Genomic DNA, 70,746 nt, shown 5'->3' with positions numbered 1-70,746 from the left:
ATGGTTTGATCATAGTGATATTGCCTGACATCTCTGTGCTTTGACTTCCATGCTGTGTGACCTTAGGCGAGTTTCCTGACGTCTCTGTTCCTCTACCTCTGGGCTGTTTGACCTTAGCCATTTGCCTGAACTCTCTGTGCTTCCACGTTGATTTGTGTGTTCACAGGCAAGTTGCCTGCCCTCTCTATACTTCCACTTGATAGTGTGATATGAAGCAAGTTGCCTGACCTCTCTGTGCTTCCACTTTTGAACTGTGTGATTTTAGGAAAGTTGTGTAACTTTTCTCTCTTTCCATATCTGTGTCATGTGATTTTTACACAGGTTGCTTTATCTCTCAGAGCTTCCGTTTCTGAGCAGTGTGATCCTAGGGACATTGTCTGGCCTCTCCTTCCTTCCACATCTGTGCTGTGTGTTCTTAGGGAAGTTGCCTGACCTCTCTGCTTCCACCTCTGAACTGTTCGATCACAGGCAAACTGCGTGCCTTCTGGAGACTTCCCCTTGTCCTGAGTGAACACAGGCATGTGGCCTGATCTGACTGTGCTTCCACTTAAGCTCTGTGATGTTAGGCAAGTTGACTGACCTCTGTGTACTTCTACTTTTGAATGGTTTGCTCCTAGGTAAATGTTTATATCGTCTCTGTTTCCATATCTGAGTTAGGTGATTTTACACAAGTTTCTTGACCTCTCAGATCTTCAGTTTCTGAGCGCTGTGGTCCTAGGGACATTGTCTGAGCTCTCTTGGCTTCCACGTCTGTGCTGTGTGTACTTACGGAAGTTGCCTGACTTCTCTTCTTCCACGTCTGAATTGTTCGATCACAGGCAAACTGCGTGCCTTCTGTCGACTTCCCCTTGTCCTGAGTGAACATAGGCATGTGCCCTAATCTGACTGTGCTTCTACTTAAGCTCTGTGATATTAGGCAAGTTGCCTGACTTCTCTAGCTACCACTTCTGAGTTCTTTGATCTTAGTCTACTTGACTTTCCTCTCTATGCTTCGACATCTACGCTATATGAATTAGGTAAGTTGATAGACATTTCTTTGCTTCCTCATGAGCTGTGTGACCTTAGGCAAGTTTCTGCACCTCTCTGTGCTTCCATATATGAGCTGTGTGATCTGAGGCAAGGATTCTGACCGATCGGTTCTTCCACTTGAGCTATGCACTCTTAGGCATGTTGCCTATTCTCACGAGGCTTCCACTTTTGAATGGTGTGATCATAGTGATATTGCCTGACATCTCTGTGCTTTGACTTCCATGCTGTGTGATCTTAGGCAAGTTTCCTGACGTCTCTGTTCCTCTGCTTCTGAGCACTTTGATCTTAGCCAAGTTGCCTGAACTCTCTGTGCTTCCACTTTGATTTCTGTGTTCATAGGCAAGTTGCCTGCCCTCTCTATACTTCCACTTGAGCCGTGTGATATGAAGCCAGTTGCCTGACCTCTCTGTGCTTCCACTTTCGAGCTGTGTGATTGTAGGAAAGTTGTGTAACTTTTCTCTTGTTCCATATCCGAGTTATGTGATTTTACACAAGTTGTTTGACCTCTCAGAGCTTCTGTTTCTCAGCTGTGTGATCGTAGGGACATGGTCTGATGTCTCTTTTCTTCCATGTCTGGGCTGTGTGTTCTTAGGGAAGATGCCTGACCTCTCTGTGCTTCAACTTCTGAACTGTGTGATCACTGGCAAACTGCGTGACTTCTGTAGTCTTCCCCTTGACCTGAGTGAACATAGGCATGTGGCCTAATCTGACTGTGCTTCCACGTAAGCTCTGTCATATTAGGCCAGTTGCCTGACCTCTCCAGCTGCCAATTCTGAGTTCCGTGATCTTAGTCAAGTTGACTTTTCTCTCCATGGTTCGACTTCTATGCTCTATATATTTAGGTAAGTTGATAGACCTTTCCGTGCTTCCTCATGTACTGTGTGACCCTAGGCAAGATTCTGAACCTCTCTGTGATTCCATATGTGAGCTGTGTGTACTTGGGCAATAATCCTGACCGATCAATTCTTCCACTTGAGCTGTGCAATCTTAGGTATGTTTCTTATTCTCTCTCGGCTTCCACTTCAGAGCGGTGTGATCATAGTGATGTTGCCGGACATCTCTGGGCTTTGACTTCCATGCTATGTGATCTTAGGCAAGTTCCCTGAATTCTCTGTTCCTCCACTTCTGAGCTGTGTGATCCTCGCCAAGTTGCCGGAACTCTCTGTGCTTCCACTTTGATTTGTGTGTTTATGGGCAAGTTTCCAGCCCTCTCTATACTTCCCCTTGAGCTGTGTGATATTAAGCAAGTTGCTTGACCTCTCTTGTGCCTCTACTTTCGAGCCGTGTGCTTGTATGCATATTGTGTCTCTTTTCCCAGTTTCCATATCTGACTTAGGTGATTCTACACAAGTTGGTGACCTCTCAGAGCTTCCTTTTCTCAGCGGTGTGATCCGAGGGACATTGTCTGACCTACTTGGCTTCCACGTCTGTGCTGTGTGTTCTTAGGGAAGTTGCCTAACTTCTCTGTTCTGCCACTTCTGAACTGTGTTAGCCAAGTTGCCTGAAGTTGCTGTGCTCCCACTTTAATTTGTGTGTTCACAGGCAATTTGCCTGCCATCTCTATATTTCAACTGGAACTGTGTGATCTGTGTTTCCACTTTTGAGCAGTATGCTTTTAGAAAGTTGTGTAACTTTTCTCTTTTTCCATATCTTAGTTAGGTGATTTTTCCGAAGTTTCTTGACCTCTCAGAGCTTCTGATTCTGAGCAGTGTGATACTACGTACATTGTCTGACCTCTCTTGCCTTCCACGTCTGTGTTGTGTGTCCATGGGCAAGATGCCTGTCCTCTGTATACTTCCAGTTTGGCTGTGTGATATTAAGCAAGTTTCCTGACATCTCTGTGCTTCTACTTTTGAGCTGTGTGATTGTAAGCATGTTGTGTAACTTTTCTCTTTTTCCATATATGTGTTATTTGATTTTACACACGTAGCCTGACCTCTCAGAACGTCCGTTTTTGAGTGTGAGATCCTAGGAACACTGTGTGACCTCTCTTTCCTTACACGTCTGTGCCCTGTTTTTAGGGAGGTTGCCCGACCTCTCTGTGCTTCCACTTCTGAACTGTGTGATCAGAGGGAAACTGCGTGCCTTCCGTCGACTTCCCCTTGTTCTGAGGGAACATAGGCATGTGGCCTAATCTGACTGTGCTTCCACTTAAGCTCTGTGACGTCAGGCAAGTTGCCTGACTTCTCTAGCTACCACTTCTGAGTTCTGTGCTCTTAGTCAAGTTGACTTTCCACTCCGTGCTTCCACATCTACGCTATATGAATTAGGTAAGTTGATAGACGTTTCAGTGCTTCCTCATGAGCTGGGTGACCTTAGGCAAGTTTCTGCACCTCTCTGAGCGTTCATATATGAGCTGTGTGATCTGAGGCAAGAATCCTGACCGATCGGTCCTTCCACTCGAGCTATGCAATCTTAGGCATGTTGCCTATTCTCTCGAGGCTTGCACATCTGAATGGTTTGATCTTAGTGATATTGCCTGACATCTCTGTGCTTTGACTTCCATGCTGTGTGACCTTAGGCGAGTTTCCTGACGTCTCTGTTCCTCTACCTCTGGGCTGTTTGACCTTAGCCATTTGCCTGAACTCTCTGTGCTTCCACGTTGATTTGTGTGTTCACAGGCAAGTTGCCTGCCCTCTCTATACTTCCACTTGATAGTGTGATATGAAGCAAGTTGCCTGACCTCTCTGTGCTTCCACTTTTGAACTGTGTGATTTTAGGAAAGTTGTGTAACTTTTCTCTCTTTCCATATCTGTGTTATGTGATTTTACACAGGTTGCTTTATCTCTCAGAGCTTCCGTTTCTGAGCAGTGTGATCCTAGGGACATTGTCTGGCCTCTCCTTCCTTCCACATCTGTGCTGTGTGTTCTTAGGGAAGTTGCCTGACCTCTCTGCTTCCACCTCTGAACTGTTCGATCACAGGCAAACTGCGTGCCTTCTGGAGACTTCCCCTTGTCCTGAGTGAACACAGGCATGTGGCCTGATCTGACTGTGCTTCCACTTAAGCTCTGTGATGTTAGGCAAGTTGACTGACCTCTGTGTACTTCTACTTTTGAATGGTTTGCTCCTAGGTAAATGTTTATATCGTCTCTGTTTCCATATCTGAGTTAGGTGATTTTACACAAGTTTCTTGACCTCTCAGAGCTTCAGTTTCTGAGCGCTGTGGTCCTAGGGACATTGTCTGAGCTCTCTTGGCTTCCACGTCTGTGCTGTGTGTACTTAGGGAAGTTGCCTGACTTCTCTTCTTCCACGTCTGAACTGTTCGATCACAGGCAAACTGCGTGCCTTCTGTCGACTTCCCCTTGTCCTGAGTGAACATAGGCATGTGCCCTAATCTGACTGTGCTTCTACTTAAGCTCTGTGATATTAGGCAAGTTGCCTGACTTCTCTAGCTACCACTTCTGAGTTCTTTGATCTTAGTCTACTTGACTTTCCTCTCTATGCTTCGACATCTACGCTATATGAATTAGGTAAGTTGATAGACATTTCTTTGCTTCCTCATGAGCTGTGTGACCTTAGGCAAGTTTCTGCACCTCTCTATGCTTCCATATATGAGCTGTGTGATCTGAGGCAAGAATCCTGACCGATCGGTTCTTGCACTTGAGCTATGCACTCTTAGGCATGTTGCCTATTCTCACGAGGCTTCCACTTTTGAATGGTGTGATCATAGTGATATTGCCTGACATCTCTGTGCTTTGACTTCCATGCTGTGTGATCTTAGGCAAGTTTCCTGACGTCTCTGTTCCTCTGCTTCTGAGCTGTTTGATCTTAGCCAAGTTGCCTGAACTCTCTGTGCTTCCACTTTGATTTCTGTGTTCATAGGCAAGTTGCCTGCCCTCTCTATACTTCCACTTGAGGCGTGTGATATAAAGCCAGTTGCCTGACTTCTCTGTGCTTCCACTTTCGAGCTGTGTGATTGTAGTAAAGTTGTGTAACTTTTCTACGGTTCCATATCCGAGTTATGTGATTTTACACAAGTTGTTTGACCTCTCAGAGCTTCTGTTTCTCAGCTGTGTGATTGTAGGGACATTGTCTGATCTCTCTTTTCTTCCATGTCTGTGCTGTGTGTTCTTCGGGAAGTTGCCTGACTTCTCTGCTCTGCCACTTCTGCACTGTGTGATCTTAGCCAAGTTGCCTGAAGTTGCTGTGCTCCCACTTTAATTTGTGTGTTCACAGGCAATTTGCCTGCCATCTCTATATTTCAACTGGAACTGTGTGATCTGTGTTTCCACTTTTGAGCAGTATGCTTTTAGAAAGTTGTGTAACTTTTCTCTTTTTCCATATCTTAGTTCGGTGATTTTTCCGAAGTTTCTTGACCTCTCAGAGCTTCTGATTCTGAGCAGTGTGATACTACGTACATTGTCTGACCTCTCTTGCCTTCCACGTCTGTGTTGTGTGTCCATGGGCAAGATGCCTGTCCTCTGTATACTTCCAGTTTGGCTGTGTGATATTAAGCAAGTTTCCTGACGTCTCTGTGCTTCTACTTTTGAGCTGTGTGATTGTAAGCATGTTGTGTAACTTTTCTCTTTTTCCATATATGTGTTATTTGATTTTACACACGTAGCCTGACCTCTCAGAACGTCCGTTTTTGAGTGTGAGATCCTAGGAACACTGTCTGACCTCTCTTTCCTTCCACGTCTGTGCCCTGTTTTTAGGGAGGTTGCCCGACCTCTCTGTGCTTCCACTTCTGAACTGTGTGATCAGAGGGAAACTGCATGCCTTCCGTCGACTTCCCCTTGTTGTGAGGGAACATAGGCATGTGGCCTAATCTGACTGTGCTTCCACTTAAGCTCTGTGATGTCCGGCAAGTTGCCTGACTTCTCTAGCTACCACTTCTGAGTTCTGTGCTCTTAGTCAAGTTGACTTTCCACTCCGTGCTTTCACATCTACGCTATATGAATTAGGTAAGTTGATAGACGTTTCAGTGCTTCCTCATGAGCTGGGTGACCTTAGGCAAGTTTCTGCACCTCTCTGTGCGTTCATATATGAGCTGTGTGATCTGAGGCAAGAATCCTGACCGATCGGTCCTTCCACTCGAGCTATGCAATCTTAGGCATGTTGCCTATTCTCTCGAGGCTTGCACATCTGAATGGTTTGATCTTAGTGATATTGCCTGACATCTCTGTGCTTTGACTTCCATGCTGTGTGACCTTAGGCGAGTTTCCTGACGTCTCTGTTCCTCTACCTCTGGGCTGTTTGACCTTAGCCATTTGCCTGAACTCTCTGTGCTTCCACGTTGATTTGTGTGTTCACAGGCAAGTTGCCTGCCCTCTCTATACTTCCACTTGATAGTGTGATATGAAGCAAGTTGCCTGACCTCTCTGTGCTTCCACTTTTGAACTGTGTGATTTTAGGAAAGTTGTGTAACTTTTCTCTCTTTCCATATCTCTGTTATGTGATTTTTACACAGGTTGCTTTATCTCTCAGAGCTTCCGTTTCTGAGCAGTGTGATCCTAGGGACATTGTCTGGCCTCTCCTTCCTTCCACATCTGTGCTGTGTGTTCTTAGGGAAGTTGCCTGACCTCTCTGCTTCCACCTCTGAACTGTTCGATCACAGGCAAACTGCGTGCCTTCTGGAGACTTCCCCTTGTCCTGAGTGAACACAGGCATGTGGCCTGATCTGACTGTGCTTCCACTTAAGCTCTGTGATGTTAGGCAAGTTGCCTGACCTCTGTGTACTTCTACTTTTGAATGGTTTGCTCCTAGGTAAATGTTTATATCGTCTCTGTTTCCATATCTGAGTTAGGTGATTTTACACAAGTTTCTTGACCTCTCAGAGCTTCAGTTTCTGAGCGCTGTGGTCCTAGGGACATTGTCTGAGCTCTCTTGGCTTCCACGTCTGTGCTGTGTGTACTTAGGGAAGTTGCCTGACTTCTCTTCTTCCACGTCTGAACTGTTCGATCACAGGCAAACTGCGTGCCTTCTGTCGACTTCCCCTTGTCCTGAGTGAACATAGGCATGTGCCCTAATCTGACTGTGCTTCTACTTAAGCTCTGTGATATTAGGCAAGTTGCCTGACTTCTCTAGCTACCACTTCTGAGTTCTGTGATCTTAGTCTACTTGACTTTCCTCTCTATGCTTCGACATCTACGCTATATGAATTAGGTAAGTTGATAGACATTTCTTTGCTTCCTCATGAGCTGTGTGACCTTAGGCAAGTTTCTGCACCTCTCTATGCTTCCATATATGAGCTGTGTGATCTGAGGCAAGAATCCTGACCGATCGGTTCTTGCACTTGAGCTATGCACTCTTAGGCATGTTGCCTATTCTCACGAGGCTTCCACTTTTGAATGGTGTGATCATAGTGATATTGCCTGACATCTCTGTGCTTTGACTTCCATGCTGTGTGATCTTAGGCAAGTTTCCTGACGTCTCTGTTCCTCTGCTTCTGAGCTGTTTGATCTTAGCCAAGTTGCCTGAACTCTCTGTGCTTCCACTTTGATTTCTGTGTTCATAGGCAAGTTGCCTGCCCTCTCTATACTTCCAGTTGAGCCGTGTGATATAAAGCCAGTTGCCTGACTTCTCTGTGCTTCCACTTTCGAGCTGTGTGATTGTAGGAAAGTTGTGTAACTTTTCTATGGTTCCATATCCGAGTTATGTGATTTTACACAAGTTGTTTGACCTCTCAGAGCTTCTGTTTCTCAGCTGTGTGATTGTAGGGACATTGTCTGATCTCTCTTTTCTTCCATGTCTGTGCTGTGTGTTCTTCGGGAAGTTGCCTGACTTCTCTGCTCTGCCACTTCTGCACTGTGTGATCTTAGCCAAGTTGCCTGAAGTTGCTGTGCTCCCACTTTAATTTGTGTGTTCACAGGCAATTTGCCTGCCATCTCTATATTTCAACTGGAACTGTGTGATCTGTGTTTCCACTTTTGAGCAGTATGCTTTTAGAAAGTTGTGTAACTTTTCTCTTTTTCCGTATCTTAGTTCGGTGATTTTTCCGAAGTTTCTTGACCTCTCAGAGCTTCTGATTCTGAGCAGTGTGATACTACGTACATTGTCTGACCTCTCTTGCCTTCCACGTCTGTGTTGTGTGTCCATGGGCAAGATGCCTGTCCTCTGTATACTTCCAGTTTGGCTGTGTGATATTAAGGAAGTTTCCTGACGTCTCTGTGCTTCTACTTTTGAGCTGTGTGATTGTAAGCATGTTGTGTAACTTTTCTCTTTTTCCATATGTGTGTTATTTTATTTCACACACGTAGCTTGACCTCTCAGAACGTCCGTTTTTGAGTGTGAGATCCCAGGAACACTGTCTGACCTCTCTTTCCTTCCACGTCTGTGCCCTGTTTTTAGGGAGGTTGCCCGACCTCTCTGTGCTTCCACTTCTGGAAACTGCGTGCCTTCGGTCGACTTCCCCTTGTTGTGAGGGAACATAGGCATGTGGCCTAATCTGACTGTGCTTCCACTTAAGCTCTGTGATGTCCGGCAAGTTGCCTGACTTCTCTAGCTACCACTTCTGAGTTCTGTGCTCTTAGTCAAGTTGACTTTCCACTCCGTGCTTTCACATCTACGCTATATGAATTAGGTAAGTTGATAGACGTTTCAGTGCTTCCTCATGAGCTGGGTGACCTTAGGCAAGTTTCTGCACCTCTCTGTGCGTTCATATATGAGCTGTGTGATCTGAGGCAAGAATCCTGACCGATCGGTCCTTCCACTCGAGCTATGCAATCTTAGGCATGTTGCCTATTCTCTCGAGGCTTGCACATCTGAATGGTTTGATCTTAGTGATATTGCCTGACATCTCTGTGCTTTGACTTCCATGCTGTGTGACCTTAGGCGAGTTTCCTGACGTCTCTGTTCCTCTACCTCTGGGCTGTTTGACCTTAGCCATTTGCCTGAACTCTCTGTGCTTCCACGTTGATTTGTGTGTTCACAGGCAAGTTGCCTGCCCTCTCTATACTTCCACTTGATAGTGTGATATGAAGCAAGTTGCCTGACCTCTCTGTGCTTCCACTTTTGAACTGTGTGATTTTAGGAAAGTTGTGTAACTTTTCTCTCTTTCCATATCTGTGTTATGTGATTTTTACACAGGTTGCTTTATCTCTCAGAGCTTCCGTTTCTGAGCAGTGTGATCCTAGGGACATTGTCTGGCCTCTCCTTCCTTCCACATCTGTGCTGTGTGTTCTTAGGGAAGTTGCCTGACCTCTCTGCTTCCACCTCTGAACTGTTCGATCACAGGCAAACTGTTTGCCTTCTGGAGACTTCCCCTTGTCCTGAGTGAACACAGGCATGTGGCCTGATCTGACTGTGCTTCCACTTAAGCTCTGTGATGTTAGGCAAGTTGCCTGACCTCTGTGTACTTCTACTTTTGAATGGTTTGCTCCTAGGTAAATGTTTATATCGTCTCTGTTTCCATATCTGAGTTAGGTGATTTTACACAAGTTTCTTGACCTCTCAGAGCTTCAGTTTCTGAGCGCTGTGGTCCTAGGGACATTGTCTGAGCTCTCTTGGCTTCCACGTCTGTGCTGTGTGTACTTAGGGAAGTTGCCTGACTTCTCTTCTTCCACGTCTGAACTGTTCGATCACAGGCAAACTGCGTGCCTTCTGTCGACTTCCCCTTGTCCTGAGTGAACATAGGCATGTGCCCTAATCTGACTGTGCTTCTACTTAAGCTCTGTGATATTAGGCAAGTTGCCTGACTTCTCTAGCTACCACTTCTGAGTTCTGTGATCTTAGTCTACTTGACTTTCCTCTCTATGCTTCGACATCTACGCTATATGAATTAGGTAAGTTGATAGACATTTCTTTGCTTCCTCATGAGCTGTGTGACCTTAGGCAAGTTTCTGCACCTCTCTATGCTTCCATATATGAGCTGTGTGATCTGAGGCAAGAATCCTGACCGATCGGTTCTTGCACTTGAGCTATGCACTCTTAGGCATGTTGCCTATTCTCACGAGGCTTCCACTTTTGAATGGTGTGATCATAGTGATATTGCCTGACATCTCTGTGCTTTGACTTCCATGCTGTGTGATCTTAGGCAAGTTTCCTGACGTCTCTGTTCCTCTGCTTCTGAGCTGTTTGATCTTAGCCAAGTTGCCTGAACTCTCTGTGCTTCCACTTTGATTTCTGTGTTCATAGGCAAGTTGCCTGCCCTCTCTATACTTCCAGTTGAGCCGTGTGATATAAAGCCAGTTGCCTGACTTCTCTGTGCTTCCACTTTCGAGCTGTGTGATTGTAGGAAAGTTGTGTAACTTTTCTATGGTTCCATATCCGAGTTATGTGATTTTACACAAGTTGTTTGACCTCTCAGAGCTTCTGTTTCTCAGCTGTGTGATTGTAGGGACATTGTCTGATCTCTCTTTTCTTCCATGTCTGTGCTGTGTGTTCTTCGGGAAGTTGCCTGACTTCTCTGCTCTGCCACTTCTGCACTGTGTGATCTTAGCCAAGTTGCCTGAAGTTGCTGTGCTCCCACTTTAATTTGTGCGTTCACAGGCAATTTGCCTGCCATCTCTATATTTCAACTGGAACTGTGTGATATGTGTTTCCACTTTTGAGCAGTATGCTTTTAGAAAGTTGTGTAACTTTTCTCTTTTTCCATATCTTAGTTAGGTGATTTTTCCGAAATTTCTTGACCTCTCAGAGCTTCTGATTCGGAGCAGTGTGATACTACGTACATTGTCTGACCTCTCTTGCCTTCCACGTCTGTGTTGTGTGTCCATGGGCAAGATGCCTGTCCTCTGTATACTTCCAGTTTGGCTGTGTGATATTAAGGAAGTTTCCTGACGTCTCTGTGCTTCTACTTTTGAGCTGTGTGATTGTAAGCATGTTGTGTAACTTTTCTCTTTTTCCATATGTGTGTTATTTTATTTCACACACGTAGCTTGACCTCTCAGAACGTCCGTTTTTGAGTGTGAGATCCTAGGAACACTGTCTGACCTCTCTTTCCTTCCACGTCTGTGCCCTGTTTTTAGGGAGGTTGCCCGACCTCTCTGTGCTTCCACTTCTGGAAACTGCGTGCCTTCCGTCGACTTCCCCTTGTTCTGAGGGAACATAGGCATGTGGCCTAATCTGACTGTGCTTCCACTTAAGCTCTGTGACGTCAGGCAAGTTGCCTGACTTCTCTAGTTACCACTTCTGAGTTCTGTGCTCTTAGTCAAGTTGACTTTCCACTCCGTGCTTTCACATCTACGCTATATGAATTAGGTAAGTTGATAGACGTTTCAGTGCTTCCTCATGAGCAGGGTGACCTTAGGCAAGTTTCTGCACCTCTCTGAGCTTTCATATATGAGCTGTGTGATCTGAGGCAAGAATCCTGACCGATCGGTCCTTCCACTCGAGCTATGCAATCTTAGGCATGTTGCCTATTCTCTAGAGGCTTGCACATCTGAATGGTTTGATCATAGTGATATTGCCTGACATCTCTGTGCTTTGACTTCCATGCTGTGTGACCTTAGGCGAGTTTCCTGACGTCTCTGTTCCTCTACCTCTGGGCTGTTTGACCTTAGCCATTTGCCTGAAGTCTCTGTGCTTCCACGTTGATTTGTGTGTTCACAGGCAAGTTGACTGCCCTCTCTATACTTCCACTTGATAGTGTGATATGAAGCAAGTTGCCTGACCTCTCTGTGCTTCCTCTTTTGAACTGTGTGATTTTAGGAAAGTTGTGTAACTTTTCTCTCTTTCCATATCTGTGTTATGTGATTTTACACAGGTTGCTTTATCTCTCAGAGCTTCCGTTTCTGAGCAGTGTGATCCTAGGGACATTGTCTGGCCTCTCCTTCCTTCCACATCTGTGCTGTGTGTTCTTAGGGAAGTTGCCTGACCTCTCTGCTTCCACCTCTGAACTGTTCGATCACAGGCAAACTGCGTGCCTTCTGGAGACTTCCCCTTGTCCTGAGTGAACACAGGCATGTGGCCTGATCTGACTGTGCTTCCACTTAAGCTCTGTGATGTTAGGCAAGTTGCCTGACCTCTGTGTACTTCTACTTTTGAATGGTTTGCTCCTAGGTAAATGTTTATATCGTCTCTATTTCCATATCTGAGTTAGGTGATTTTACACAAGTTTCTTGACCTCTCAGAGCTTCAGTTTCTGAGCGCTGTGGTCCTAGGGACATTGTCTGAGCTCTCTTGGCTTCCACGTCTGTGCTGTGTGTACTTAGGGAAGTTGCCTGACTTCTCTTCTTCCACGTCTGAACTGTTCGATCACAGGCAAACTGCGTGCCTTCTGTCGACTTCCCCTTGTCCTGAGTGAACATAGGCATGTGCCCTAATCTGACTGTGCTTCTACTTAAGCTCTGTGATATTAGGCAAGTTGCCTGACTTCTCTAGCTACCACTTCTGAGTTCTGTGATCTTAGTCTACTTGACTTTCCTCTCTATGCTTCGACATCTACGCTATATGAATTAGGTAAGTTGATAGACATTTCTTTGCTTCCTCATGAGCTGTGTGACCTTAGGCAAGTTTCTGCACCTCTCTATGCTTCCATATATGAGCTGTGTGATCTGAGGCAAGAATCCTGACCGATCGGTTCTTGCACTTGAGCTATGCACTCTTAGGCATGTTGCCTATTCTCACGAGGCTTCCACTTTTGAATGGTGTGATCATAGTGATATTGCCTGACATCTCTGTGCTTTGACTTCCATGCTGTGTGATCTTAGGCAAGTTTCCTGACGTCTCTGTTCCTCTGCTTCTGAGCTGTTTGATCTTAGCCAAGTTGCCTGAACTCTCTGTGCTTCCACTTTGATTTCTGTGTTCATAGGCAAGTTGCCTGCCCTCTCTATACTTCCAGTTGAGCCGTGTGATATAAAGCCAGTTGCCTGACTTCTCTGTGCTTCCACTTTCGAGCTGTGTGATTGTAGGAAAGTTGTGTAACTTTTCTATGGTTCCATATCCGAGTTATGTGATTTTACACAAGTTGTTTGACCTCTCAGAGCTTCTGTTTCTCAGCTGTGTGATTGTAGGGACATTGTCTGATCTCTCTTTTCTTCCATGTCTGTGCTGTGTGTTCTTCGGGAAGTTGCCTGACTTCTCTGCTCTGCCACTTCTGCACTGTGTGATCTTAGCCAAGTTGCCTGAAGTTGCTGTGCTCCCACTTTAATTTGTGTGTTCACAGGCAATTTGCCTGCCATCTCTATATTTCAACTGGAACTGTGTGATCTGTGTTTCCACTTTTGAGCAGTATGCTTTTAGAAAGTTGTGTAACTTTTCTCTTTTTCCGTATCTTAGTTCGGTGATTTTTCCGAAGTTTCTTGACCTCTCAGAGCTTCTGATTCTGAGCAGTGTGATACTACGTACATTGTCTGACCTCTCTTGCCTTCCACGTCTGTGTTGTGTGTCCATGGGCAAGATGCCTGTCCTCTGTATACTTCCAGTTTGGCTGTGTGATATTAAGCAAGTTTCCTGACGTCTCTGTGCTTCTACTTTTGAGCTGTGTGATTGTAAGCATGTTGTGTAACTTTTCTCTTTTTCCATATGTGTGTTATTTTATTTCACACACGTAGCTTGACCTCTCAGAACGTCCGTTTTTGAGTGTGAGATCCCAGGAACACTGTGTGACCTCTCTTTCCTTACACGTCTGTGCCCTGTTTTTAGGGAGGTTGCCCGACCTCTCTGTGCTTCCACTTCTGGAAACTGCGTGCCTTCGGTCGACTTCCCCTTGTTGTGAGGGAACATAGGCATGTGGCCTAATCTGACTGTGCTTCCACTTAAGCTCTGTGATGTCCGGCAAGTTGCCTGACTTCTCTAGCTACCACTTCTGAGTTCTGTGCTCTTAGTCAAGTTGACTTTCCACTCCGTGCTTTCACATCTACGCTATATGAATTAGGTAAGTTGATAGACGTTTCAGTGCTTCCTCATGAGCTGGGTGACCTTAGGCAAGTTTCTGCACCTCTCTGTGCGTTCATATATGAGCTGTGTGATCTGAGGCAAGAATCCTGACCGATCGGTCCTTCCACTCGAGCTATGCAATCTTAGGCATGTTGCCTATTCTCTCGAGGCTTGCACATCTGAATGGTTTGATCTTAGTGATATTGCCTGACATCTCTGTGCTTTGACTTCCATGCTGTGTGACCTTAGGCGAGTTTCCTGACGTCTCTGTTCCTCTACCTCTGGGCTGTTTGACCTTAGCCATTTGCCTGAACTCTCTGTGCTTCCACGTTGATTTGTGTGTTCACAGGCAAGTTGCCTGCCCTCTCTATACTTCCACTTGATAGTGTGATATGAAGCAAGTTGCCTGACCTCTCTGTGCTTCCACTTTTGAACTGTGTGATTTTAGGAAAGTTGTGTAACTTTTCTCTCTTTCCATATCTCTGTTATGTGATTTTTACACAGGTTGCTTTATCTCTCAGAGCTTCCGTTTCTGAGCAGTGTGATCCTAGGGACATTGTCTGGCCTCTCCTTCCTTCCACATCTGTGCTGTGTGTTCTTAGGGAAGTTGCCTGACCTCTCTGCTTCCACCTCTGAACTGTTCGATCACAGGCAAACTGTTTGCCTTCTGGAGACTTCCCCTTGTCCTGAGTGAACACAGGCATGTGGCCTGATCTGACTGTGCTTCCACTTAAGCTCTGTGATGTTAGGCAAGTTGCCTGACCTCTGTGTACTTCTACTTTTGAATGGTTTGCTCCTAGGTAAATGTTTATATCGTCTCTGTTTCCATATCTGAGTTAGGTGATTTTACACAAGTTTCTTGACCTCTCAGAGCTTCAGTTTCTGAGCGCTGTGGTCCTAGGGACATTGTCTGAGCTCTCTTGGCTTCCACGTCTGTGCTGTGTGTACTTAGGGAAGTTGCCTGACTTCTCTTCTTCCACGTCTGAACTGTTCGATCACAGGCAAACTGCGTGCCTTCTGTCGACTTCCCCTTGTCCTGAGTGAACATAGGCATGTGCCCTAATCTGACTGTGCTTCTACTTAAGCTCTGTGATATTAGGCAAGTTGCCTGACTTCTCTAGCTACCACTTCTGAGTTCTGTGATCTTAGTCTACTTGACTTTCCTCTCTATGCTTCGACATCTACGCTATATGAATTAGGTAAGTTGATAGACATTTCTTTGCTTCCTCATGAGCTGTGTGACCTTAGGCAAGTTTCTGCACCTCTCTATGCTTCCATATATGAGCTGTGTGATCTGAGGCAAGAATCCTGACCGATCGGTTCTTGCACTTGAGCTATGCACTCTTAGGCATGTTGCCTATTCTCACGAGGCTTCCACTTTTGAATGGTGTGATCATAGTGATATTGCCTGACATCTCTGTGCTTTGACTTCCATGCTGTGTGATCTTAGGCAAGTTTCCTGACGTCTCTGTTCCTCTGCTTCTGAGCTGTTTGATCTTAGCCAAGTTGCCTGAACTCTCTGTGCTTCCACTTTGATTTCTGTGTTCATAGGCAAGTTGCCTGCCCTCTCTATACTTCCAGTTGAGCCGTGTGATATAAAGCCAGTTGCCTGACTTCTCTGTGCTTCCACTTTCGAGCTGTGTGATTGTAGGAAAGTTGTGTAACTTTTCTATGGTTCCATATCCGAGTTATGTGATTTTACACAAGTTGTTTGACCTCTCAGAGCTTCTGTTTCTCAGCTGTGTGATTGTAGGGACATTGTCTGATCTCTCTTTTCTTCCATGTCTGTGCTGTGTGTTCTTCGGGAAGTTGCCTGACTTCTCTGCTCTGCCACTTCTGCACTGTGTGATCTTAGCCAAGTTGCCTGAAGTTGCTGTGCTCCCACTTTAATTTGTGCGTTCACAGGCAATTTGCCTGCCATCTCTATATTTCAACTGGAACTGTGTGATATGTGTTTCCACTTTTGAGCAGTATGCTTTTAGAAAGTTGTGTAACTTTTCTCTTTTTCCATATCTTAGTTAGGTGATTTTTCCGAAATTTCTTGACCTCTCAGAGCTTCTGATTCGGAGCAGTGTGATACTACGTACATTGTCTGACCTCTCTTGCCTTCCACGTCTGTGTTGTGTGTCCATGGGCAAGATGCCTGTCCTCTGTATACTTCCAGTTTGGCTGTGTGATATTAAGCAAGTTTCCTGACGTCTCTGTGCTTCTACTTTTGAGCTGTGTGATTGTAAGCATGTTGTGTAACTTTTCTCTTTTTCCATATGTGTGTTATTTTATTTCACACACGTAGCTTGACCTCTCAGAACGTCCGTTTTTGAGTGTGAGATCCTAGGAACACTGTCTGACCTCTCTTTCCTTCCACGTCTGTGCCCTGTTTTTAGGGAGGTTGCCCGACCTCTCTGTGCTTCCACTTCTGGAAACTGCGTGCCTTCCGTCGACTTCCCCTTGTTCTGAGGGAACATAGGCATGTGGCCTAATCTGACTGTGCTTCCACTTAAGCTCTGTGACGTCAGGCAAGTTGCCTGACTTCTCTAGCTACCACTTCTGAGTTCTGTGCTCTTAGTCAAGTTGACTTTCCACTCCGTGCTTTCACATCTACGCTATATGAATTAGGTAAGTTGATAGACGTTTCAGTGCTTCCTCATGAGCAGGGTGACCTTAGGCAAGTTTCTGCACCTCTCTGAGCTTTCATATATGAGCTGTGTGATCTGAGGCAAGAATCCTGACCGATCGGTCCTTCCACTCGAGCTATGCAATCTTAGGCATGTTGCCTATTCTCTAGAGGCTTGCACATCTGAATGGTTTGATCATAGTGATATTGCCTGACATCTCTGTGCTTTGACTTCCATGCTGTGTGACCTTAGGCGAGTTTCCTGACGTCTCTGTTCCTCTACCTCTGGGCTGTTTGACCTTAGCCATTTGCCTGAAGTCTCTGTGCTTCCACGTTGATTTGTGTGTTCACAGGCAAGTTGACTGCCCTCTCTATACTTCCACTTGATAGTGTGATATGAAGCAAGTTGCCTGACCTCTCTGTGCTTCCTCTTTTGAACTGTGTGATTTTAGGAAAGTTGTGTAACTTTTCTCTCTTTCCATATCTGTGTTATGTGATTTTACACAGGTTGCTTTATCTCTCAGAGCTTCCGTTTCTGAGCAGTGTGATCCTAGGGACATTGTCTGGCCTCTCCTTCCTTCCACATCTGTGCTGTGTGTTCTTAGGGAAGTTGCCTGACCTCTCTGCTTCCACCTCTGAACTGTTTGATCACAGGCAAACTGCGTGCCTTCTGGAGACTTCCCCTTGTCCTGAGTGAACACAGGCATGTGGCCTGATCTGACTGTGCTTCCACTTAAGCTCTGTGATGTTAGGCAAGTTGCCTGACCTCTGTGTACTTCAACTTTTGAATGGTTTGCTCCTAGGTAAATGTTTATATCGTCTCTGTTTGCATATCTGAGTTAGGTGATTTTACACAAGTTTCTTGACCTCTCAGAGCTTCAGTTTCTGAGCGCTGTGGTCCTAGGAACATTGTCTGAGCTCTCTTGGCTTCCACGTCTGTGCTGTGTGTACTTAGGGAAGTTGCCTGACTTCTCTTCTTCCACGTCTGAACTGTTCGATCACAGGCAAACTGCGTGCCTTCTGTCGACTTCCCCTTGTCCTGAGTGAACATAGGCATGTGCCCTAATCTGACTGTGCTTCTACTTAAGCTCTGTGATATTAGGCAAGTTGCCTGACTTCTCTAGCTTCCACTTCTGAGTTCTGTGATCTTAGTCTACTTGACTTTCCTCCCTATGCTTCGACATCTGTGCTATATGAATTAGGTAAGTTGATAGACATTTCTTTGCTTCCTCATGAGCTGTGTGACCTTAGGCAAGATTCTGAACCTCTCTGTGATTCCATATGTGAGCCGTGTGTACTTGGGCAATAATCCTGACCGATCAATTCTTCCACTTGAGCTGTGCAATCTTAGGTATGTTTCTTATTCTCTCTCGGCTTCCACTTCAGGGCGGTGTGATCATAGTGATGTTGCCGGACATCTCTGGGCCTTGACTTCCATGCTATGTGATCTTAGGCAAGTTCCCTGAATTCTCTGTTCCTCCACTTCTGAACTGTGTGGTCTTAGCCAAGTTGCCGGAACTCTCTGTGCTTCCACTTTGATTTGTGTGTTTATGGGCAAGTTTCCAGCCCTCTCTATACTTCCCCTTGAGCTGTGTGATATTAAGCAAGTTGCTTGACCTCTCTTGTGCCTCTACTTTCGAGCCGTGTGCTTGTATGCATATTTGTCTCTTTTCCCAGTTTCCATATCTGACTTAGGTGATTCTACACAAGTTGCTTGACCTCTCAGAGCTTCCTTTTCTCAGCGGTGTGATCCGAGGGACATTGTCTGACCTACTTGGCTTCCACGTCTGTGCTGTGTGTTCTTAGGGAAGTTGCCTGACTTCTCTGCTCTGCCACTTCTGCACTGTGTGATCTTAGCCAAGTTGCCTGAAGTTGCTGTGCTCCCACTTTAATTTGTGCGTTCACAGGCAATTTGCCTGCCATCTCTATATTTCAACTGGAACTGTGTGATATGTGTTTCCACTTTTGAGCAGTATGCTTTTAGAAAGTTGTGTAACTTTTCTCTTTTTCTATATCTTAGTTAGGTGATTTTTCCGAAGTTTCTTGACCTCTCAGAGCTTCTGATTCTGAGCAGTGTGATACTACGTACATTGTCTGACCTCTCTTGCCTTCCATGTCTGTGTTGTGTGTCCATGGGCAAGATGCCTGTCCTCTGTATACGTCCAGTTTGGCTGTGTGATATTAAGCAAGTTTCCTGACATCTCTGTGCTTCTACTTTTGAGCTGTGTGATTGTAAGCATGTTGTGTAACTTTTCTCTTTTTCCATATATGTGTTATTTGATTTTACACACGTAGCTTGACCTCTCAGAACGTCCGTTTTTGAGTGTGAGATCCTAGGATCACTGTCTGACTTCTCTTTCCTTCCACGTCTGTGCCCTGTTTTTAGGGAGGTTGCCCGACCTCTCTGTGCTTCCACTTCTGAACTGTGTGATCAGAGGGAAACTGCGTGCCTTCCGTCGACTTCCCCTTGTTCTGAGGGAACATAAGCATGTGGCCTAATCTGACTGTGCTTCCACTTAAGCTCTGTGACGTCAGGCAAGTTGCCTGACTTCTCTAGCTACCACTTCTGAGTTCTGTGCTCTTAGTCAAGTTGACTTTCCACTCCGTGCTTCCACATCTACGCTATATGAATTAGGTAAGTTGATAGACGTTTCAGTACTTCCTCATGAGCTGGGTGACCTTAGGCAAGTTTCTGCACCTCTCTGTGCGTTCATATATGAGCTGTGTGATCTGAGGCAAAAATCCTGACCGATCGGTCCTTCCACTCAAGCTATGCAATCTTAAGCATGTTGCCTATTCTCTCGAGGCTTGCACATCTGAATGGTTTGATCATAGTGATATTGCCTGACATCTCTGTGCTTTGACTTCCATGCTGTGTGACCTTAGGCGAGTTTCCTGACGTCTCTGTTCCTCTACCTCTGGGCTGTTTGACCTTAGCCATTTGCCTGAAGTCTCTGTGCTTCCACGTTGATTTGTGTGTTCACAGGCAAGTTGCCTGCCCTCTCTATACTTCCACTTGATAGTGTGATATGAAGCAAGTTGCCTGACCTCTCTGTGCTTCCACTTTTGAACTGTGTGATTTTAGGAAAGTTGTGTAACTTTTCTCTCTTTCCATATCTGTGTTATGTGATTTTACACAGGTTGCTTTATCTCTCAGAGCTTCCGTTTCTGAGCAGTGTGATCCTAGGGACATTGTCTGGCCTCTCCTTCCTTCCACATCTGTGCTGTGTGTTCTTAGGGAAGTTGCCTGACCTCTCTGCTTCCACCTCTGAACTGTTCGATCACAGGCAAACTGCGTGCCTTCTGGAGACTTCCCCTTGTCCTGAGTGAACACAGGCATGTGGCCTGATCTGACTGTGCTTCCACTTAAGCTCTGTGACGTCAGGCAAGTTGCCTGACTTCTCTAGTTACCACTTCTGAGTTCTGTGCTCTTAGTCAAATTGACTTTCCACTCCATGCTTCCACATCTATGCTATATGAATTAGGTAAGTTGATAGACGTTTCAGTGCTTCCTCATGAGCTAGGTGACCTTAGGCAAGTTTCTGCCCCTCTCTGTGCTTTCATATATGAGCTGTGTGTTCTGAGGCAAGAATCCTGACCGATCGGTTCTTCGACTTGAGTGGTACACTCTTAGGCATTTTTCCTATTTTCTGTAGACTTCCACGTCTGAACAGTGTCATCAAAGTGATGTTGCCTGAAATCTCTGTGCTTTGGCTTCCGGGCTGAGTGATCTTAGGCAAGTTTTCTGACCTCTCTGTTCTTCCACTTTTGAGCTGTTGGATCTCAGCCAAGTTGCCTGAAATCTCTTTGCTTCCACTTTGATTTGTGTGTTCATAAGCACGTTGCCTGCCTTGTCTATATTTCCAGTTGAGCTGTGTGAATCTAAGCAACTTTCCTGACATCTCTGTGCTTCTCCTTTTGAGTGGTTTGCTGAAGGAAACTATTTATTTTGTCTCTGTTTCCGTATCTGAGTTATGTGATTTTACACAAGTTTCTTGACCTCTCAGAGCTTCATATTCTGAGTGATGCGGTCCTTGGGACGTTGTCTGAGCTCTCTCGGCTTCCACATCTGTGCTGTGTGTACTTAGGGAAGTTGCCTGACTTCTCTTCTTCCACCTCTGAACTGTTCGATCACAGGCAAACTGCGTGCCTTCTGTCGACTTCCCTTTGACCAGAGCGAACTTAGGCATGTGGCCTAATCTGACTGTGCTCCCACGTGAGCTCTGTGTTATTAGGCAAGTTGCCTGACCTCTCTGTGCTTCTACTTTTCAGCAGTATGCTTTAAGAATGTTGTGTGACTTTTCTCTGTTTCCATATTTGAGTTAGGTGATTTTACACAAGTTGCTTGAGATCTCTGAGCTTCTGTTTCTGAGTGGTGTGATCCTAGGAACACTGTCTGACCTCTCTTTCCTTCCACGTCTGTTCTCTGTTTTTAGGGAATTTGCCCGACCTCTCTGTGCTTCCACTTCTGAACTGTGTGATCAGAGGGAAACTGCGTGCCTTCCGTCGACTTCCCCTTGTTCTGAGGGAACATAGGCATGTGGCCTAATCTGACTGTGCTTCCACTTAAGCTCTGTGACATTAGGCAAGTTGCCTGACTTCTCTAGCTACCACTTCTGAGTTCTGTGCTCTTAGTCAAGTTGACTTTCCACTCCGTGCTTCCACATCTATGCTATATAAATTAGGTAAGTTGATAGACATTTCAGTGCTTCCTCATGAGCTGTGTGACCTTAGGCAAGTTTCTGCACCTCTCTGTGCTTTCATATATGAGCTGTGTGATCTGAGGCAAGAATCCTGACCAATCGGTTCTTCGACTTGACTTGTACACTCTTAGGCATTTTTCCTATTTTTTGTAGACTTCCACGTCTGAACAGTGTGATCAAATTAATGTTGCCTGACTTCTCGGTTCTTTGAGTTTCATGCTGTGTCATCTTAGGCAAGCTTCCTGACCTCTCTGTTTCTCCACTTCTGAGCTGTATGTTTTTAAGCAGGTTGCCTGAATTCTCTATGCTTCCACTTCTGAGCTCTTTGATTCTTGGCCAGTTTTTAGAGTGTTCTGTGTTTCCACTTCTGTGTTTGTGATCTTAGACAAGTTGTCTGATCTTTCTTTGCTTCCACTTGAGGTCTGTGTAGTCTGAGGCAAGTTGACTGACCTCTCTGTGCTTTGGTCTTCCATATCTGAACTATCTGAAATTTGGCCGGTTGCCTGACAATTCTGTGCTTCGACATCTGAACCGTGTGATCTCAGGCAAGTTTCTTGACATCTCTGTTCTTCCATTAATGACCTGTTTGTTTCTGGAAAGTTCCTTGACCACTTTTTGCTTCGTCTTACGAGCTGTGTTATCTTAGCCAAGTTGCCTGCCCTCTCTGTGTTTCCTCTTTTGTAGTGTGTGATTTTAGGTAAGTTGCATAACTTTTCTCTGCTTCCATATCTGAGTTGTGTGCTCTTATACAAGTTACTTGACCTCTCAGTACTTCCACTTCAGAGAGGTGTGATCATAGCGAAATTCCCTGATGTCTCTGTGCTTTGACCTCCAAAGTAAGGCAAGTTGCCTGACCTCTCTGTGCTTCCACTACTGAGCTGTGTGATTTTAGGCAAGTTTCCTGACCTCTCTGTGCTTCCAGTATTGAGCTATGTGTTCTTAGGCAGGTTATATAAGCTCTCTGTGCTCCCACTTCTGTGCTGTGTGATCTTAGGCACATTGCCTAACCTCTCTATTGTTCAGTATCTGACCAATGTGATTTTAGGCAAGTTGCCTGATGTCTCTGTGTTTGCACTTATGAGCTGTGTGATCTTAGGCAAGTTGCCTAACCTCTCTATTGTTCAATATCTGACTAATGTAATCTTAGGCAAGTTGGCTGACCTCTCTGTTCTTCCACCTCTCAACTGTTTGTTTTTAGGCAAGTTGCCTAAACTCTCCGTGATTCCACTATTGAGCTCTGTCACTTATGCAAGTTGCCTGACCTCACTGTGCTTCCACTTGTGAGCTGTGTTATCTTAGGCAAGTTGCCTGATGTGCTTCCACTACTGATCTGTGTGATCTTATGTAAGTTGTCTAACCTTACTATGCTTAAACTTCCGAGCTATGTTATCTTAGGCAAGTTTCCTGACCTCTCTTGTGCTTCCACTTCTGACCTGTGTGATCTTAAACCAGTTGTCTAAACTCTCTGTGCTTCCACTTATGAGCTGTGTCATCCTAGGCAAGTTATCTGATCTCTCTGTGCTTCCACGTGTGAACTGTGTCAACTTAGGCAAGTTGGTTGAACTCTCCACTTTTGAGCTGTGTGAGTTTAAGCAAGTTGTGTTACTTCTCTGTCCTTCCATATTTGAGTAGTGTGATTTTTCCCAAGTTGCCTGACTTCTCAGTGCTTCTGCTTCTGAGCATTTTCGTCACAACGAAGTTGCCTGACAACTCTGTGCTTCAACTTCTGAGCTGTGTGATCCTCAGCAAGTTGCCTGACCCCTCTGTGATTCCACTTCAGAGCTGTGTGATTTTCAGATATTTTTCTGGACCTCTCTGTCCTTCCACTTCTGAACTGTATGATCATAGTCAAGTTGCGTGACCTCTCTGTGCTTCCACTTCTGATCTGTGTAATCTAAGGCAAGTTGCCTAACCTCTCAATGATTCCACTTAAGCTGTGTGGTATTAGGCAAGCTGCCTGAACTCTCTGTGCTTCAACTTTTGAGCTGTGTGATCTTAGGCAAATTCCCTAGCCTCTCTGTGCTTCCACTTCTTAGATGTGTGATCCTAGGCATGTTGCCTTGCCTCTTTTGCTTCCACTCCTGAGCTGTGTGATTTTTGACAACTTGCCTAATCACTCTGTGCTTCATGTTACCAGCTGTGTGATCTTAGGGATGCTATGTAACTCTCTGTCTTTCCACTTCTGAGCTGTCTGTCCTTAGGCAAGTTGCCAAACCTCTCTGTGTTTCCACTTAAGCTCTGTGAGATGAGGCACATACCCTGACCTTTCTGTGCTTCCACGTCTCAGCGGTGTGATCATAGGGAAGTTGCCTGACATCTCTGTGCTTCATCTTCTAAGCTGTGTGATCTTAGGCAAGTGGCCTAACATCTGTGCTTCCACTTAAGCTCTGTGATCTTAGGCAAGTTGCCTGACCTCTCTGTGCTTCCACTTCTGACCTGTGTGATGTTATGCAAGATGCCTGACTGATCTGTACTTCCATTTCAGCTGTGTGAATTAGTCAAGTTTCCTAAGCTCCCTGTGCTTCCGTATATGAGCTGTGTGAACTTAGGCATGTTGCCTAAACATTCTGTGCTTCTACTTCTGAGCTGTGCTTTCTTAGGCAAATTGCTTGACCTCTCTGTGCTCCCACATCTGATCTGTGTGATCTTAGGCAAGTTGCCTAAGCTCTCTAGGCTTCCACTTCTGAATGTGTGATCATAGGGGAGTTGCCTGACATCTCTGTGCTTCGACTTCTGAGCTGTGTCATCTTAGACAAGTTGCCTGACCTATCTGTGCTTCCACTTCAGATCTGTTTGATTCTAGGCCAGTTTTTTCATCATTCTTTGCTTCCACTCCTGTCGTTGTGATCTTAGGCAGGTTTCCTGACCTTTCTGTGCTCCCACTTCTGAGGTGGGTGATTTTAGGCAAGTTTCCTGTATGTCTGTGCTTCCACTTAAGAGCTGTGTGATCTTAGGAAAGTTGTTAAACCTCTCTGTGCTTCTATGTCTGTGCTATGTGATATTAGGCAAGTTGCCTAAACTCTATTCTTCAATATCTGAGCTGTGTGATCTAAGGCAAGCTGCCCTCTCTGTGCTTCCACTTCTGAAATGTTTGACCCTAGGCCAGTTTCATGACTTTTCTGTGCTTCTGCTTCTGAGCTGGGTGATCTTAGGCAAATTGTCTACCTGTGCTTCCACTTCTCAGTATGTGATCTTAGGCAAGTTTTCTGACTTCACTGTGCTCCCACTTCTGAGTTATGTGATATTGGCCAAGTTGCCTAGCTTCTCTATGCTTCTGTATCTGACCCGTGTGATGTTATGCAGGTTGCTCTATTTATTTATTTATTTTTTCTTCTTTTTTTTTTTATTGGAGGCTAATTACAATATTATATCGGTTGGTTTTGCCATACATTGACATGAATCTGCCCCGGGTGTACATGTGTTCCCCATCTTGAATCCCCCTCCCACCTCTCTCCCCATTCCAACCCTCAGGTTCATCCCAGTGCACCAGCCCCGAGCATCCTGTATCATGCGTCGAAGCTGGACTGGTGATTCGTTTCACATATGATAATATACATGTTTCAATGCCATTCTCCCAAATCATCCCACCCTCACCCTCTCCCACAGAGTCCCAAAGACAGTTCTATACACCTGTGCCTCTTTTGCTGTCTCGTATACAGGGTTAAGGTTACCCTCTTTCTAAGTTTCATATATATGCGTTAGTATACTGTATTGGTGTTTTTCTTTCTGGCTTACTTCACTCTGTATAATAGGCTCCAGTTTCATCCACCTCATTAGAACTGATTGAAATGTATTCTTTTCAATGGCTGAGTAATACTCCATTGTGTATACGTACCAAAGCTTTCTTATCCATTCGTCTGCAGATGGACATCTAGGTTGCTTCCATGTCCTGGCTATTATAAACAGTGCTGTGATGAACATTGGAGTACATGTGTCTCTTTCAATTCTGGTTTCCTCGGTGTGTATGCCCAGCAGTGGGATTGCTGGGTCATATGGCAGTTCTATTTCCGGTTTTTTAAGGAATCTCCACACTGTTTTCCATAGTGGCTGTACTAGTTTGCATTCCCACCAACAGTGTCAGAGGTTTCCCTTTTCTCCACACCCTCTCCAGCATTTATTGCATGTAGACTTTTGGATAGCAGCCATTCTGACTGGTGTGAAATGGTATCTCATTGTGGTTTTGATTTGCATTTCTCTGATTATGAGGGGTGTTGAGTATTTTTTCATGTGTTTGTTAGCCATCTGTATGTCTTCTTTGGAGAAATGTCTGTTTAGTTCTTTGGCCCATTTTTTGATTGGGTCGTTTATTTTTCTGGAATTGAGCTACAGGAGCTGCTTGTATATTTTGGAGATTAATTCTTTGTCAGTTGTTTCATTTGCTATTATTCTCTGTGCTCCACATCTGGGCTGTGTGATTCTAGGTAAGTTGCCTGACCTCTTTGTGCTTGCACATATGAGCCGTGTGATCTTAGGCAAGTTGCCAAAACTCTCTATGCTGCCATTTCTGAGTTGTGGCATCTTAGGCAAGTTGCCTGACCTCTCTGTGCTTCCACCCCTGACCTGTGTGATCTTAGGCAAGATGCCTGACCTCTCTGTGCTTCCACCCCTGACCTGTGTGATCTTAGGCAAGATGCCTGACCTCTCTGTGCATCGAATTGAGCTGTTAAACTTATGGAAGTTGCTTAACCTCTCTATTCTTCAATATCTGAGCTGTGTGATCTTTGGCAAGTTGCCTGACCTCTCTGTGCTTCCACTTCTGATCTGTGTGATCTAAGGCAAGCTGCTTGACCTCTCTATGCTTCCACTTGAACTGTTGAACTTAGGTAAGTTGCCTAACCTCTCTGTGCTTCCATATCTGAGCTGTGTGATCTTAGAAATGTTGCCTAACCTCTCTGAGCTTCCATATCTTAGATGTGTGATCTTAGGAAGTTTCCTAACCTCTCTAGGCTTCCACTTCTGAGCTGTGTAATCTCTAGCAAGTGACCTGACCTCTCTGTCCTTCCACTTCTCTACTTCTGAGTTGTGTGATCTTAGACAAGTTGTGAATCCCTGTGCTTCCATTTCTGACCTGTGTGATCTTAGGTAAGTTGCCTAACCTCTCTGTGCTTCCACTTATGAGCTTTGTGATCTTCGGCAAGTTGCGTAACCTCTCTGTACTTCTGCTTCTGACCTGTGTAATCTTAGGCAACTTTCCTGACCTCTCTGTGCTTCCACGTCTGAGCTGTGTGATCACAGGCAAGTTGCCTGACCTCTCTGTGCTTCCACATCTCAGTTGTGTGATCTTAGGCAAGTTGCCTGACCTCTCTGTGCCTCCACTTCTGAGCTATTTGATCTTAGGCAAGTTGCATGACCTCTCTGTGCCTCCACTTCTGAGCTATTTGATCTTAGGCAAGTTGCATGACCTCTCTGTGCTTCCATCCCTGCGTGTGTAAATGGGCTTACAACAGGACCTAGCTTCGAGGGTTCTTATGAGGATTTCAGTGAATTGTGAGTGTTCAGGACAGCACCTGGCACATGGTGCTCGAGCCTTTTAGCCCTGTTTCTCAATCTAGCCCGCTTCCTCTTCCCCTCTCATTTCCTAGTAATTACCCCTGGGTAAGGTGGAAGGTGAATGGCTGCTAAGTCTTAACCTGACACTGTTTCCACAGGTGTAGAAATGAATGTCCCCAGCAGCCTAGGGAAGACTGCCTTTCTTCAAACACTATGCATGCTTGAGTGTGGCCGAAGCCAGAGCAGGGTTCGTGTGCGTGAGTGTTGCTCTGCTTCACAAGGTCCCAGATAACTCACATTTCCTAATGGACATGTACTCATGGCCCTCAGTGCTTGTGTTTGTGCTGTTGTAACCCTTGCCTGGTCTGTACTCATCTCTTCAAAGTGTTAATAAGTTATCCATGTGGCTGATGCTGTCTTTTTTCCTTCTCCATGATGTCGTTTCCACTTGGTGGTTCTGAGGTTTCCTGGATCACGACCTGGGGGTTTCTTTCAGGAAGGGGCAGCACTGGAGGCTCAGTAAGGAGAGACTGTGGCCTATGAGCTAGTTGGAGGGGCAGGAGAAAGCATTCTGCTCTAGTCTGACTTTTCTCCCCAAGCTCCCTCCCAACTGCAGTGGTCTGCTAACTCTTAGGTGAGATGATGGGTAACAGATGGTTAACATTTATAGCCCAACATCCTACAAGGGAGAAGGACAAACAGGAGTGAGCTCTGCCTCACTTGCAACCCCACAGCTAGCCTGTAAGGAAGATCCAGCCGCACTTGATGGTGCCCTGGTAGTCTGTTGTGACGGTGCTGCCCTCTGCTGTCACCTCAGGGTAGAGGAACCATTGAAAACACAGCCGGTTAGTGAGTGAATTCAGAGTTTATTTCTCTGGAAGATTTGGGAGAGCTGGGCAGAAGCAAGACTTTCTATCCACAAGCTGCTGCCCAGGGCCTGTCCTCAGTCCCTCCCTAGCTTCTCATGCTGTTCCAGTGCTACCTAGAGCAGAGACTTGCTTGAGGAAAGGTGTCTGGAAATGTCCCAGGATCAGGGAGCCTCACCCACCTGAGAGTCCTTTCCTCAGAGCTGTGGGAAAGCATTTTCTCCTTTGATTAGGCCCCAGTTTCGGCTGACCAGGGAACCTTTTCCCTTGACCTCAACCATGCTCCGACTCAAGTTCAGTCGCATACGTCTCTTTGTTCCCGGCGCTGGATCAGCTCCTCATTGCTCAGTAGATAGTCATCAATGAATGTGAAGATTTCCTCGGGGGTGACAGGTTCCATGTAGCGTTCCCGGTCAATTCCCTGCTTGTCAATCAACACCATGTTGAAGTAGGAGCGAGTGAGGTGCTGAAATTGCCTAGAGAGATGAGCCCAGGGACGTGTGAGACCTTGTCTGGACATCATCCTGCCAGACTCTAGCCCTCTCTGATCTTTCACAGCTCCACTGATGGACTAATTCTTTCCCCACCTAATCCCTTGGCCCCATCCTCTCCAGTACCTATCTCAAGCCCCTTTATTTTTCTCTGCTCACACCTTAGTTTTGCTGCCCCAACATCTCTAGCTCTGTTAAGCTGTCCCCTTCTCACCCCAGATGGAACAGCTTTGTTACTACCAAGCTGTGCTTACCTCACAGGCCCCCTTATGCAGGGCTATCACATATAGCAATGCGGGCTGCATGTAATAACTCCAGGGAGTACCAGTCACAGGCACTATGCTGTGACCAGCGCTTCCCAGATCTGGACAAGCATAGCCTGCACAACCAAACATGGCAGCCCTGAGGTTGATCAATATCACCTGGTCAACCTTCAGGTTGATCAATATCACCAAGTCTGCAGTCTCCTTCCTCTTGAGTGTTTTCCAGTCTATCCTCTTGTTGCTGTTGTTTAGTCACTAAGTTGTGTCTGACTCTTCTGTGACCCCATGAACTGTAGCCCACCAGGCTCTCCAGGCAAGAATACTGGAGTGGGTTGCCATTCCCTTCTCCAGGGGATCTTCCCAACCCAGGGATTGAATCCACAGTCTCTTGCATCTCCTGCATAGGCAGGTGGATTCTTTACCACTGACTTTGCTACTGAGCCACCAGGGAAGCCCCAGTCTTTACCTGGGAATGAATCTTTCTGTCCCTGAGATTAAGCCCTAGGGGCAGGTATTGTTTATGGAACAGAGGGGAGTGATGGTTTTTTTGGTTCTGAGTATATGTGGAGGGGTTGGGAGGGTGATAACAGATAGATAATGAGAAAAGTCAACTTCTACCACCTGTTCCCTCTGGTCTTCTCCTCCCCAAGGGGCAGATGAGTATGATTCAGATTTCAGTGCCTAATGATGTTTTTTGCTCATTTGCAGACTGAAGGCAAAAGGATACGACCACCAGGTGACAGGATCAAAGGCTTATCTAAGTCATGTTTGAGTCTGTGTCTCAGCCCTGGCTGTGCTTCAGGGTCACCTGAGGTGCCTCATAAAAGCACAGTCCTGAGGTGGTTTGAGGTGGTCATCTGTATTTTCAACAACACCCTGCTATTTTATTTTGATGCCCTGCCACTCTCTGATCTCACCTAATGCATCCAAAGAGTTTAAACACAAGCAATTTCCCAAGAGAATAGTGTTTGCTGATTTTCCCACAACTCTCTTGTGGCCAATGTCCTGCCTAAGGTTTCTACCCACTCCTTTCCTGTTGCCCTCCAGTCTGGACCTGAGTTCCTCAATGATATTGGCTGATAGCTGTTGCTCCCGGATGCGCCCCACTTCCTGAGGTGGCTGCCCCACCAGCTCGATGATGGTCACGTGCCTCAGGTCCAGTCCACAAGTGGATTGCTGGGAGGGGAGAGAAGAAGGTTTTCCTGAATAGGCTGTCAAACCCAAATCTAAGGCTACTTAACTGATTCCTCCTGGGACCACGTCGAGGCAGTGTGGGAAAGGAGGGGCTTCTTCACAAACCATCACACGAGGGGGTCTACCACCTCTTTCCTCTGTCATTCCTGAAATGCTTGCCTCAACGTGCATGTGTGCATGCTAAGTCGATTCAGATTTGTCTGACTCTTTGTCACCCTATGGACCATAACCTGCCAGGCTCCTCTGTCCATTGGATTCTCCAGGCAAGAATACTGGAGTGGGTTGCCATGCCCTGCTCCAGGGGATCTTCCCAACCCAGGGATCGAACCCGTATCTCTTATGTCTCTTGCATTGGCAAGTGGGTTCTTTACCACCAGTGCCTCCTGGGAAGCCCACTTACCCTAACAGTGTTTCCTTTATTCTAATGAAGTGTAGTGATTGGTTATATCATGTGGGATAGAAAAGAAAAATGTAATTGACAAATTGCAGTAACATCATCTCGCCTGGCTTAGTTTTACGTAAATTTTTAAATACATAAGTTATTTTTTTGGTGGGGGGTTACCAATTGTTCATTTACTGATATGTTTTAAATCCTTGTCTTGCTTTTGCTCTAGTGCTGCCTCTTCCTTCAGCCTACACCCCCTGTTCATTTTTTAATTTATTTTAATTGGAGGCTAATTACAATATTGTGGTGGTTTTTGCCATACATTGGCATGGATTAGCCACAGGTACACGTATGTCCCCATATCCTGAACCCTCCTCCCACCTCACTCCCCACCCCATTCCTCTGGGTTGTCCCAGAGCACTGGCTTTGAGTGCCCCACCTCATGCATCAAACTTGCACTGGTCATCTATTTTACATATGGTAATATACACGTTTCAGTGCTATTCTCTCATATCATCCCACCCTCACTTTCTCCCATATCATCTAAAAGTCTCTTCTTTACATCTGTGTCTCTTTTGCTGTCTTGCATATAGGGTCATCATTACCATCTTTCTAAATTCCATATATATGCATTAATATACCGAATTGGTGTTTCTCTTTCTGACTTACTTCACTCTGTATAATAGGCTCCGGTTTCATCCACCTTGTTAGAACTGATTCAAATGCAGTATTTTTATAGCTGAGTAATATTCCATTGTGTATATATATCAAAACTTCCTTATCCATTCATCTGCCAATGGACATCTAGGTTGCTTCCGTGTCTTAGCTATTATAAACAGTGCTGCAATGAACATTGGGGTACACGTGTCTCTTTCAATTCTGGTTTCCTCGGTGTGTATGCCCAGCAGTGGGATTGCTGGGTTGTATGGCAGCTCTATTTCCAGTTTTTTTAAGGAATCTCCACACTGTTCTCCACAGTGGTTGTACTAGTTTGCATTCCCTCCAACAATGTAAGAGGGTTCCGTTTTCTCCACACCCTCTCCAGCATTTATTGTTAGTAGACTTTTTGATGGCAGCCATTCTGACCAGCGTGAGATGGTACCTCATTGTGTTTTTGATTTGCATTTCTCTGATAATGAGTGATGTTGAGCATCTTTTCGTGTTCTTTTTAAAATTGAGATACTAGTTGACATATTAGTTTCAGGTGTACAATATAATGATTTTATATTTGTCTAAATGATCATCACAATAAGTCCAGTTAACATTCATCACCACACAGTCACAACTTTTTTTCTTACAATCAGAACTTTTAAGATCTATTTTCTTAGCAATATTCAAATATATTATATAGCTATAGTCACCATGCTGTACATCACAGCCCCAGGACTTATTTTATAACTGGAAGCTACATAAGTCATTTGTATGTTAGTTGCTTAGTCATGTCCGACTCTTTGTGACCCCATGGACTGTAACCCAATAGGCTCCTCTGTCCATGGGATTTCCCAGGAAAGAATACTGGATTGGGTTGCCATTTCCTTCTCCAGGGGATCTTCTGGACCCAGAGATCAAACTCATGTTTCTTGCATCTCCTGCATTGGCAGGCAGATACTTTACCATTGCGCCACCTGGGAAGCCTGTGTGCCCCTTACCATTAGGCTATACGGCCACAGCCTTCTCTTGGTCTCCAGAATTTCCCCAAAATAGTATCAGTGCTCTTTCTGTGACCCATTCTTGCCTTCCTTGCACTAGGCAGTGCAGGCTGTAACCATACCACGGTTTTTTGTCCTGATTCACCCAGCAGGGATGCCTCTTAGCCAGTTACCTGGGGCAAGGTTGAAAGCAGCAGTGAGCACGGCCTGGTGCTCCACGCTTTGTTGAATCTTTGGGCTACTCCTCTAGACCTGGCCTCAAAGTCACAGTCCTCCCTGGCTGTTTCCTTTTCTTGCTCCTGTTTTCTTTTCAAGCTGAGGTGTTGCTTTTGTCTGCCGTTTTTGGATCCCTGGAGGAACGGGCTCCTTTTTGGTTTAGACCCACGGTCATTATTTTGATATGGCTGCTTTCACCATGGCCTTCTGAATATTGACTTGGCAACTCGTAAGAACTCGACCTTTAGAAATCCCCTAAATAGCTTCTTATTTTACCTGGATATCCAGACCTTTCAGGTTCTCAGAGTCTTGTCAGCGAACTTTGAATTCTCTTCAAGAACCTAGTCTGTTCTTTATTTTTATTATTATATTATTTTTCTCCTTTTCAATTGAGGAGAATGAGGTGGCAGAGGTTGAGATGGTTGGATGGCATCACTGACTTAATGGACATGAGTTTGAGAAAACTCAGGGAGATAGTGGAGGACAGGTATGCCTGGTGTGCTGCAGTCCATGGGGTTGCAAAGAGTTGGACTCAACTTAGCCAATGTAAACAACAAAATCAGTTGATTTACAATATTATATAAATTTCAGGTGTACAACATAGTGATAGAATAATGACAGAACCTAGCCTATTCTTTTTGAAAGTCCCAATAGTTAGGACTACTCTGTCCTTTCTGCTTCTCCTTCCCCAACAGCGACTTTAACTAGATATCTGGTAGAATGCTAAAACTCCTTATTAAATTCCCTCATTTTACTTTGCAATATCATGACACGTTTCCTTCTTGTCTGCTATTAGTAGTGGTTAAGAGCACAGATCCTTGAGTCAGATTTCCTGGGTTTAATCGTGGCTCAGCCATTTATCAGCTAGTGATTTTGAGCAAATCATTAACCTCTCTGTGCCTCAGTTTCTTTACCTGCAAAATGGGGATAGTAATGGTACCTATTTTATAAGCATTGTTGGGAGAATTAAACAAATATGTATAAAGCACATACTTGTACACCTGGTCCTTATACAGCCCTCACTGTCTAAATGTTTGTTAGTGTTATTATTCCTTGAAAACTTAAACATAACTAATTCCCCACATTTACATTTGATCACAGGTCTTACAAGTCTTTCAGGACTGCTTTGCCACACTGCCTTCTCATCCTTCATCAAGCCTCCTGCAACCCACAATGCCAATGACTTCACTGCCTTTTCAGTAAAAACACAGTTGTTTTAAAACTGTGCTAAATTTGTCTACAGTAAAGCTAATCAAATGTTGTCTACAATCTAAGGAAGTAACATTTGTGCTGTAGAAAGAGCAAGTCTTTGAGTGAGACGTAGTAAGAGAGTAACAGAGTGGGGTTGTTGTTGTTTGGTTCTAAGTTGTGTCTGACTCTTTGTGAACCCATGAACTGTAGCCCACCAGGCTCCTCTGCCCATGGGATTCTCCAGGCAGGAATACTGAACTGGGTTGCCATTTCCTCCTCCGGGGATCTTCCCAACCCAGGGATCGAACCCACAGTTCCTGCATTGGCAGTTGGATTCTTTACCACTACGCCACCAGGGAAACCCAGTGGAGTGGGATAAGGGAATGCAAAGGAGCTAAGCCCTGTTAGGGGAGTGGCTCTTACCTGTAGCATAGAGATTTGCATTTTATAATATCGGTTGGAGGGATCAGGGGCTGAGATGATGAGGAGTCGCCGTTTCTCATAGAACTGATCCAGAAGGCCAGCAGCCGAGTTGACATTGACATTAATCTTCATAGCTAGGGCAGAAGCACATGGCCAGTCAGAGTATGGCCTGTCCCTTCATCCCAGAATAGATAACAACATCCTGAGGCTTTCAGGTTAAACTTTTTTGGTTGTTTCTCCCTTTCCTTGGGGGGAAATGCTAAAAGAACACTTGGAGATTTTAAATCCTTTTACTTGGAGGTGGAGTATGCTAGAGGGGAACATTAGCTCTTAAACATCACAGAATCCCCCATTACCACATCAGATGCATTACTTTTGGTCCCTGAGCCATAGACATTGGAAGACCCCTCAAAGAAACCCTGATCATTATGTCCACTCTCCCCATTCCCTAGTTTCACTCACGAGCACAGATGGGTGGTGATCCTGACCACTGACGGCTGGACTGGCAGACCCGGGAGGGGGTCCCTTGGCGCTCATACCCTCCATCACAGTGGTATTCACAGGTGGCACCATAGTTGTCCCCCACCGAGGTACAGGTGAGGTAGCCATGCTGTGGTGGTTTCAGAGTTGGGCAGCGTCTCACTGTCAGGGAGAAGTTCAAGTTAGGGGCTATGGTAACTCTCACAGAGAACAAAAGGCTAAGACGGTGCCCATGCTGAGTTTTCTAGATCAGCAGACCGAGGATAATCAGAATGAATGACTTCTCTGTGTTGCCAATGGCCAGGGCTAGAGGCAAAATTTTTGCTTTCTTATGGAGTTAAATCGGAAATGTAGACAAAAGTGTTCATAAAATGTGGAAGCATGGATAAGTATATATATATATATATATATATAGTCATCAAAAGACTAGCAATCTGTAAAAAAAAATTGCCATTTTTGTTTTCAGACTTTGGGGACACTCTGCATACAGATGACCACCTTATAAATTACTTTTAATATGAAATATCATCAGGTTCCCCTGGTGGCTCAGAAGATAAAGAATCCATCTGCAATGCAGGAGACCCAGGTTCAATTCCTGGGTTGGAAAGTTTCTCTGCAGAAGCAAATGGCAACCTACTTCTTTATTCTTGCCTGGAGAATTCCATGCAGAGGAGCCTGGCGGGCTACAGTCCATGGAGTAGCAAAGAGTTGGACATGACTGAGCAACTAACACTTTAAAATATCCGTCAGTGGGAGGAGAAGTGTTGAGCAAAGTATGATATATTCTTAGAAGTAGATTATTACACTGTGATTAAAAGACTTCTGAAAAAACTTTAAAGAACATGAGAAATTTACTTGTGTTATAATGAAAAGTGAAAAGGGGTGACCTAAGATTGGATATGCAGTGTGATCTCAATTACGTATTTTTTAAGTATGTGTGAATAAAAGACTGGAGGAAAAATACCAAAAGATTAACAACAATTGCCTCTGGGTGACAGAGTAATGGTTCTTTTTCCCCCTTTGTGTATTACTTTATTTCCAATACATTCAACAATGAGCATGAATTAATTTTATGATGAAAACAAAACAAAAAGCAAGAATCAGCAGCCAGTACCACCAATTTCAGCAGAGGAGAAAGACAGAATGAAGCCTGATTGACTTTAATCATTAATGTGAAGGCTAAGCAAAGAAATGGATACAGAGTATCTTGGTGGGTTTCATACAGATTTAGGAGAATGAGAAAGTCTTGTTGGGGAGCAGAGTTTCTGAAACGTGTGTACACATGTATACAGGCTTCCTGAATGACCTATTTCATGAACTTGAGTTCCCCTCTCCCAATCTGCATGAGGTGTCCGTTTCAGGCGTAGTGAGGAGAGGGTTGTGATGGGCATCTAGAGGCTAAGGGAAGAGCAGAAATAATAAGCAATGCAGAAATGGAAAACTTCTTTCTGACCTTGTACTTTTACAATGAACTTGCAGCTGGCCCGGTTGTAGGCTCGGTCATAAGCAGTGTAACGAATCACATGTTCTCCTTCTGGAAAGTGAGAGCCAGGCTCAGGGCCCCGAAGTATCAACCTACATGGGACAGGGTGAGAGAGCCACTGAGGAAAGTGACTCTTCGACCTGGGGTTGGGGGCACATCATCACTGTACCCTCAGTCTGTGTGGTTCAGTGTGGGCTACCTGGGTGTCTGGGAGAAGCTGGTGGGAGGCACAGGCGGCATCTGTGACTCACCTGGTGATGGCACCATCAGCAGAATCTTTCACCAAGGGTGGGTCCCAGGATACTCGAGCAGTCAGTTTCTCCGGCTCTGCCATCTTCTCACGGGAGTGGGGACAACGGATCTTGGGGGGATCTATGTCTGCCAAGGTCAGAAATCAAGTGCTGACTCGTGGGTCCCCTGCTTTGCCTGGAGGGAACCCATGAAACAATACCACACCACTGGGTAGGTAAAAGATGCAGTTCAAGGTGCTCAACGAAACTTGTGAGGCCTGACTCCAAGGGAAGCGATTGCTTTGTTAAGCCTGTGCCCAGAGTGCCACCTTTTGCAGCTAGTGGGAATGCCTTCTGCAGTGGACATAATGCCAGGCTGGTTCTTTGCAGCAGGACAACTGGGAGCGACCAGCATTTACCTACACATACAGGCTCTCCTCCGCTCCATCGCCCATCTTCCATGCAGATTCGGCTGCGGTCACCTTCCAAGTGGTAGCCACTGGAGCAGCTGTAGTCACAGCGAGAGTCAAGAAGCACCCCATTTGTGCACGTGTAGGTGCCACTCGTGATGAATGGCAATGCGTGGCATCTCATCTCTAAGAGAGAATCAGGAGGCAAGCTCAGTGGCTTGTGGGGCTATGTGGAAGTAATGCCTAGGCATCTAGCCCTGGGAAGACCACGTCAGAGACAGCAGAAAATACAGGGAAACCTATGCCCAACTTCTCTGACATTTTTGTGCCCGAATGCCTCTTTTTCCTAATTTCTTTCTTATTTTGATATTATGAAGTACAATAGTACTCTTGGGGGGCGGAGGTGGGGAGATGGTCTCAAAGAAGTTACTCATCCAAGTTCATGGAATTGAGAAACTCACCTCAGTTTGGAGCCCAGCTCCACCACTTAACTAGCTCTGTGACTTGAGCAAGTTATATCATCTCTCCAAGCCTCAGTGTCTCCATCACTAAAACGTGTATACCATGAAGTAGGATTGTTGTGCCAAATATAGAGACAATGCACATAAATCTCTGGGCTTATTTAGGGCCTCAGCAGCTCATAGTTTTCCTCTCTTGTTCCAAAAATGCTAGGTGCCCTTGAACAAATTCAAGTCTCCTTTTTGAATATAATGTTGGTGCTGCCACAAGCATTCCTCAGCTGAGGCTCACTTACATGCCCACTGGTCCTCTGTGCTGGCGAGAGTACAAGTCAGGCCAGTCCCAGCGGGGAGGGGTGGACAGCTTTGGAGGCATTTGCTTAAAGGCGAGTCCATGTGCTTCAGACATTATGTGTGCCAGAAGTGGTGACAGCTCCCATGAATTGACTGTAAGCTCGTGCTTGCCAAAGTCCAGTATGAAATACCCAATACCTGAAGGAAGTAGGCCAGCCATATGTTCCTTTAGGTTGTCTAAGTTCTAACCCTCCTTAACTTCAATTATTGGAGCTTTGAATAAAGATTCTATAAACTATGTTTGTTTTTGCTTCCTGGTCAAACCAGACTTGAAGGTGATTGCCTTTTATGTTTTCCAGCCTCCTTTATATAAAGGCCTAAGCAAAAATGACCTTGAAATCAGGACCAAGAAAAAAGGTCTGTCTTTCTGTTGATTTTATTTTCTTAGTATTATATGACTGTGAAAATGATAGATCCAAGTGTTTGCCCTGTGTCTCTTATGAGGAAGTACAAAGTGAGATTCAGTGTTTAAACAGGCACAGTGGTAAAGAATCTGCCTGGCAATGCAAGAGACTCAAGAGGCATAGGTTTGATCCCTGGGTTGGAAAGATCCCCTGGAGAAGGAAATGGAATCCCACTCCAGTATTCTTGCCTGGGAAATTGCATGGACAGAGGAGCCTGGCGGACTATAATTCATGGGGTCGCAGAGTTGGACACAACTGAGCAACTGAGCATGCATACAACACAGCCTTGTAACTGGTTTCATATTAATTTGTCAATATATTTTAATTTTGTAAGCTCAATTCAAATTCATTTTGGAAATGATGGGGTCTAGTCCTATAACAAATGGCTTATAGTCACCTAGAGGGGTATGGTGGCTTCCTTTTCTCTGGCAACCAAACTTCTCCTCTATTCCACAGCGTCTTCTCCAAACAACCCCATTTCTCTCTGAATGCTCAGCATTCTACATCCCCTGACACTCCATTCACACGCACACATTGGCTAGTCTAGAATCAGCCTGGTCATTAAGGAATTGGCTTTTGAAGTGGCCCCGTACACATGGGTGTTCTACAAACAGCACTCAGCAATGGATGCAGGGACGGGCGAAGCTTAGCTGCCAAAACAGGGCAGGCTATAGGGTTTCAACAAGAGGCAGGGATTTAGGAGCTGAGTTGAACATGATGTGAAATGTATGTATTAGCACCCCCACATTCCAGCCTTAGAGGTTCTTCTTGACTTTCAGAAGAAAATGAAGACTAGCAGATGTCTTTTAGCTTCACTGCCAAGGCCTAAGACCTTAGGCCAAGAAGTACAGTAGTTTACCACAAGTGGAAAAGGGTCTGAGACTGAACATGCTTGAGAATTCCAGAGGAAGGCCTAAGTCCACATCAGACCCCAGGTGTAAGCTTTCCATGCACTCCTGGGCCCTTTGAGACTGACGGCTGGTTGCTACTTGCATGTGTGTGTGCTCAGTTGCTGAGTCATGCCAGATTCTTTGCGACTGCATGGACTGTAGCAGACCAGACTCCTCTATCCATGGGGTTCTCCAGGCAAGAGTACTGTAGTAGGGTGCCATTCCTTCTCCAGGGGTTCTTCCAAACTGAGGGACTGAACCCATGTATCTGGCATTGGCAGGCAGGTTATTTATTACTGAGCCACTGGGGAAGCCTGGTTGCAGCTTAAAATGCCCCTATTGTTTGATCCATAGTCACAGGGAGAGAACATGAGCTAGAATGTTAGGATGGGGAAAGGCCCTGTTGGGATCCTGTGGAAATTTTCAATTTGTACTTAACAGAGGGCACAGTAAAACCTCCAGGCATATACCCTGGATGGCTGGCTGGCGGGCTTCTCTCACATGCAGATGTCAGCCTATACATGCACACCACTTACGCCTGCAGTAGGCAGTTCCAGACCAACGGCGGCTTGGCAGGCATTGCACCGATCTCCGACCAATCAGTCGAAAGCCACGGTCACAGGAAAGCTCACAACGAGTGCCCAGGCTGCTGTGATAATTTCCTCCTCTCGGTGAGTAGCATGTGGCTTCTCCATCCTGGATATTTAATGTATAACACCATCGGGGGACTGTAGCAATAGAAGAAAAGTAAGCTATAAGTACAGTAATCAAGACAGTGTGGTATTGGTGAAAGGACAGACACATATATTGATGGAACAGAACACATTCACATAGAACCCAGAAACACATTCACACAAATATGGCAAAATTATTTTTGACAAAGGTACAAAAACAATTTAATGGAGGAAAAATAGTCTTTTGAACAAATGATGCTGGAGCAACTGAACTTCCATAGGCAAAAGAAAAGAGGAAAAGCAAAGCAAAGAACTTCGACTTAAATGTCTCATGTGAGTGTATGGGTGCTCAATCTCTAAGTCGTGTCTTACTCTGTGTGACCCCATGGACTATAGCCCACCAGGCTCCTCTGTCCATGGGATTTTCCAGGCAAGAATACTGGAGTGGGTTGCCATTTCCTCCTGCAGGGGATCTTCCCAACCCAGGGATTGAACCTGCATCTCCTGTGTCTCCTGCATTGGCAGGCGGGTTCTTTACCACTGAGCCACCTGGGAAGCCTGTATCTCATACCTTAAACCAAAGTTAACTCAAAATGGATTATGAACTTTAATGAAAAAAGTAAAATTATAGAACTTTTAGAAAAAAAAATAGAAAAGTCTTTAGGATTTAGGACTAGGCAAAGGGCAGGTGGCACTACTAGTAAAGAACCCACTTGCAAATTGAAAGGGTTACGTGCAGGAGGGCCAGGGGTCTCCAAACAGAGGAAATAGGCTGCAAGTTTAAAACAAGGTTTCTCTTAAAATTCTGTATTGCCATGATGACACCTGGTTCCACCTGAACTTAACTTTTCTCAAACCTTGAGCTAACCAAAGCATTTTTCTTATGGAGATGTTTTTCTTAGGTTATGTTAATAAAACTATGTATTTGCTTTGGAATTTGCCTTTCTTCAAAATGGTTCCACCGAAGACTAACTTTTTTTCTTTTCTCAAACCTTGGACTGATAATACCTCAACAAACCAGTGTTCATATCAATTCTTTTGTGGCTGGGGGATGATACACCTTGTGCCATCCCATCTCAAAAGTGCATATTGTGGGAGAGGGTCCTGATGAAACTCCCTCAGCCTTGAGGTGTCTCTCTTATCTGATTAATAGGTTTCTAACAGACATAAAACATCTGGCTAAAGACTAGCAAGGGGGCACTCTTTCTGCCCCTTCTGATGTCTATGTCAGAAGCTTTGTCTATCTCTTTTATACTTTAATAAAACTTTGTCACACAAAAGCTCTGAGCAATCAAGCCTCATCACTGGCCCCAGATTGAATTCCTCTTCTCCGGAGGCCAAGAATCCTGGCATTTTTCACAGCTCAGCAACAACCTTTCACAATGCAGGAGACATAAGAGACACGGGTTTGATCACTGGGTCAGGAAGATCCCCTGGAGAAGGGCATAGCAACCCATTCCAATATTCTTGCCTGGAGAATCCCACAGACAGAGGAGCCTGGCGGGCTACAATCCATAGGGCCACAAAGAGTCAGACATTATTGAAGCGACTTAGCATGCACATACAAAGGGGTCTTAGATATGATACCAAAAGCACAATTCATAAAATTAAAAAAAAATCAAGAAATTGAACCTTGTCAAAATTAAAAACTTTGTTCTGTGGGAAGCACTGGTGAGAAATGAAAGACAAACCACAAACTGGGGCTAAAAACTTGCAAACCATACATAAGACAAAGGACTAGTGTCTAGAATATTTAAAGAACTTGGAAAACTCAACAATAAAAATAGCAAACAATCCAGTCAGAGCACGAACAAAAGATATGAAAGGACATGTCACTAAAGAGGATACAGTGATGGCAAATAAGTACATGAAAATATGTTTAGCATCACTAGTCATTAGAGAAATGCAAATGAAGACTACACAAAGATATCATTATATACCCATTAGGATGACTAAACCTAAAAATTTCTGGAAATACTAAGCGTTGATGAAGATGGGGGAAAACTAGAATTTCCATACATTGCTGAGATGAAGCAACTTCAGGAAATTATTTGGTAGTTTCTTAAAAAGATTAAGTATACAGTTGCCAGGTGACTCCACAATCCCACTTTAGTATATACCCAAGTGAAAAAGCAAGAGAGTTCCAGAAAAACATCTATTTCTGCTTTATTGACCATGCAAAAGCCTTTGACTGCGTGGATCACAATAAACTGTGGAAAATTCTTCAAAAGATGGGAATACCAGACCACCTGACCTGCCTCTTGAGAAATCTGTATGCAAGTCAGGAAGCAACAGTTAGAACTGGACATGGAACAATAGACTGGTTCCAAATCAGGAAAGCATTACATCAAGGCTATATATTGTCACCCTGCTTATTTAAGTTACATACAGAGTACATCATGAGAAATTCTGGGCTGAATGAAGCACAAGCTGGAATAAAGATTGTGGGGAGAAATATCAATAACCTCAGATATGCAGATGACACCACCCTCATGGCAGAAAGTGAAGAAGAACTAAAGAGCCTCTTGATAAAAGTGAAAGAGGAGAGTGAAAAAATTGGCTTAAAGCTCGACATTCAGAAAACTAAGATCATAGTATCTGGTCCCATCACCTCATGGCAAATAGATGGGGAAACAGTGGAAACAGTGACAGACTTTATTTTGGGGGGCTCCAAAACCACTGCAGATGGTAACTGTAGCCATGAAATTAAAAGATGCTTACTCCTTGGAAGGAAAGTTATGACCAATCCAGACAGCACATTAAAAAGCAGAGACATTACTTTGTCAACGAAGGTCCATTTAGTCAAGGCTATGGTTTTTCCAGTGGTCATGTATGGATGTGAGAGTTGGACTATAAAGAAAACTGAGTGTCGAAGAAATGATACTTTTGAACTGTGGTGTTGAAGACTCTTGAGAGTCCCTTGGACTGCAAGGAAATCCAACCAGTCCATCCTCAAGGAAATCAGTCCTGAAAATTCATTGGAAGGACTGATGTTGAAGTTGAAACTCCAATATTTTGGCCAGCTGATGTGAAGAACTGACTCATTGGAAAAGACCCTGATGCTGGGAAAGATTGGAGGTGGGAGGAGAAGGGGACGACAGAGGATGAGATGGTTGGATGGCATCACCGACTCAATGGATATGAGTTTGGGTAAACTTCAGGAGTTGGTGATGGACAGGGAGGCCTGGCGTGCTGCACTCCATGGGTCGCAGAGAGTCAGACATGACTGAGTGACTGAACTGACTGAACTGAAAGTGAAATAAAAATCCATGTTCATACAGAATCCTGTACACAAATGTTTAAAATATCTCTATTCATAATTGTCAAATCTTGGAAACAGCTCAAATATCCTTCCAAAGGTGAATGTTTAAACTGGGTGTGGTTTATCCATACATAAGAAGGCAGTGCTGATATATCCAACAAGTTGGACAAATCTCCAGTGCAGTTTGTGAAATGAAAGAAGTCAGAATCAAGAGACTGCACACTATGATTCCATGCATGTGACATTCTGGATAAGGCAGAAATATTGGGAAAGATCAGGGGTTGCCAGAGATCGGGGATAGAGGTGGGGATACCCTCAAGGGGCAGCCCTTGGCAAATTTTTGGTACTGTGGCATTGGTGACCTGACTCTACGCATTTGTCAAAATTCATAGAACTGTATACCAAAAAAGTGAATTTTATAGGATGTACACTTTCAATAATTGTTTAAAAATAACACAAAGATGTAAGCTAGATAGAGGGAGGGACTGCATATCAAAGTAGGCTGTTTAGAAAGGAAAGTCTAATCCTAGTGCAATACTGAGCACAAAAGGTAATAGGGTTATTTGATCATAAAAGCATCATAAAAACGCCTCATTGGCTACACAAATAATGACTCTTCAGTGGGTTCACATTTGAAAGGGGAACATATAAACAAACAGAAGACCACTTGCCCAAGGATGTGTGCATGGGATGACAGAGCTTTCTTAGCCTGGGGCTGGGAAAGCTAAAGCCCCATATGAGCTCATTTGGTCCTGAAATTCTAAGAGACAAAAAAGGGGGGCTTTGGAAAAAGGTCATGAGGAGCCAAAGGAACAAAGAAAATTAGGGCCTCTGTTTGAGGGCAGCTGGAGAATGAAAACAGATGACAGTGAGAAAACTAGCCTTTAGGCCGCAGCAGGCTTGTAGCTTCCAGTGCTATTTTTGAGCCTGTGGCTGTAACACACAGCTGCCATCTGGAGAAACCATCTCCAAATGACAGAAAGTCTCTTAAGCATTACAGTTGCAGGGCTGTTGATTATATGGTCATAGCACACATGATTAAGACTTTACATTCGAGGCTGGGGCCTCAACAATCACTCCTTTTCTATTTCTCACCCATATTCAGTCAAGAAAACTACACATAAAATCGGAATGAGTAGAATAAGCAAGCATAGCAAAGGGAAATATCAACCTCAGGGTGAATGCTGAGACAGTAATAGAGGGTCTAGCTTTTATAACGGAGAAGGCAATGGCAAGCCACTCCAGTACTCTTGCCTAGAAAATCGCATGGATGGAGGAGCCTGGTAGGCTGCAGTCCATGGGGTCGCTACTAGTCGGACACGACTGAGCGACTTCACTTTCACTTTTCACTTTCACACATTGGAGAAGGAAATGGCAACCCTCTCCAGTGTTCTTGCCTGGAGAATCCCAGGGACGGCGGAGCCTGGTCAGCTGCTATCTATGGGGTCGCACAGAGTCAGACACGACTGAAGCGACTTAGCAACAGCAGCAGCAGCTTTTATAAATAAGCTCAGATTTGCTGGCCTGAAGGAACACTGTCCTAAAGAGAACATGTTAGATTTATGGTTTACCAGAGGCAGGGGAAGGTGGGGAAGGGGGTTGTATGAAGGTGGTCAAAAGTACAAACTCTTAGTTATAAGATAAATAAGTACTAGGGGTGTAATGTACAACATGATGACTATAATCAACACTGCTGTGTGTCATATATGAACGCTGTTAAGAGACTAAATCCTAAGACTTTTCATTACAAGGAAAACATTTTTTCCTATTTCTCTAATGATGTATTTATATGAGATGATGGATGCTCACTAAACTTGGGCTGTGTTCCTTAAACTTATAGTGTTGCATGCCAATTATATTTTAATAAGACTGGAAGACAAAAATAAAGAACTATAAAGCATGACAGTTTACCAAAAGAAAAAAATGAGCATGTTGGAACGCTGGAAAGAGTAAATTCACTATCGCAATTTTCATTTTTCCCCAGATTTATTGAGGCATAATTGACACACAAATTGTAAATATTTAAGGTGAACAATGGGCTTCCTAGGTGGCTCAGTGGTGAAGAATCTGCCTGCAAATACAGGAGACTCAGGTTTGATTCCTGGGTCAGGAATATCCCCTGGAGAAGGAAATGGCAACCCACTCCAATATTCTTGCCTGCAGAAACCCATGAACAGAGGGGCCTGGCAGATTACTGTCCGTGGGGTTGCAAAGAGTTGGACACAACTGAGCGTGCGTGCACCAAGGTGAAGAATATGATGTTTTAATATATGTATACATTGTTAAATGATTACTTCAATCAAGTTCATAAACACATCCATCATCTCACATAGTTACCATTTTTTTTGGTAGTGAGAACACTTAGGATGTATTCTGTTAGTAAATTTCAAGTATACTGCTTAGTGAGACTGATAGCACTTATAGAAAAATGTCTTAGAATTAAACACAGGCTTATGAGCAGTTCGGAAGAGAAACGTGATCTCCAAGTGACCTCGAGAACAAGTATTTCAAGGCTAACCTCATTTCCTTTTTGGGTGTGGTCACCAGACTGGTAGAACAGGGGAAATGGTGGGTACATTATGTGGAAGGAAGTGAGGCGTGTGACAATGCCCTTCATGCCATTAATGTGGATGAGATGAACACAGGAGAGGTGACAGTACAGTCATGGAGATTCAAACTGGCTGAACAAATGTACCCAAGGAACGCTGATGGGAAACTGAAACTAAGAATGTGGTAGGAAAAGTGTTAGTCATTATGGAGTAGCTACAGTGTGCTAGGCTGCTGCTGCTGCTGCTAAGTCACTTCAGTCGTGTCCGACTCTGTGTGACCCCATAGACGGCAGCCCACCAGGCTCCCCCTTCCCTGGGATTCTCCAGGCAAGAACACTGGAGTGGGTTGCCATTTCCTTCTCCAATGTGTGAAAGTGGAAAGTGAAAAGTGAAAGTGAAGTCGCTTAGTCGTGTCCGACCCTTAGCGACCCCACGGACTGCAGCCTACCAGGCTCCTCCATCCATGGGATTTTCTAGGCAAGAGTACTGGCACGATGCTTTATAATTTCATTTTCCCATCCACCATCTCACATAGTTCTCCCAACAGCCCTGAAAAGGTGTGTGGGTGTTTATCATTGTTTTACAGATGAGGAAGTAACTTGCCCAAAACCCGAAGAAAGTAAGGGGCAGAGCTGGGATGTGAACCCAAGATTTGTCTGGCTCTAAAACCCATTTTTTTTCTAACCACAGTATCTGTCATTTCAGCATGTGAAGCTGCACTGAAGAGCACTTTTTGAAGTATACATTTACATTTTTGAAAAGGTAATATAACCACGTGGTTCAAAATCCCCAAAGTATAAAACGTTATACAGTTAAATTCTCCCTTCCACCCCTGCTCCCCCACTTATCCCTACTTAGTTCCCCCATCGGGAACCACTGTTAATAGTTTCTTTACACATATAAAGTGAGTCTTATTTTCTCTCCCTCTTTATCACATAGAGTATGTCCACTGTTCCCACCAGTGCTTTTTAAAATAAACTTAATAATGTGTTTCAGAGGTCTTGTCAACAACTGGAGAGCAAGCATGAAAAGTATTTAAATTAAATAATATTTATAAAATACATAGCACAGTGACTGGCATATAATATGTGTCTGTCCAGGGTCAAAATTGCTGGAAGGTAGAAGAGCTGGGATCTGAATTCAGGCCTGTGGCCTCTGCAATTCACTTATCCCTTTCTAGAGATTATAAAGAAAACAGTGTGCTGACAACATGATTGAAAGCACCTTCTTCGTAATTATTGTCAGATAACACAGTCAGTTACCAGCTTGCCCAGTGATGGAGCAATCTGGAAGCAAGTGGTAGCCCAGAGGATTGGGACATACCTCAGAGAAGTGTTTCTGACTCCAAGCTAGGAGTCAGTTTAAGAGAATGAAAGGAAGTTCAAGATTAGTGAAAATGGTACCAAAGTATGTGGGCAGTTTGCTCTAAAATAATGATGTGCTTTTTATTGGTTAACTTTTTTTTTTTTTAAACATCCTTTTAAAAAACAAAACAAAAAACCCACAATGGGCTACATTTCCTATGAAAGAGAATGAGCATGGCTTTGAAGTCAGATATTCTTTCCCTTGAATTCCTGCCCTGCCACTCCTGAGCCCCATGATGCTCTAAACTGAACTTCCCCGAGCTGTTTCCTGATCTGTAAAGTGGGACTAATAAACCAGTTTCATAGGACTGTTTTGAGAGTCAAATGAAGATGCATGTGTAAAACATATCTAGCCCTGGGAACGGGAATGATATTCCCTGTGTCGGTGTCTGGGTTTAAACCACTGGTTCATTCCTTTTCAAGGAACAACACAGGGCTGCTATGTGGAGGTGCCTGCCCCAAGTTACAGAAAGTCTTTTAAGCACCACAGTGGCAGAGCTGTTGATTATGAGATCACAAGACCTTACAAGGAATGCTGGAACTTCAGGTTGTGCCTTCCTGGCAGCCCCTCCCCCCTCAACATAGATAACCTTACCAAATTAGTTTTATGTCCTGAGACTAAGTCCCAAAGATAGCCATGAGACACTTGACCCCCAAGACCAAGGGCCACCATGTGGCTTATATTTTTCTAAATGGCTTTATACACATTTAAAAATAACCAGTGAAGCAGATTAATATTAATCACAGGGCTGCTGGACCCCTTGAAAGTACCTTCTGCATCTGTTGCTTTTTCCTATCTATGTCTCCCATTTACGGTCCACTACAATCTGGCTTTTGCTCCCAGAATTCTTGAGCATCTACTTTTGACATAGCTCTATGGGAGTGTCATACGTGGCACCTTCTGTTAACTAGAGAACTATTTGGTTGAGGGTAATAAAAAGTAAACCAAAGAGGCAGTGTATAACGAATACCAAATGAGTGATCCAGATAATAAAAATTTCTATCAGAAGATGTATATGGTAGGTACTCAATAAATAGTCACTGAATTAATGAGTGAAAGAATGAATAAATGAGGGAAAGCTCAGTGTCGACCAAAACTGTCAGGAAACAGAGTAGAGCTCTATTAATCTGGCTACTCATAGATCTCATATGTGGAGAAGGGATAATGTGTTGTCAGACTATCTAGACTGAGACCAAATTCTATTAGAAATGATCACAGTGGGTCAGTGGGTTTGGGGAAGGGAGAAACATGAGTCAGAGAATCCAATTAGGAGGCAGTTGTCATTATCCATATGTAAGGTAATAAAAGTTTTAATCACTTGGATTAATTGGTGAGAGGTGATGAAGAAAGGGGGGCTATTAAAGGTGATGGGGCTGATAAAGGTCACATTAAGGTATTTTGAAGAGAATGATGGTACCATTATCAAAAGTAGGAAGGCCAGATGTCAAACCTTTTTCAGAGAAGATGTAAGAATTTAGTTTTAGATATCTCCAAATGGAAGTGTCTAGCAGCGATTAGAGGTGTAGTCTGGGAGCTCAGGAGACAGATTATGATCACTTGAAGTTCAGGTCAATGCCTCACTCTCCCTCCTGTCACCATTAGAGAGCCCATCTCCTTTCTTGGCCTCAGCCATGATCATAATAGTGAAATGTCATGGAGTCCAAGGATGGGGGTGGTGTGAGAAGAGATAGATGTGTTCACTGTTGCTGAGAGATGGGAGGCTGAACTCAAAAAGGGGCCATATGATTTGGGCTTTGGGAGAGGATTGTGATCGACCTTTAAGGGCTGCTGTCTCAGCATGGAGAACTGTGGGTGAGAAGGTAAGAGACTGTAGCGAGTTTGGGGGTTGGCAGGTGCTGAGACGGAGAGGCAGTGGGTCTAGACCATTTGGCAGAGTGAGAAGACAGGTAGAAAGAAGGTAGCTAGAAAGGAGCAGAGAGGAACTCCAGCCTCTCATCATTTCTCTATTGAAACTGCTTTCTCAAACGTTACCATTTACCTTCTTCTTGCCAAATCCCCTCAATTGTTTGTAATCCCCTCGATTTATTCCTTTCCAGTATTTGACACAGATTTCATATTCCTTCCCCTCCCTTAAAATTCTCTCCTCCTGTGGCTTTTGCAATATATTAGATGCTACCCCGATCTCCTCCGACATGGATGACCACTAATGATCTCTTTTTCCCTTGTTGGTTCCTCTTCTCCTGCTCACATCTGCAGATCACCTCTAAGGCTCTGGTGTTGGCCCCCTGCTCCCTCAGATAGCTCATCCATCTAAGTTAATGACTCTGACCCATGAAGCTCCGTCTTTCTTCTCCCCACTGCCTATAGGGTACAAAACACTTATCTTTTCTAACCTCGTCTCTCTGAGAGGGGTCTTACAGTTCTCCCAGGTGCCAGACTGGATGCCTTCAGAGAGTCCTCTGTTTCTTAACCTCTTGGCACATCAAATCTGTACTAGGTCTTGTCATCTCTTTCTTGAAAACATCTCTGGGGTTCATCCTTGCTCTTCATCTCTTTTCCACTAGCATCAATCATCTGTAACCAACATCATTGTTACTGATTCCTGGAGAATCTCCCTGACCCAGGCTCTACCCCTCCTGAACTCCTACTTTCTGCCCACAATAATGAGGTTGATATTCTGAAATTACTATTCACCGTGCCACTCCCCTATGCAAAAGCATATGATGACTCCCTATAACTCTTATCACAACAGCCAAACTCTTCAACATGGCTTGCAAAGCACAGAAACTAAGAATCTTAGAAATGGAAAGGATAGTAGAAATCATGTGGTCTAACTTTCCTTCTAAAGCAGGAATCGCTATTCAGCCTCTCTTTAGAAGGGTCTCTAGATCATGGTGGGCTTCCCAGGTGGCTCAGTGGTAAAGAAAATCTTCCTGCCAATGCAGGAGACATGGGTTCAATCCCTGGGTCAGGAAGATCCCCTGGAGAAGGAAATGGCAACACACTTCAGTATTCTTGCCTGGAGAATTATGTGGAAAGAGGAAACTGGAGGGCTACAGTCCATGGGGGTCACAAAAGAGTCTGACATGACTTAGTGACTAAACTACCACCACCTAGATCGTGGAGCCTTTCCTAATTTGGTTTCACTGTTTATGTTCAACTTTACTTCCTACAACTCCCTCCATATCCCATATCCTGCAGTCAGGCTGGATTCTTCCCAGTGCCTTCCTCTTACATGTTTGCTCTTCTCTCTCTACCTGTGGCCATCTGCTTTGCTGAATGCCCTCCTGTCCCTGTTCTACTTCTAAAAATCTACCCATCATTCAAGGCCTAGTCTAAACATCATCTTTCATGATCTCTCCCCTGACTTCTTTTTCTTAACTCCTATTGTGTTTACTGCTAGCACAGAGTTTCATGCTTCCTTGCCCTGCTGCTGCTGCTGCTAAGTCACTTCAGTCATGTCCGACTCTGTGTGATCCCATAGACGGAAGCCCACCAGGCTCCCCTGTCCCTGGGATTCTCCAGGCAAGAACACTGGAGTGGGTTGCCATTTCCTTCTCCAATGTGTGAAAGTAGAAAGTGAAAAGTGAAAGTGAAGTCGCTCAGTCGTGTCCGACCCTTAGCGACCCCACGGACTGCAGCCTACCAGGCTCCTCCATCCATGGGATTTTCTAGGCAAGAGTACTGGAGTGGCTTGCCATTGCCTTCTCCGTCCTTGCCCTACACCTGCTAATTTTATTGCCCCCTCACTCATATCCCCTAGGAGAATGTAAGCTTCTTGAGGGGGACAAAACTTTACCTTTGTAGCACCCAAGGCTTTCCTTACACAGAATTAGGCATACAGTAGGTGCTCAGTCCATACTTAGTGATAGATGGGAAAACTTAATGCTAGAGAGGTTGGATCACACAGCGAGTCAGTAACAAGATTCATGGCTGGAAACCACAGCCCTTGATTCCCTGAACTGCAGCTTTCATACAAATGAGCCAAGCTGGGTGAGGATGCATCAGACAGGGCCTAGGCATTAGGACAGAAAAGGCCTTTCCTAAGCTTGAGAAGCAGTGAGGATTACCTTGGTAGTCTAGGATGGGAGTCTGTGGGACCTCTTCAGCATAGACCTCATTGTAACTTTCATCTGGGTAGTAGCCTGAACCTAGAATGAAGAAAATATCAAGATAACATATTGATCTCTGATGCAAGTCTTTTCCAACCTTTTCCCCTTTCCAGCTTGGTCCCTTTATGAGGACATGGCACTCCATGGGTGGAGAGTGAGGTGGCTATTTAGTGGGAAAAATCCTATGCTGTGAAGCAGCACAACTACTGCGGGCAAACCTTTACACCTCAGGTACATAGAGGTGAGCTCATGATGGCGGAGGGGTGGGCAGCTTACTGGGCTTCCCTGGTGGCTCAAGCAGTAAAGAATCTGCTTGCAGTGCAGAAGACCTGGGTTTGATCCCTGGATTGGGAAGATCCACTGGAGAAGGGCATGGCAACCCACTCCAGTATTCTTGTCTGGAGAATCCGATGGATGGAGGAGCCTGGTAGGCTAGAGTCCAGGGGGTCAGGTAGCTTTTGGTAGCACTGGAAGACTCCATTAAAAAAAAATCAGTTTTGTTTACAGTAGACTGATATCAAGTTTTTGTAAATGTTTTCACTTAGCACTTTAACTATGATTGTACAAGCTGATTTTAAATGTAGTGGTTGTATATTTTGGTTATAAATTGGAAATTTGTAATAAAAATTAAATAATTTGTTCTCTAAAATTAAAAAAAAAATACACAAATAAAAAATCAAACTTCTTTACCATCCACCCATCCTGCCCATTTGGACTAGAAATGACCCATTTCCCTGATGCAAAACAGGAGTCTTGGTGAGACACTGATGACTGAGTTCTGAGGATAGACGGTTGTCCCAGATAGGAAAAAAAAAAAAAGAACCTGGCCCACTAATGATGGGCCTTCTTGCAGTCATCAGAGGGAAACAATTCCTCAAGCTCCCACCAGCCCACAGGGCACCAGCCTTTTGCTATACAGTCCATGGGGTTGCAAAGAATTGGACATGACTGAGCGACTTTCACTTGTTTTTTATGTTTTGATCAACTGTGTATTAAGGATAATTCTATGCAGGAAGCTTTAAAAAAAAACACATAGAGCCATATGGTGATAGGAAATCTCACAATTTCAATTTAAATTGGTTGCCAGGGCTAGGGGTGGTATGCCAGGGCAAAGAGGGGGGGCTCAAGTGGCAAGGGGGTAGGAGTTTCACTGCCTCAGTAGTTTGCCCCGGTTTGCAGAAATATTCAGTCACTCTAATCAGCAGGAGCCTTAGTAGGGAGGTGCTGAACTAGAGAACATTCTGAGTCCACCCCGTCCTGTTAAGTGGTCCAGTCCCTGTGGAGGCCCGTCTGCGGCTGTCTGGGAGACTAAACAGTGTGTTCTACCAGACGGCAGGAAATGGGTCATGCATACGAACTAATTGGAATACAATTTGGTCCTTTCTGGAGGGAAGTTTCCGGAAGCTCTCTTTCCAGCCTCACTGTGTGCCTAAAGCACACACATTAATAGAGCAGCCAGCCATGCTGGAGTCAGAGACAATTCCTCATTTCCAGGAGAGAATGTGCTTCTGGGACAAGGCTGGGTTTTAGTGCTGGAGCCCTTTGGCCTCTGTAAACACTCTGACCACAAGCTCACCCTGTTTCCTCTCTGGGCAAAGACACGGGCCCCCTGCACTGATGGGTGGAGCGGAGGGCAGATGATGAGGCTCCTCCATTCCCCATGGGCCCAGACTGGGGGTGAGGGGTGGGTGTTGGGAAACCAGTCCAACTTGATGAACAAGGGAATGAATCAAATTGAAAGTTTGTCTTATGAAATCATGTACTCATTGGTTTGCCCTCATTCCAGAGGAAAGAGTTCATATTTTCTGCTTCCCTTTATTTTTTTCTGGTTTCCCTTTTCAGTTCTCTCTTGGCTTTCCTTTATTTCTCCTTAGGCCTCCTCTCCCTTGCTCCCTCTTTTCCCATCTGGGTGGTTTCTTTGTGGTGGAGGAAGGTGTGGGGGTGGACAGAATTCTTGTCAGCTGTTTCAGTTTAGTATCAAAGCCTTACAATGGGTATAAACAGGAGGCCAGATGTGTGTGTGTGTGATTTTCTAAAGGATTTGGTCCCCATACTCTTGTTCCAGAGCTTGCTTGTGAACAAATTCTCAGCATGGGAGCAAGCCTCTGTTTACCAAAAGAGCAAACAAGAGTGTCCAAGGCCTGTGGCTGGATAACGACCACCACAATATCAACAATGACTCTTAACATCACTCAGCACCTACTCTAGGTTTAGCCCATTACATATGTCATCTCACTAGATCACCCTGACATCTCAGTGAGGTAGACACCCTTACTGCTTTCAAATACAGATGAGGTAATAGGCTCAGAGGAGTTCAGGGACCAGCTCAAGGTTTCCCAGCTAGTAAGGAGCAGAGTGGGCATTCCAGCCCAGGGTGGTTTGATCCCCTTGATGTCTTCAGATGGTTGTAGGGGAAAGCTCTGGACAACATCCAACAGAAATAAAAATCCAAAATCTTTATTGCAATTCAGCTTTTTTAACTCTGTGTGTGTGGGATCGAAGGCCACCAAACATTTCATATCATTCCAGAATTACAAGGGATGTGGAAAAGCTGAGGTGAAGACTCAGTCAGATAATTACAGTCTTCACCAGGGTACAAAGCTGGCTGGCCCGGTGCCAAGTCTGCTGTGTGACAGGAGTAATTTAGAGCCACCTTACCACTTTAAGCCTTTCCATTTCTCATCTTTGCCTGTCTTTGGATAATTTTTGGAAAATATTAAGATACTGAGATGTGATATATGAAACTAGAGGGCCCCTCTCCCCACCTTGTTCTATTTGTCTGTCCCTCTTCAGCCCTGGTGGGGAGAAGTTTTGGCAGCATTTCCTGGTCCCTTTAGGCTGACTGATGGTTACCGTGTGATCTGTAACATCCATAGAACAGACCCTCTAAATCTCTACACTTTACGAAGGTGTGGTTGGAAATGTAACTGATAGTTGATGACTATTTTAAGATCCACACTAATGCTTGGATTATGATAAGAAATGTTGTCTGACCTCCTGAACTGCACAGATATGCCAATACACGCTTTTAACCCACTGCTGGCTTGATTTGTATTTTTAACCCTTCCTACACCCTGATGAGCATTCCTGGATCCTATTTTTGATTAGCCCAGAATCCGTACATGGCTGCTTTCCTTGTACTACTCCCCTTGGAGGACAAGGTTATAGCCATGAACAAAACAGTCCTGAATGTATAGAGTGGTCACTAAATAGTTACTGAGTGAAGAAATGAACACATGAACAGAGCACACTCAGACAGTTGAGCTAGTGATGTAGGGAAAGATTATTGGGAAATCCCCGAGTATCTCTCATCACATAGCCTTCTAAGAAAAGAACAGGACAGAATGAATGTGTTGGCAGGACTGTCAGAGACTTCACTAGCCAGGGCTCCTGAGAAGGAGTGATGAGCATGGTGACTCTTGTAGGAAGTGGGGAATGGCCACCTTTGCAAATGGCCTTCTGAGATTTCAAATGAATCCAAGTCTTAAAAAACTGCATTGTCCTCAAGAATCCAAAAGCTCAGGCTTCCACTCTGGGGAAGGTAAAGGCCTCGGTGTGCTCTGGGGTTTCTTATAGTGATTCAGAATCAGGCTTCACTCATCTAGCCTACACTCATGGTCTTTGGCTGGATTTGGGTCTCATGTACTTGAACTGAAGCCAGGGAGAGTTTGGGGAGGATAGCTGCACATATAATACTCTGGAGACTTGGGCTCCTTTAACCCCAAACAGTGTGTGCTCTGCCAAGGGCTTGATTTGAGCGTCTTCATCTCAGTGTCAGCCCTTATGCTTCACCCCCTACAAAGCCAAGTTAAGCCAAACAGGGGAAGAAGGTCGCATATTTGTTTGAAAGCTTGATGCAGCTGTTCCAAACAGAGCTTCTGCCAGAGGCCTCCACTAGGAGCTAAGGGCATGTGGAAAATTTTAGCTACAATGACTGCAGCTGTGATGGAAGCAGTTTGTTATTTACTCATCTCTGGATGTTTTTCTAACTCCATTAGTTGGGCCTGTCTCCTTCCCCTGCTCCCCCCAGCCCCCATGAAGACAGACAGTGCTGACCACAGAATATTATTAGCACTTGGAATGCCGGCTGGGCCCCATCAAAAACTCCTGTCTGGCACCTCATCATCCTTCCTTCATTCCTCCTCTTCCTTTCCCTCCTCACTGAGTGAGTTCTCTTGAGCTCCCTATGTCTCCCCAGAGGCAAAGGATGAAACATTCAGGGATCTAGAAATACCCATCCTTTCCAAAGTGAGAAACAAGCCAGAAGAAACTGAGGGATTCCTGTTCAAGAGAATGTGGTCTGAATTGTCATTAGCAATCTTTATCGTAAAGGAACTATAAAAATCTCATCCTATAAATAATGTCTGGGAGGGGAGAGAGAAAGAGAAAATGGAGAAGCAGGTAAGATAATGGCCTCAAAACCCATGTTAACAAGTCACATCTTTAATATTTATTCATATTTATGAAGTATAGTTAAAGTATGTGGCTGTTGTTCACTGAGTTGTGCCCAGCTCTTTGCAACCCCATGGACTGCAGCATGTAGTGTGGTTCATGTATATAGTATCACATAAATTACTAGTGCACAATATAGTGGTTCGCAATTTGTAAAGATTATACTACATTTTTAGTGATTATAAAATATTTGCTATATTCCCTGTGTTGTGCAAATACACTACAAGGGTATATTGACCAAACTCATTTTTATGCTGGTGCAGCCTGTTTTCAAAAATCTCTTATTAGTTTGCCTCAAAAGCCTTCCTCCGTAGCCTGCCTCAATGTTTAACCATCTTTTTTATTGAGGATAGTTCTCTGTATCTAAGTGCCTCCTATTTCAGTCTAACCCTTCCCTTCTCTAAGACTTGGTCTAAGCCCTGCCCTTCCTGGAAATAATGGGCTACGGTTCCTATGACATACCTGCGTGCCATGTTGGCATCACTGCTGGAGTGAGGAAGAGCAGCAGAGAGAGAGCTCCTCTTCGCGTTAGTTGAATGGCCATCCTTGGAAGGGGGTGGGGAGGGATGGGAAGAGGGGTTAGGGAGACAAGAATAGAGGTATGTGGCCAGAAGCACCAAGGCAAAGGAGGATGACTTTCAGAAATCAGACATCAATGAACTTCCAAAAGTGAGAGGAAGCAGAAATGCAGGATCTACAAGGAAGAAGAGAGATTTTTAAATGAACAAATGCCTGTTATATTGTCCCCTTTGTAAGGATTTCCCACTTTTAGGATAATAAGACTCTATTTGTGAATTCTGGTCTTTTCCTCTCAGGAGGAAGAGGACAGAAAACAACCAATTCCCAATTGATCCTGGTGACATCTGATGCCAGTGTTCCATGGCCTAAGTTACAGAGAGGGACATTGAGATATCAAGACCAGGAAAGGGCCAACATTAAGTCATATAGAACCATGAGAGAAACCTGCAATCTAAAGGTCCCAGGTGATGGTTTCATCCACTGAACTAGTGCTTCCTAACCACGAATCTGAGAAAGTATTAGCATATACAGACTAAGAACTTGAACTCTGGAGTTACATAGACCTGGATATGTATCCAATTCTGTCCCTATTAGTTATGGGGCATTGGACAAATTCCTTACCTTCTCTTAGCCTCAGTTTCCTTATCTATAAAATGGGGATAATAGTAGAGTCTACATTATAGAATGGATTATTGCCTGACACATAGGGAAGCAATCCATATATATTAGATACTATTATTACCAATTCCATCTTGAGCAGGATTGGATGTCTCCTTTCTCTAGTCTCTCAGGCAGTCACTATACCCTGGCTCAGTTCTTAGCTTTGGATTTCGAGGCTTAGCGGTTTGGTAGTGGCTTCTGGATTTCAAGTCCAGCCTAACCTTCTAGTTTTATCCTGCTGAGCCAGCAGGAAGTCAGTGAGGTTGGAAAGAACATACTGAGGTACGTGAGGAGAGGGTAAGCAAGCTCCCACTGCCCTCTCACTTCCCATCCTGTCCTCACTCTAATGAGTGAGGGACTCTCTAATGGGACTCTAATGGGATGAGAGTTTTGTGGTTCCCAGTAGGCAAATACTTCATAAATGACAGTATTAAAACTTGCTGCCCATTGCTGTAAACTGGCCGCTGGACTTCTCAGCAAGTACCCATTCACCCACAGGCTTTCAATGAAACACCACGCTCAGGGGAGGGGTCAGTCCCAGAAATGGAGGAACAAAAAGATGGCAGATTCTGACCAGAATCCCTAAGGGATAAGAGAAGTCCAAGAATGGCAGTAATTCATTTTCCAATTCATTGCTACCTAGCTTCAGATTCTGTCTAGAGAGTGGCAAGGAAGCAGAATACAGAACAAGTGAGAGCAAGCAGGGGAAGCAAGGAAAGTTGAAAGATGTGGGAAGGAATCTCAGCAAGAAAAGATAATCTGCCAGAACTGAAGACAAGAGGTGAAAGCAGAAAGAGGGAATGAAAGGATGAGAGAGAGGAGATTAAAGAGAGATGCACTAATCATCAGCCCCCTCTCCCATTTGCAACCTCCATCCAGTTCCTTGGTTTGGGAGCAGGGTCTTTCCTTTGCAGACCCAGTGCTCTGAGTCTGGGACCCCTTCCCTATCCACCTTTCTTGCCAATCTCAAACTGAAAACTTGACTCAATCATGGTGTTGCCCATCCCTCTGCTGTGGGCAGGGAAAGTAGTGGGAACCTGTGTCTGCAGCCAGGTCACAGCTCAAATGGAAAGCAGCATATGGTCCAATTTCATAAAAGAACTTCTTCCCCCTACCCCATCCCCGAGCCATGCTGCCTGAGCCCTGGGTCTCGTTACTCCCTCAGGTTGAGAGACGGGGTAGCTTGCTATGGAGTGCAGGGCTGAAGCAGCAGATCTTACCTGATATACGGATTTTTTGTACTCTCTCTTCTTCTCTTTCTCCTTCCTCTCTGCTCCTCTCATCAGTCGGAAAAACTACTTTTTAACATTCCTAGAATGAGTGGCTCCTGGTCTGTCCGGGCCTCCAGGATTCTGTTAACACTGCCCAGATGTTAGGACATTGGCATCTGCCAAAAGTTTCCTTAAAGCTATATTAGCCTCAAAGCTATAGCTGTTCCTCCCTCAGAGAAAGATTGCAGAGAGATGGAGGAAAAGGAATGCAAGGATAAGAGGAGCTCAGCCCGTCTGCCGCTGAGCAGAGGAGAGTGTGAGTGGCTCTGGCCTCAAGCCCATGAGTATAGTAATGACTAACAGGCTGGCTAAAGGGCCTCCAGAGATGTGGCGCAGTGAAGATCACTTTTTTTTTTTTTAATGACATCAGGATTGAATGAAAAGGAATTCCACAAACTCTTAGGAGAGGGGAGGAGTGGAGCCGATTTTGAAATTCCCTGGAGATTTCCCCTGTAATTCTTTAGTACTCACCATCCCTGAGTTGCCCTGCCATCCATATGCACAGGGTCAGACCCACTTTGAAATTCTCTCTGATGACCTAATTCCAGTGGACTTCAGTTTCTGATAAGATTATGTTGTTGACAAAATATACCATGTGCTTCCAGCCTTCTGGATCAAACTGATTTCCTGTAATATGAGCAGAGAGAAAGCATACTTACAGACGCTTTAGGGGGAGGTTGTTTAAGTGAATTGAAATGATCTCTCTGTGCACAGCAAGGTTAGAGCCATTGCTAAGCTGTTTCTCACAGATCTCTGATGCAGTGCCGTGCTTCTCCTCACCAAGCAAGCTTTCTTCATTTTAGTGCCTGATAATGAAACTGGGTGGAGAAGGCAATGGCACCCCACTCCAGTGCTCTTGCCTGGAGAATCCCATGGACGGAGGAGCCTGGTAGGCTGCAGTCCATGGGGTCAAGGAGAGTTGGACATGACTGGGCAACTTCACTTTCACTTTTCACTTTTATGTATTGGAGAAGGAAATGACAACCCACTCCAGTGTTCTTGCCTGGAGAATCCCAGGGACGGGGGAGCCTGGTGGGATGCTGTCTATGGGGTCACACAGAGTCAGACACGACTGAAACGACTTAGCAGCAATGAAACTGGGACATGGGACATATCTGCTCCTGATACTTTCCCTCCTCTCAGAGTTGCATTTCCAACTTTGAAAATGCAGTGGTCCTGGAAGAAATTGTTTTAGATGCTGTAGAAAGAATTTATTCCTTGTGTATATAAGCAAATTGGTAATCCCTTCTCAGTTATGAAGGGAAAAATTGTACTTACAATAATATAAAGTTCAGTAGCAAGCCTGTTTCATTTTTCCTCCACTGATCATGACTACATACAGAGTGTTTACAGTGTGATCATGGTATAAAGTAGCTAAAGACATGGTCTTGGCCTCATTCATTCAATAAATTTACCAAGCATTTACTGTGTTAAAGATGGAGGACAAAATTCCTGACATCCTAATCCATAATTAATTCAACAAATATTTGTTGAGCATCTATTATGTAGCACACACTGTTCGAGGTGCTCGAGAGATACCCTTTCCCTTATGGATTGGAGGAAACAGACATTTAATAAAAGTGTTAATTACAATTTTGTGTATTGAGCTGACCAATCTTCATTGGGCTTCCACTGTAAGCTAAGAACCAAGGGACAGTGATGAGTAAAAATTGTGTGATTCTTGATCTTATGAAGCTTACTCTGCAGTTCCCACAGGGTTTGTGTTTATTAGGGGAGAGAAGGAGGACAAAATTAGAAAATTGTACAAGACCCTATAAATTTCCCAAAGCTATGGACTACACTGTGAGGACTCTGTGGGAAGACATGAGCCGTGGTCTGCTCTCAGGCAAGGGAAATGACGTAAACAAGAGCTCATTGTTATGTCACAGCGGGGGATGGGCTAACTGGTATGAGGGTTCAGAGGAGCGGTAGGAAATAAAGTTGAGTAAATACTGTAGGGCCCTTGAAATTGTGGGCCCTTGAAGTCAGATATAGGCATTTGCGTTAAACTTATGTGTTAGAAAATAGTGAATCTATTAAATAAATGTGTGTGTGACAGAGAGCGTGTGAGAAAGAGCCAGAAAGAGGGATTGAGAGAGAGGAGAGCGAGCGCATGAGTGAGCAGAGGAATACATTCTACCAGGATTGTTTTCTTTCTAAAAATTCCTTCACTGACTCCCTTGTGGCAAAGAATATAGTCGCAGCTCTTAGCAGGACACACCGTACCCAACACAAGCAAATCCCGCTATGTCCTCAGCCTGGTTTAAGCGTGCACTCCATGGCTCCTCATTCTGGACACACTAAACTTGCTCTTCCTTTCACACTGTGGTGGCTTGGCACAGATATGCTTACTCCACTTTGTAACCCTTTCCCTTCTTTCCTGGCCTGTTGAGACTGTATCCAATTTTACTGTTGAGAAGCTTCCCTCAGCCCATCCCAACCAGAGCCGTTTACTTCACCTTCCTTTTCTATCATGTCACTTTGCACATGTCTCATGTCTCAATTATAGGATTTATCACACTTATTGCCACTTATTGATCTATGATAACCTCTGTTCCCTACTCTAACTAGTCTGTTCAACTCAGACTCATCTCTGTCCCCTACTAGCCTGTGAGTGGGATCATGGCTTAGTCTTCTTCATTCCCCCAGCACCAAACACAGAGCCCGGAACATGCTAAGATGAAGATGCTGCATAGGGCTTGTGTCCCACTCAGGGCTGGAAGGAGCAGGGCAGAGGGGTGGCAGTGAGAGATTAAAGAAGAAAATGAAGAAGAAAATTATGGAAATCATAGGGAGATCAAAGTAAGGGGATAAGTGAGACAAGAGGGGCAGCATTCCTGTGAAGCACTGGGATGGGTAATACGAAGACCTTACAACAAACGGGTGGGGTTAATTTTAAAAACCAACATTTCTTCAGCACTACTATGTGTGGGTAACACTATATTAGACACCGTGGGGATATAAAGTTAAATAAAACTCTTTCCTATGATTTGGTTGGGAAGACAAGACAAAGACAGAGACTGGCACCATTCATACATACAAGTATGCATTTTTTTAAAGTTCTTAAAGTTCAGTATCAAACCTTTTAATAAGAAGCACCTCAGAGTCAAACAGATATTGTTTTAAGAAATATTAGATAAGGAAACTGACTAGTTGAAATCTCAGCAAAGCTCAACAAGCCTATATTTGAAATCATTCTCTTAAAAAGTGGACTAAGACAAATTGACATGTAAATGTAAATTTTAATACCATTTAGGAGTTTTTCTCATTTCCATTTGTCCCAAATTGTATATTATGAGTCTTTTTGAAAAAGGCAAGATAAGGGCTGGAAAAGGAAGAAAGGATTCATAGAGAATTTGAAAGGAGTAGATGGGAAAAGGGTGAATTAAAAAGACAATTTCAGAGGAGGAATACTGAGAATACACAAAAGACAAGAGGAATAAAAAAAGATATTCCTATTTAGGAAGCTAGTTCTTAAAAGTATACCTATGAATTATCTGTTGAAATTATGATGTTTCCGTTCCATTCCGTTGTTCAGTCGTGTCCGACTCTTTGCGACCCTGTGGACTGTAGCCTACCAGGCTTCTCCATCCATGGGATTCTCCAGGCAAGAATACTGGAGTGGGTTACCGTTTCCTTCTCCAGGGGATCAATTATCTGTTTAAATGATGTTTATCTGATGACTATAATGTAAAACATGAGACTTTAATAAGTAGAAGGTGCTTTTAAATTTTACAATAGGTGCTTAGCCAAAGGTAATTGGAGGGATTCTATAAAAGGTATTAGAAAATGAAAATAAGATAATTATGTGAATGAGAGTAAGATGCATTCTGTGCAAAATATTGGGTGTCTTTTTACTGGTTCCTAAGAAAAGCAGCGGGCTTCCCTTGTGGCTCAGCTGGTAAAGAATCCACCCACAATGCGGGAGACCTGGGTTCGATCCCAGATTGGGAGGATCCCCTGGCAAAGGGAAAGGTTACCCATTCTCTGGCCTAGAGAATTCCCTGGACTAGAGAAGCTCATGGGGTCACAAAGAGTCAGACACGACTGAGTGAAGTAGTGTCCCAAGACGTTATCTAACAGCTCAAGTTAATTTTTCCGTTTTATGTCAGTGTGATACTGGGATGGCTTAGACATTTAGTTTTTGATTTCATTTAATTAATCAAATCCTGAGTGACTACTAAGTGGTTAGCCTCGGAGGCCAGCTATGACCAATGAGCTGAACAGGGATTGGCTGAGCACCAAATGACCTCATCAATTGAGCATTGTGTCCTAGGGTCCTGGAGAGTATAAAAGTGGGTGCAGGAGCCCAGCCAAACTGGCTCTTCAAGTAGTTTCTGAACATGTAGACAACTAGATGTAAGACAGGTAAGTAGAGAAGAAGTAGATACTGAAAGCAGGTACTCTAGTAATTGACTAAGGGTATGAGTTAATTTGAATGATCAGAGTATAAGGACTGATGTTAAAGAAAGAGGTATGTGTGTTGGTAGGGCTGGAGAGTTGGGGGAGGTTGTTCTCACTGGGTTGGGTTTGAGCTGAACCTTAAGTTTTGGGGCAGGTATTTTGAGTTTAGAGATTGGGAGGTAGGGAACAGATGGTATTTATTGGGGAGATAATCTTACTGGCTTATTACGGAACAGAAAATTCACTTTGGAAAAGCTATAGGAAATAAGTTGATGTGCTGGAGGCAGCATCATTTAAATGTTAAAGAAAAACACTTTAATCTTAAAGGTTACAGGAAGTTAACAGAGAAGGGACCAAATCTATACTAAATGTTGAATGTAAAACAAGCAGTAACAATATTTAAGGAAAGTATCTTCGTTTTTCCCCCTACATTTTCAACATCAAACGTGTTTTTGTGATCAGAAAAGAGGGAGAAATTAAGAGGTTGAACCAAAAAAGCTATTGAACTCCCTTTACCACTCTGGGATGGGCAGGGTTACCTCCTAGGTGGTTGGGCTAACTGAGTGAAGGCAAAAGTAAAATTCAACAAAACCGGAAAGTACAAGGCAGAAATGGGGAAACCATTGAGGTTCTTGTGCTTCAGGGACTCCAAAGAGCCCTTGTTTGTGGTTAAATGTACAATAGCAGCCATATCTCATCACAGAGTGGGCTCTGTTTCTGATGAGAGACATGGAAGCTGCCAGGGTTTAGTTCTAGGGAAGTTACTTAGCCTCTTTGAACCTGTCTCCTCATCTGTAAAACATGAGCAATGGTAGTCGCGACCTCACAATAAGGACTTTTGTGATGTAAGGATGAGGTAACACTTGTTGGTTGCTTAGCAACGGTGGTTGGTACATAGTCAATGCTCAGTACAGCATTTATTATTAATACTTTCAGGAATAAATTTATCTCCTAACCTAGAGCCTTACTTCTTAGATTGCCTAGATAGGATTAGATGCCAGTTTTGACCCAGACCTAGGCCTAAACTTGAACTAAACTGAACTTCTGGGCTTGGTGGCATGGCAATGGTGGGAGTGGGGTTAGCAGGGTGGGAGGCGCTGTTCAAGGTGTTGTGGCCATAGGAATATGAAATTCCATGTCAGGGTTTGGTTTAATTTGGCACTGACTGTTATTCAAACAAAGCGGTGTTGTGAGCAGCAGAGGAAGGGAGGGGAGGAAAATCAACACATTCTTGGAAATAAGATGCGGCTTTTGCTTTGCTATTTTGTTTTTTCTTCGGCCACAGAAATATTTATTTGCTCGCAGGCTCAGTGAAAATCCCTTTCAGGACATGGTGCAAACCTAAGCTTCAGAGGAAACTTCATTTAAGATGACAAGAATTTAGCAAGACTTCCCTTGATACTTGTTTGTTTTAATGTGAGAACCCCTCAGACGTGTGCTCTTTAGTTTAGGGAGACCGCTTTGCATATACTGAGAGCCCCTTCATTTCCTGTGGCTGTGGCACATATGGTGTTTTAAAAGTTGATGTCTGCCTTATTTCCTGATGACCTTAGTGTTTACAAAGAGTACAGATGTATCATTTACCCGTTCTCTCCATGTATTTATGTGTTAGGCTTTTCATGCTTTAGCATAAAGCATGGCAGTGCAATAATTCTCCAACAGTTGCTCTCTTGGACCTCAGACATCTGGCATGATGCTATAGGAGCTGGTCCTAGGTCAATATTTGAAGCACAAGGAAGCTCTGTGTGACCAAGTTAATGGAACTTTCCTGTTTTCTGGTTCTGTGGTATGTGTTTAAAGCAAGATTTAGAGCAAAAAAATTTAGGCAGTCACACCTCTTCTTCGCCAATGCTGAGCTTACTGCCTCAGCAATACAATGAATGCCCATCTGTGATGTTAAGCTTGTGTCACTGATGATGTCATTGGTTGGTTAGGAAACTGATCCTGTCTTCTAATCGCATCCCCCTAGAAACCACCCCACCCCCACCCCCGGCCCCGGCACCACACACACTCTTGACAGTCTCTTCCCTCAAAGAGCTTAAACTTTTGTTAAGAAACTGGGCCTTAATAGATTAAAAAAAAAATTCCTACCTATCCTGAGGTCTCTAGTATTTAGGAGATTGTGAAGAGGGCTGTTGTGCGTGTGTGTTTTAAAATTCCACTTTACCCTAGAGTTTGACTCAGGTCTGCCTGTGGACATAAGGGACAGGAAACTTTCTGGTAATTCATTCCCATCCTGGAAGCAGTTTAAGTCCTTAGGAACAAATGGTCTCAAGTTCTAGGAAGATCTAAGCAACTGGTAGAATTTCTTTGGGATGAGTAGGCACCAAATACCATATACAGCTTATATAATAGAGGAGAGGATTGAAAAGTACAGTTATCTCTAGTTTTGTCTTTGCTGTTAGTTGTGTGACCCATGATTTCAGCCTCTTTATGATCAGCTGTTCTTGATCTGAAAATCCAGAGGGCTGGAAACAGTGCCTTTCAGTTTTAACATTTAAAAGAGAGTCACATTTACCGGGTATTCTCTGTAGCGCCTTCCCTTTTGAAAGTTTGTAGCTAATAGCTGAACTTACATTTCAGGATTAATTAAAGCACTTTTCCTCGATCTCCAGTAATTTAAATGATAAGGAGGGAGAGGGATAAAGGCAAGAATTTTTGGCAAATTCTTGTAGAGAAATTCTAAAATTCATTACCTTTCCTATCTACCTTTGGAATTCTTTCAATAAGTGGTTATTTATTATTCTTGTGTCCCTTCCCAACCTCCTAAAACAGTGTTCAAAAATCGAAAAACACACAAGGGACAAAAAAAAAAAAAAAATCAGCGTAATTCCACCACTCAGGTAAATTGCACTTTTCCTTTCGGTTTTTGTCTAAAAACCTGTGACTGGATGGATCGCTCTGCGAACTGCTTTTGTTTCTCTTTGGAAATATACGTCCGTGTCTTGAGAGTATTTTGCTACATAACAAGATACTCTTAGGTTACTTTTAACCTCTTGCCATCCTTTTGTTTTTCCCTTTTAGGGCATTAGAGGCCAGCGAGGCCGTATCTCAGAGCGCCGCTGGCGCTGCTGGTGTTAGAAACAGTATGATGCAGTTATAAGGGCATGGAGAGGGCTGCGGGGCGGGAAAGATTCCATAAGCGAAAAAACGAAGCAACCTCCACTCGGAAGATGTAAGAAATTTCCGGCACTAGAACCTTTTGTATAGCGTTTTCGGCAACCTTCGGCAGAGGGCGCTCGGAAATTGTCGTCACTTTCCGGACAGCCTCCCGGACTTTACCCTCTAGAATACTGTCCAGTGTTTCCGGCTCTTCTCAGTTGCGGGCGCTCGTAACTTTTCGGCAGTTTCCGGGAAGACTCGGGGCTCCGCGCCTCGCCAGCTCTGTTCCGACCGCCTGGCGCAGCGGGGCAGGGTCTCGGGCTAGTCATGGCGTCCCCTTCTCGGAGGCTGCAGACCAAACCGGTCATCACTTGTTTCAAGAGCGTCCTGTTGATCTACACATTCATCTTCTGGGTGAGAGACGGAGACTCCGGGGACGGGAGGGGATCCCGGGCTGGAGTCGGGGAGGGGGGTGTGTGACCCCGAGCGGAGGGAGCTCGGATCCGAGGTGGGGAGGGAGGCGCGAGTAGGGCTGGGTCGGCGGTCGCTGCGGGGACCTCGGCGCTGGGGCTCCACCTCGGGTTCGGGCGTCTCGCCCGCTCGGGTCGGGGTCTCGGGCGACGGCAGCCGAGAGGCTGAACCGGGACCAGACGTGCCTAGCGTTCGAATTCGACGCGGGGCGCCTGGAATGGAGTGACCCCCCCGCCCCCGAAGCAAGCAGAGAGTGTCCCCTGAGAAGCAAGGCTTGCCCGGGCCCGGTGAGGGCTCGCTTGCATAATAGTCTCTTTCTTTTCACTGCTTCATAAGAGGGGAGTATTTCACAGGTAAGTATGATAATGGCTCCACTCCCGCCAGTCTATCCTTTAGGCTTGCTTTGTGTACCATTCCTTTGTACGCTGTGCGCATCTGTTTCTGGAACGCTTAGAAACACTCCCTCTCCCCCCACCTGCGGGAAGGTTTTCTTCCTAAGGCGGGAGTAAAAGGGTTAAGGAAGTTTTGACCCCTAGGGCAAAAAAACAGATCAAGTTTAAGAATTTTGTCCAGATGCCTAGCTGCCCCCCTGGTTTTGTCCTGGCTACAGCGACACAGCGTGTGGGTTTATCAAGACCTGTTCTTGTCTGCAGCTCCCCTTCCTAACCCTCTGTACAGTCCCCCTTGTCTGCCATATCCCAGCCACAGTTCTGTGGCCAGAGAGTGCTACGTCAATTCTCACACCTATTGTTTCTTAAACATCTAGTGGTTTGTGGTTTGACGATGCTGCTGTATACAGTGTGTAACTCTCTCTATTCTCTGATTTCCCACATAGATCACTGGTGTTATCCTTCTTGCTGTTGGCATTTGGGGCAAGGTGAGCCTAGAGAATTATTTTTCCCTTTTAAATGAGAAGGCCACCAATGTCCCCTTTGTGCTCATTGGCACTGGCACTGTCATTATTCTTTTGGGCACCTTTGGCTGTTTTGCCACCTGCCGAGCTTCTGCATGGATGCTGAAACTGGTGAGTCCTTGTTTTCTTAAAATTGGTTGTTGGTTTTTGAAAAGGCTTATATGTTGTAGGCTTTGTTTCTTGGAACTGGGCATGGCCCCTTTCTGATTTTTCCTCTTCCTTATGAGAACTTAGCAAGTAACAGTATAGCTGCCAATTCACACTTCGTTGTGTTTTCCCTGCCCTTTTCAGTAACAATGTGCTGAACATTGACTCCCTTTGCAGCTGTGATGTATCTTATTTATGCTGACTTGGACTTTCTTTTTATCCCACAGTATGCAATGTTTCTGACTCTCATTTTTTTGGTTGAACTGGTCGCTGCTATCGTAGGATTTGTTTTCAGACATGAGGTAAGCTTGCCTTTGGGAACCTGAATATGTGAAAATTTATCCTCTAAGAGATAAAACTGGATAAATTTAAGTAATAGAATTAAAATACAGCTTTCACTAGTTCAAAAGCACAAAACTGATAACACAAAATTGATACCTTCTCCACTCGTCAAAACTTTAAAATCAAATTAGAAATTGGAATTCCACTCGGTTAAATCTGGGGTTAGGAAATCATTCAGTGAGTACTGAGGCCTCATCAAGGAGAGTGTTTAACAAAGTGGCAGTGAGGGTGGGAGATACAGCAGTACAAAGCTGCCACTTGAATAAATATAGTTTCCCATTGTACTTTGAACTTCTCATAGTTATCATTGTTTACTGGAATGTTTTGCTTAGGAGTCCCCTTAGCAAAACCATATTGCTTAGAAGACAGAATTGGACCATAGATGTTAATTATATGTTGCTGCAATTTCTTATTTGACCTGGAGATCAAAAGAACATTCTAGAATCTTTGTTTACAAGTCTTGTGTTTCTTTGCTGTAGATTAAGAACAGCTTTAAGAATAATTATGAGAAAGCTTTAAAGCAATATAACGCTACGGGAGATTATAGAAGTGATGCAGTAGACAAGATCCAAAGCACGGTGAGTGGTCATAGCTGGTGGTTTCTCAAGAGGGAAACACATTCCCTATTCCCTCAGAGAAGATGATAGGGCCCTGCCTATCAGATGTTGTCTACTCGCACTATAGCAGTGAAAGTCAGACCAGTTATCTCATGAATTTTAATGCTAATGTCATAGGATAGAGATCACTGAGTATAATCTTAGATGCTGGTGTAATTGTTTGACTACATAGTTGAAATATGAACTCTAAATGCTTTTGTTGGATTTTTTTCAGTTGCATTGTTGTGGTGTCACCAACTATAGAGATTGGAAGGATACTAATTATTACTCAGAAAAAGGATTTCCTGAAAGCTGCTGTAAACTTGAAGATTGTTCTCCTCAGAGGGATGCAAATAAAGTAAACAATGAAGTAAGGAGTAAAAAAAGAATTTAATTTTCACTCACAGTACACATAATCTGCAATAGCGCAGAAAACTGAAGCTGAGAAAATTTGTGACTTGTGATTAAGTGGTACTTAAATGCATAATCCAAAAAGTGAATCTCTTGTCCCTCAAAGCAGATAGGATTTGTTATGAAAGAATAAATTTTAATAAAAGAACAAAGATCATCTTTTGTAGAGATGTGTGATCAAAGTATTATTGCTTGGACTGTACTTACTTTTTTTTTTAAATTTCTCTTCCATTAGGGTTGTTTTATAATGGTGATGACCATTATAGAATCAGAAATGGGAGTTGTTGCCGGAATTTCTTTTGGAGTCGCTTGCTTCCAGGTAAGTCCGTGTAGTTAGGAAATGTTTCATTCATCATTCTTATAGGTGTAGGCTACAAGATTTCTACTTTGAAGGCTTTGAGTTTTTGCCTCTGGGCCCTGTATAGCAAGGACATTTTTTAGAGAAGTCACGTTTTCACAAAACTCAGTCGATCATCTCAGTTAAAGACATAGTAGTTTTGCCCTTTCCATTCCAGTTTTCGGTTGTCTTGGATCCTGTTTTACCATGCTGTTTTCCACAACTCCAGAGTTCTGTGAGACCTGCCCTCTTAGGTCTTTCTGAATCTGTACTCTCTAATAAAATAGCCACCTTTCAAAAGTTATAACTATGAAATTAAAATTTTAGCTTCTCAGGCTCCCATTTGAAGTGCTTGAAAACCACATGTGGCTAGTGGCCACCATGCTGGACAGCATTTTCATTATCACAGTACTGCCCCACAGATGGAGATTTTACTTGATGAGATGTTTATTCTAAGCCATATCCTTTTTGTTCTGATAACAGAGGAAGAATAAGAAAAGTTTCCTCAGACTTAAAAATTTTCCAGAGTGATTTATGCCAGGCATGGCTGTGAAATTCCAGATCACAGTTGTAGTTAAGACATCACGTATAAATTTATTATAGAAAAAACTTAAGGAAATAAGTAGCAAATTGGAAGTGAAAGGACCTGTATCTTGAGGTCTTTAAGCTTTGTGTGTATGTGTATGTTTAGTTTTGCTTATATTTTATTTCCAGCTGGTTGGAATCTTTCTAGCCTACTGCCTCTCTCGTGCCATTACAAATAACCAGTATGAGATAGTGTAACCAACATAACACGGGCCTATTACTCTTCAGTTTTAAGGTATGTTCATTTTGATCCTCAGCACTGTCAGTGTATACTCCAGCCTATACATGTGATGGATGGGACTGAGTTTGCAAAGAAGATCATGTCCAGCAGTGCATTCAAATATTATCAGTATTGTGTTAGCAGCGGGACATGATTCAAGTGACTTGACACAGCACAGCCATGCATAAGCACTAGTCTCGCAAAAAAATCATGGCCATAAAAGGACAGATGGGCCTCTCTGGGTTTACCTACATGTCAGCCTAAAGATCCTTAGTGGCCCCTTTTCTAACAGATTTGGACCTAATGAAGAGAAATGAAGAATCCTAATAGTGACCTTACTTGTAAGGGTCCCTGGCAAGTACACTCTGGCTCTTGATCAATGCCGGCATTTTCCCCTGGTCTTTTACCCAATTCTCATTTACTGCAGTCTTCTGGTGGACTATTACTAGAGCCATGAACTCATCTAGCTTAACTAGATTTTGGAGAAACATATGTTTCAATAACTTCAGAATTTGAATGATAAAACGTGAGAACTATAGCTAGCTGGATTAATCCCTAGGGTTCCCTTCGCATTTGATTTGAGCCACTCACTGGGAACACGTGGAGATCTTCATTAGCAGAGTAGATTAAAATGTATGCAAATGAATACAGATATTGAAGTTTGGGTTACAAGAAAATTAACTATTTTTCCTTTAATTTAGGATATTAACATCCCTATCCCCAAACTTTTGAATTACAAGATCACCTGGCTGGAAGACCTACATTTGTTACAGATAGATTGAAAAACTACATCAATAGTCTTATTCGATCATGACAGTTGTTACGTTCGAAGTCCACCTTTTGTCCCATTCATGTTACATCATTGAAATCCCCATATCACTCTGAAACACTGGAAGAGCTTAATAAATTGTAAACAAAGCAAAACTGTTCCTCTTGACTTTTTTGTCTTGGTATGGGGCTTTTGAAAGACAGTTTGCTGTTCATGTGGTAAGATCGAAAACTGACCCTTCCAAACTTGCCCTTTTCCCAGCCAGAGTTATCTGGTGTGATTGTATAGTTTGCTTCAAGAAATTAAAATGTTTTCATTAGTCACACTGTGTAATTTAATTCCAGCCAGTAGTTGGATAACACCCATCAACAGAGTTGCCAATTGGTGGTAATGGTCTCTGACTTTTAAGGCACTCAAGACTATAAAAGGCACTACACATGCTCTGTGATACACCAGGTTGCAACACCGTAACACTTTTTCTCTGCGTCTGAATTAAGGTATTTACACCAACATGTTTCCCTTATTGATTGAAAGGTTCTAATTATTACTTACTGGTGCCAAAGTTATTGTATTCTCTTTGGGAATTTAAAGCAACAGATCTTCATTAACTTTAGCTGGTATTTCCTTGCCAGGTTGATATGGCTTAATTGTCAATATTAAGGTTAACTTTTAATAGTTTTGTGCCTTTAATTAATAAATATAAATCCTTTACACAATAAATAGTGTTTTCCTCTAAAATCATTGTGTTTAACTTTTGGAAAATCTTCTGGGATGGTGGTTTTCCAGTGAGAAAGCTAAGCCCCACACTTCTACTTGGTGAATATAGTTCTGGATATAAAATGTAAACCTGAGACCTTGACACATTTTAAAAAAGTCCCTGTTTACAAAAACTATTCCCTGTGAAAGAAACACATTCCTTGCTATGAAAGAGCATAATGATTATCATTCTCTTAGAGATTAGACATTTTTACTGTATAGTTTAAGAAGTTGGATGGGGAGAGAGATAACCTATACCTTCAGGGTAATAAGGAAATTAATCATTAAAGTTGGAGTTGGAATGGGGGAATTTTTTCTTTGGTTTTGAGTTTCTTTATCCACTGTTTGTGTGTTAGTTGCTCAGTCACGTCCGACTGATTCTCCTGACTCTAGCCCTCGAGGCTCCTCTATCCATGGAGTTCTCCAGGCAAGAATACTGGAGTGGGTTGCCATTGCTTTCTCCAGGGGATCTTCCTGACACAGGGATCGAACTCAGATCTCTTGCATTGCAAGAAGATTCTTTACCATCTGAGCCACCAGGAAAACCCTCTTTATCCATTAGAAGAACCAAGCTCATCTCTGACTGCCACACATTCACAGTCCTTGAATTTAATGGTAAGTAAGTAAGTGTTAGTCGCTCAGTCGTGACCAACTCTTTGCAACCCCATGGACTGCAGCCCACCAGGCTCCTCTGTCCATGAGATTTTCCAGGCAAGGGTGCTGGAGTGGGTTGCCATTTCCTTCTTCAGGGGATCTTCCCAACCCAGGGATCGAACCCGGTCTCCTGCATTGCAGGCAGATCTTTACCAACTGAGTTACAAGGGAAGCCCAAATTTAATGATAAGGGGAAGTCAATCACAGTACAAAGATAGTGGATAAAAACTAC

General features: G+C 44.1%; 2 protein-coding genes across 3 annotated transcripts; one reads left to right on the top strand and one right to left on the bottom strand.

Moving 5' to 3' along the window:
• Positions 1–27,465: 27,465 nt before the first annotated feature.
• Positions 27,466–57,072, bottom strand: SRPX2 (sushi repeat containing protein X-linked 2). The gene is made up of 11 exons (XM_055393308.2): positions 56,757–57,072; positions 54,820–55,051; positions 49,864–49,944; positions 38,519–38,710; positions 35,886–36,062; positions 35,488–35,614; positions 35,207–35,328; positions 33,736–33,915; positions 33,274–33,407; positions 29,270–29,391; positions 27,466–27,937 (listed from the first exon to the last, which is right to left on the bottom strand). The coding sequence occupies exons 2-11, from the start codon at positions 54,899–54,901 to the stop codon at positions 27,757–27,759; spliced, it is 1,398 nt and encodes a 465-aa protein (XP_055249283.1). The 5' UTR covers positions 54,902–55,051; positions 56,757–57,072; the 3' UTR covers positions 27,466–27,756.
• A 7,398-nt stretch (positions 57,073–64,470) lies between these two features.
• TSPAN6 (tetraspanin 6) lies at positions 64,471–69,259 on the top strand. 2 transcript variants are annotated; one of them, XM_055393692.2, is made up of 8 exons: positions 64,471–64,727; positions 65,620–65,661; positions 66,072–66,146; positions 66,666–66,764; positions 67,018–67,152; positions 67,429–67,512; positions 68,245–68,350; positions 69,037–69,259. In XM_055393692.2, the coding sequence occupies exons 1-7, from the start codon at positions 64,641–64,643 to the stop codon at positions 68,311–68,313; spliced, it is 591 nt and encodes a 196-aa protein (XP_055249667.1). In that variant the 5' UTR covers positions 64,471–64,640; the 3' UTR covers positions 68,314–68,350; positions 69,037–69,259. The 2 variants fall into 2 exon arrangements, with proteins under 2 accessions (XP_055249667.1, XP_055249666.1); XM_055393691.2 differs by having other exon boundaries at positions 64,477–64,727; positions 65,620–65,808.
• Positions 69,260–70,746: the final 1,487 nt, after the last annotated feature.

This window comes from Moschus berezovskii, chromosome X (genome assembly GCF_049115385.1).
Source record: "Moschus berezovskii isolate FMDL1 chromosome X, NW_MosBer_1.0, whole genome shotgun sequence".
NCBI classification, from domain to species: Eukaryota; Metazoa; Chordata; class Mammalia; order Artiodactyla; family Moschidae; genus Moschus; species Moschus berezovskii.
This window is presented reverse-complemented; position numbering and strand designations above follow the sequence as displayed.

Excerpts from the sequence above, each read along its gene's own strand:
- SRPX2 (XM_055393308.2), bottom strand. The coding sequence starts at position 54,901 with ATGGCCATTCAACTAACGCGAAGAGGAGCTCTCTCTCTGCTGCTCTTC. Across the intron at positions 33,408-33,735 it reads ATCACCACCCATCTGTGCTC|CTATGAAGATTAATGTCAAT; the intron begins GTGAGTGAAACT and ends CTTCTGCCCTAG. Across the intron at positions 29,392-33,273 it reads TGCAAATCTCTATGCTACAG|CAATCCACTTGTGGACTGGA; the intron begins GTAAGAGCCACT and ends CTCCCCTCCCAG.
- TSPAN6 (XM_055393691.2), top strand. The coding sequence starts at position 64,641 with ATGGCGTCCCCTTCTCGGAGGCTGCAGACCAAACCGGTCATCACTTGT. Across the intron at positions 65,809-66,071 it reads CTGCATGGATGCTGAAACTG|TATGCAATGTTTCTGACTCT; the intron begins GTGAGTCCTTGT and ends TTTATCCCACAG. Across the intron at positions 66,765-67,017 it reads TAGACAAGATCCAAAGCACG|TTGCATTGTTGTGGTGTCAC; the intron begins GTGAGTGGTCAT and ends GATTTTTTTCAG.